Source organism: Eschscholzia californica, unplaced genomic scaffold, assembly GCF_041429995.1.
Source record: "Eschscholzia californica isolate CP2 unplaced genomic scaffold, dmEscCali1.0.p SCAF_2, whole genome shotgun sequence".
Classification (NCBI taxonomy): domain Eukaryota; kingdom Viridiplantae; phylum Streptophyta; class Magnoliopsida; order Ranunculales; family Papaveraceae; genus Eschscholzia; species Eschscholzia californica.
This window is the reverse complement of record NW_028238309.1, coordinates 65,480,956-65,541,903: the sequence shown is the minus strand read 5'-3', so window position 1 is coordinate 65,541,903 and position 60,948 is coordinate 65,480,956. Positions and strand designations below refer to the sequence as shown.

Genomic DNA, 60,948 nt, shown 5'->3' with positions numbered 1-60,948 from the left:
TAATTAGCTCCATAACATGTATGATGATTGTAGATGGGCTGTTAGCTCCATAACATGTGTAATCTTGATCTCCTTCACAAGATATAACCAAATCCTGATTTCAAATCGAAGGGATTAAATATGGGCTTCCGATGTGTAATCAATTGATAGACCTCATTATTGTTTTCTTCTTAAAGTTAGGGTTTTTGACAAGTTTATTCATTCCGAACCATCATTTATGTTAGTTAGGTTAAGTACTGTTACTCTGCTTTGACTAGTTTTATTAGGTAAAAAATGTACTACCAATTTCTTGCATGTTTGAAGTTTAAGAGTAGGGATAGAAGGAATGGAACTCTGATTTCATTATTAGTTTATTTGATTAAAAACTTATACGACACGTCGCGAAGACGACAATGTCATTACATCATGAATTACTATATAAAAGATGACTCGAGAGAGATCACTAGGGATGGGAATGACAATCCTCCGGAGCCCACGAAAGTCTTTGTGCTCCTAAATCATACTGGAACCGGATATCCACCTGCTGAAGTGTTCCAATAATGGTGAAGTCATTCATCTGGCTAGGAAGAATAAGAAGGCAGTAATAGCCTTCCGTACCATCATACTTAAACACAGTATCTGACTTCATTATTAGATCAGCTTCTTCTTCGAAATGGAACGTAACACTCGGGACTTCGGCAGCATAATCTTGAGGTATCTTGAAACATAAATCTATATCATGAAGCCCCGGAATCGGTGTGAGCTTATCACCGAAATGCTCTACTATAGCACTCTTGAAAACTTTGTAAGGTTCCTCAGCAATGGTTGTAAAAGCATATCCGGAATCTATGAAGCACCCTCCACGTCCATCTTCTCCCATATCGAAAGTACCCGGAGGGAAGTTCAACCTCCGGTTACCAACACTAATGTCCAAAAGCTTCAGTCCGTACAAGTCTGGCTCAGAGATCAAGGTTATAAATGGAGTCGATTGAACACTGCCTTGAAACCTAACTTTGTCACCGAATGTTAGGTAACTACGAGCGTCTTTGTGTTTCATTTCATCTACTAGACAGTAAGAGAATTTCTCTGTTTCATCTCTCATTTGAGATATCAATGACACAATACCTCTGCTCATACCCAGAATACCATCTATATCTCCTTCAAATCCGAGATCACTACTTGCTGTAGTACAGCCAAATATTGTATTCAGTAAGGATTCATTGTTATCTCTGGAACTAAGTTTTTCTGTACCGAGGTAACCTAAAGAGTTTCCCTCTAAATACTGAATGTTGTATTTGCATTCTCCGTTGTCGCATGTGTATTTCGGTTTTGTACAACGAGGGTGGTCACATGGAAGAGTTCGGAAAGTGGTGGATTGAGTTGGATCGAAAGTTGGTGTTCGAAATTGAGGAAAACAGTTTGGCTCACAAGCTTTACATTGGGTCCAAATTAGGTCGCTACCGGTGTCTAGTACCAAATAGTAGGGATCAGAAGGTCCGAACTTTAGTTGGACTAAGTACAGAAAACTGCTGGCACTATTAGCAACTGGAGGTTGAATGAGATCATGAGGATGAACAATGGGTACCGTTTGGTTTTTGGTTAACGATGAATAATTTGTAGCTTTAGAATTCAAATATAGAGCCCTGGATTCGGAGAAGAAAACGAGGCGCTTGACTTTTTCGGGGTAAGTGAGGTTACCAGGGTAGAGAGGAGATTCTGGGGAGTCTCTGTGAATGAGTTTTAAGGTAAAACTTTTTGTGGGTATTGAAGCATAGGAGAGAAAGCATAGGAGAAGAAAATAAAACTTTGCTGCTAATGAAGAAGAAACTGATGCCATTTTTTAGTTGTGGTATTCATAATGAAGAAACTGATGCCATATTTATAGTGGATGAAATGAATAGTACAATTCTTAGTGGATCGAAAAAACTAATAATTTGATCGACTTAGTCAATTGAGAAATTTTGTAACAGAAGACTTGCTACATCTAGCAATTATTCTTAGTGGATTGACAAAAAAAGATGGATGGTTACTTCCTGGAAGAAATAAACTACGACAAGCTTTTGCCACGCTGAGTTGGTACAATCTAATTTGCTAATTGCTTGGTTGTGAAGAAATAAACTGTGAATAGATGACAATAGGACTTCTCACACTGTGAACCCCATCCGACCATTCCAGTACCGAAGAGGATGTAACATCTGGACCTAATTCTTTTCCAACGACAGTCACAATAAAAGACTTTTTCTCGTTCAAAGAGTTGAATGACAAAACACTAGGGTTCACTGTCACCTTAACCCTCTCATCTGAATATCTGATCCTCGCATTATATGTTGAACTAGCTAAACCAACATTTGTTACAGTCCTTGTAAAGTTCAAGTTGACTGCCTCATTTGCTTCAACATGAGCACCCAACGAGGGATAGTTGAGATCCCTTGGCGTTCCTCTGGCACCAGTACTTTCGGGACAAGTACTATTTGTTATGAGTATAACTTTGGCTTTGTCATAACCAAGATCACATAGCATTTTGACATAGTCTTCTGAAAGTGTTTCATAAACAAGACCAGGATTAGCAGCTTTCACAGGATCAATGTGACCAGCACCATAAGCAAATTCACCTTCTTCATTGTTGGTCCTATTCATTGGCCAAGCTAAAAAAAATCAAACAATAGTGAGTGTTGGGTTTATACAATGGTTGGGCCCATTTGAGTGATTCCATGGTTGGGCCCATTACCACCTAATAATTAATTGAGAGTGAGCCTCACCCACTCACTACTAGTCAAGACTATTTGTCTTCTAGTTAGCACATGGGTGGGGTCCACCTCTAGAAGGAAGATGGCGTTCGAAGCTTACTTTCTCTAGACAATTAATGTCCCACATCTCTCAACTAGTGAAACTAAAGGTGTCTTATAATAAGTTGCTTGACAACTCATTGTAAAACACCTGGTGATGTAGAGAAGGCTCCCACACGCGCGCGCACACATGTGAGGCATTTGGGCTTTTAACCAATTTGGACTTTTTGGCTATTTGGGCTAATTGGGCTTATAGGCCTTTGGGTCGTGAGCCCGTGAGCCCGGGTGCGCTTATAGTGAAAAGACTCTTCATCCACGAAGAGTAGTTTTACTTAAACTCGGATTTTGACTAAGTCGGTGGGATTAACCTAATCAGTAACCTAATCAGTAACCTAATCAGTATTTGAGTATATCTCTAACTGATTTCGTAGGGTTAATCAAATTAGTTTCCGAGTTTATCTCCCATACGCGCGCGCACACATGTGAGGCATTTGGGCTTTTAACCAATTTGACTATTTGGGCTTATGGGCCTTTGGGCCTTTGGATAACCGACTTTTTGAGCCTATCCATAGTCCAATCCAAAGGGCTCGGTTATTCTAAATTTCAATCCGAACCAACCCGTTCATGGTTTGGTTCGGTTACCGAACCAAACTATGCATGAACGGTTTGGTTCGGTTTAAGAACCGAACCAAAGGTAAATTTTTTTTTTCAAAAACAAACTTTCGAATTTTCAACTTTAAAACAAGCTACAATTATATTTCGAACGTGCTAAAAAATAGTATTATCTTACAAACCCTTAAGTCTACATGTACGTGATTAATTCGACATAGTTTATCAACATTCGAGGAAAAGAAATAAAATGATAAACAATTGAATCATATATTCTCACATATATAATATATAGAAAGTAATAATAAATAGTTTGGTTCGGTTTCTTCGGTTATCCATCAAACAAATCCATAGACCGAACCAAACCACTCGGTTTTCGTATTTTAGTATCCAAACCAATCCGGATAACCATTGGATCGGTGTCCAAACCGCCCAAATCTGTTCGGATCGGATTGGTTTGGTCGGTTCGGATACTAAATGAACACCCCTAAGTCGAAGAGTAGTTTTACTTAAACTCGAATTTTGACTAAGTCGGTGGGATTAACCTAATCAGTATTTGAGTAGATCTCTAACTGATTTCGTAGGGTTAATCAAATTAGTTTTCGAGTTTATCTCCCACTCCCTTAACTTCTCTACCACGTTTCCTAGGCGGTTAGGGTTTTCTCAGAGGCTATATATACTGGCCACTCATACGAAAAAGGGAGGACTTCAATTGATTATACATACCAGTAGTCATAAGAGCAGATTTAATTGCAGAAGGAGACCATTCAGGATGGAAAGTTTTGACGTAAGCTGCTGCTCCCGTTGCATGAGGACACGACATTGACGTCCCGGATAATATACTGTACTTTACCTTTCTTTCATCTCCTTCTACATCCGACGGATTCGCGGAAGGTGAAAACCCAGCCAAAATGTCAACACCAGGGGCAGTTATATCTGGCTGTGGTTAGATTAATTTAATCGTTAAACAAAAATGAAAAAGACAACATTCGATGATACTACATATGTATATATGTGCGTGACGAAATACTTACCTTGATAATATCAGGTAAGAGGACATTCGGCCCACGAGAAGAGAAAGAAACAACTACAGGAGCTTTCGAATCTTTTATAGACTCACTTTTCAAAATAGTTCCTACAGGGTTTCTGCAATCAGTGGAGAAAAGAGATAACATAGAAATTAGATGGCCTTCTTTTTGTATTATACATTCATATTCACTTTATCGAATTCAAATGGACTTACTTGTCGGATTGAATATAAGACTTAACATCTACACCACTTTCGTTCCCTAAAAGAGTTGCTGGTAGAGGATAAACCCAAGACAAATCGCGTTCGTTAGAAATCATGATTGTTCCTAAAGCTTTGTCGAGAGCTTGTTGACCTTTGCTTTCCTTATCACATACAACAATCTTCCCCTGCACTAAGTTTCTGTCTACACAGCCGAATTCACAACTCCTGGATTTTCTCAGTAGTATTTAAAATTAACATAAAATTCTGTTTTATAAATAAAACCAAATTCTTTAGTAAAATAAATTACCGAGCAGCTGCGGCACCACACTTGCTCGAAACTTCTGCCCCATATACAAGTGAAAATTTAGTTCCATTCAAGGTGAAAGAATTAACCCCGGTACCCTAGCCACCACATATGAGCAATTAAATTGAACATTCTTTGTTAACCTAATAGTATTTAAGTAGAATTTCACATATAACTAATAGAAGTTGAGGCTTACCACGACTGTCTTCCCATTTCCTAGCACTACCTTGTCGATTATCCGACGATCTGTACTACTTGCTGCTACACTTAACAACCAAGGTGCAGCACTGCTTACACTTTGTGGTTTTGGACCATCATTACCAGCTGACTGTGAAGTGAGAATGCCACTCTTTATGGCATGGAAAGAACCAATGGCAATTGGGTCCACGTCAAAGCCAGTCGACTTAGATAACCCTATAGAGATTGAAATAATGTCGACACCGTCGGCAATTGCATCATCGAACCCAGCTAAGATGTTGGCAGCTGTGCAACCATGTCTGTAACAGACCTTGTAAACAGCAACTCTTGCAGAGGGTACTGCACCCCTTGCATTTCCCTTGGCCAACTCAAAGAAGCTTGCATCTTTTACGACAGCACCGGCTGCAATTGATGCAGTATGTGTACCATGTCCTACTAGGTCCTTAGCGGATCCCATGCGAAGTTTCTCGGAATAAATTCTTGCACCAATGAGCTTGCTGAAAGTTAATTGAAACAAAATCATTAAGCTATAATTTATTGATTTATACCTAGGGAAACATTACTTGTTTTTACTCGTAGTCTTATTAAAGCGCCAGCCAGCCAGCCGGGTGGACCAAATATTGACTAAAACCCTAAGTGAATGTAGAAAATGTCTAATATTGTAGACTAACATAGAGCAAGTAGACAAGGGTGTAAAGATAATTACTTGTTGCAGGTGAAATTTGTACCACCTTCACAGACACCCTTCCATTTCTTAGGCGGTGGACCAAATCCATCATCTTTGAAACTCTCCAACTCTGGCCAGATTCCAGTATCTAGTATACCTACAATTGTGTCGCTTTCGACAGTAGGATTACGTTTCACAGTCTCTGATAATCCCATAAAATCCCATGATCTCGTTGTATGAAGTTGAAGCATTCGGTTTGGGAAAATAGACACAATGCCTTCCTTGCCTAGAAAGACAAATATTTACTATTATTATTAACCAGAAATGAAATTTAATCTTCTCCTCTAGCTATATATATATATTAGGTTAATTAGGAGGAATAAGTTACCAGAAAGTTTTTGAACTTCTTGTTCTGTGAGCTTTGCTGCAAATCCATTGAAACTCCTTTTATAACTTCGGACAATAGCATCTTCCACCGAGCTATACGATTATTAGTATACAAAACAATCATATCAAGCCCACCAAAATTAGTCTTGTTTTTTTTTTCTATAGAAAGTCTAATATTGACGAAATGATGTCTAGCAATATAACCGATCGACTGAAAAAATCCTCACTTATTTCTAGCCTTAACTAGTAAAGTACGTACCTTCCCTCGAGAACTTCTTCAAGAATACTATTGTGGTGAGATGTTGGAGAGTATTCCCTACTAGCTGGAAGCCCACCCATGTACACAATATATACCTTAACCAACAATAACGCGCGATTAAATAAATACAGAATACGAACAACACAAACTGATTAAGTTTACAGAGATAGAGAAAATGGGAGAACCTTCCTTTCATCAGTAATAGCAGCATCACAAACAATGGTTATAATAGACACAACTAAGAACATAATGAAACTCTTAGAGAATAAAAGAGATGGGCTTAAACAGTTAGACCCCATTCTTGATTCTATATAATGAAATGGATGATGGGGGTATTTGTGTTTATATACTGATTGTGCTAGATATAATCTTATGTCTATAGAAACTTGAGGCAGATTTATACTATTTTAATTAATATTCCTAAACTAGATTATTTTGTGAATAGAATATTATCTTTTATAATTTGTTTCTCTAAAATAAGAACTTTGAGATATGCAAGATATTGTACTATTTGATTGAGAAGGAGATATTTTTTCCACTTTTTAGTTTCTATACTTCACCAATAAAAATACAAAAAAAATAATAATCAAGGCTCTTACTAATATGATTTGAAGATTCCTCAACAAAATATATATATATATATATATATATATATATATATATATATATATATATATATATATATATATATGATTTGAAGAATTTTTATAAAGGGCAATTGCGTGCTCACGCCAAAGATGTCATACTAATATGTAGGGAACCATTCCAGTTTTATAAGTATAGAAATGTGATAATGCGTCAAAGAATGTAGTCGTAAGAGCGAAGGATCATCTCAGAAGATCAAAGAGAAACAGGGATTCTTTTAGAACATTAAAGATGAATTAAGGACTGAAGAGAGAAGTGTTGGTAAGTGTTAGTTTATATAGGCACTCTTTGTGCTTGTATGACTCACTCGTGGGCAATGTAATTAGAAGTTAGTTAAGAACATATTAGTTTGTTAAGAGTTAGGTAATCTGTTCATAACTAACTTCACTTTCTCTCTCTAGCTTTTCTCTCTCTCTAAACCTCTCGACTGTGTAATCTCTATAAATAGAAGTATTGTAATGATCTAATCTTCAAGAAAGTAATAAAAATCTTCTTCTGGCTTTCATGGTATTGGAGCCCTAGTGTTTTTTTTTTTTAAATCATCGAATTTATGAAAGCCCAAATTAGGACTAAAATCAAGCAAGTATTTATAAGAAACTAAACTCTCTTTCTAATACTAACTCACTTTCTCTTCACTTGACTTGCTTATGAGATGGAATGGATGGGATGAGAATGGGATGATTTTGAATTGAAGTTCTTCATATCCTTTTATAGTGTTGGAGGAGAAACATGGTGTGAACACCTCAACAAATGAGGTGTCTCACCAACTCATGGTATCCTCTTGATAAATTGCCACCTCAGATGGTAAGAGACTTATCACCAAGGTGAGATGTCTCATTTACAATAGGTGGTTCATGTTGTTTGACACCTCACATAGTAGTTGACACCAAGAGCTTGGTTGATGCCACCTAAAGCTTCAAACAAAGTAGCTTTACACCTCATCACCATTTTCAACATTCTCCCACTTAAAGTTACTTTTGTTTGTAACTTCTCCATCCTATCTACTTTGCTCTTATGCTGCTCACGTTTTCTGCTAGGCCGATGGAGGATCGACACCATATAATGTGACGCCCCATGCTCTAACTAGCACGACCACGCCCCGACAATCTACAGAAGAGCCGAAAATTCGGCAGCACCTCCTCTGTAAATCGAACCGGTCGTACCTGTAACCTATCATGGCTCAACCAACATAAAGAAACAAACCCAAAAACAAGCGGAAGCAAACCACCATGACGTCTACACAAGTCTGCAACTAGAGAACTATATACACCACCCTGCATAGGTTCAAAAACATTCTATATACAACCTATGTATTAGGTATATACATACATATATTGTGTGAGTGTGGAAAATACAAAATATACGTAAAGTTGCCCAAAAACCCAAAAGATCAAAAAGCATGCCGACGTGCAGCCTATCCTTAGCAATCCATTACCAAGAGAGGTATCTATAACCACTGCCACACGCCACAAAAGCACTAGCACCTGCAACTAACACACTGGTAGGGGGTCAGTACTCACCGACACGTGTAAACTGGTAGAGGAGTCCAAAAGCAAACGACGATAAAACCCTTTTTCGCAAGAAAAACATGCACAATACATATATATATATATATATCAACCCTACTCTAACATACAACAACACCCATGGTATGCTCCTCAATCAACAGAGAGTTACCCAGAGAACTCTATAGTACTTTGGCTAGTATAGTCCCATACCGGCACTAACCAAGGTACTCAAGTTCTCTCGAGAACGTGACTTGCCCCTAAGTAGGTAAGCCCCTCTCCCACTAGGCGACTCCGCAGTCATTGAAAAGCCCACCTCGTGATAAATATATACGCCTAGTTTAGCTAGATACGTTTTTTATCACCGAGTTCGAACAAGAGAGCCGTCCCCCACTTACCATGGAAGGACCTGAACCTCATTCTCTTCGGTACCCTAGCATGCAACTATTTTATCTGGTTTTGGAAAATTGTTTAGTCTCTCGAAAGTAGAAGTGATATTCTTTTCTTGTGAAAACATCATTCACCCGCATTCTCAGTCGATTCGGAACTCGCCCGTTATGCCCTCAACTGAGATAGGCTTTTTAAAACATTATTTATCTTGTCACACAGAAGTGGCACACAACACAGAGTCATATCATAACGTGCAGAGGGATCCCAATCACTAAACCAGTCGGGCGGTCCGAGGTGTGCAGCCTCTGAGCCCCGAGGGTAAGAACAAACAGGCTTACAGTCCAATCGAGCGGTCAAGGGTAGCAAATCCCTGAGCCTCGAGAGTCCAACCTAAACGAGAATCTCGGCCAGCTAGTGGAACACTAGAACTGCCAAGACCCTCATGACTCGTCTCAGTCCACTTCATCAATCACATATAACATACGAACTCTTTATGTTTGTAAAACATCGATTATCAAAATTCATTTCATAGAAGGCAGTTGCAAGATGTAACCATCACATTAGGAAGAAAGGTTCCGACACCAATTTCATAAAAATCAAAGACTGAAATCATGCAGATATGATCTCCTACTCTATTCATAGTGATGCATGCGTATCTCATAGTTCTAGTATGATTCTATACGTATCATATATATATATATAAAAGAAATACGAGGGCTCCCCTACCTAGTGGTACCAAGCTCCGCCCTGGGGTACGACGTCTCGAGCAGTATCACGCTTCTCGCGAGTCGGCTCTCCCTCTGACAAGGAAGAACAACAACAACTTAGATTCTTCTACAAGAATCATGAGAACATAAGATAAAAACCACGAAAAGAAAACAAGAATACATAAACAAACGTGTCAGAGTTCGACTCATCTTGCACTCTCTCGACTTCGGGTGACAAACTACCAACCGCATACTCTAATAATCCTAAACCCAATCCTTCGCAATACTTCCTATTACTCTTAAGTTCCTTAATTTACCCGTTTTATATCCAAGTATTCATAGTTTGCTTAACTTAATGCGAAGCCGATGAAATGCACATACTAGCTCAAATCCTTTCGTTAAGTCTACTTGTCGGGCGTTACTCGTTCCATCACTTATACGGTTGGAAAAATATTCCCATCCCCAAACCTTTAGGCCTTAGCATCTCTAACCATTTCCAAGCGAATAACCTCAAAACGAATAAAATAACCGCAGCAGTGCGCCAATCTTTCCTTAATGCGCACTGTTCACTCTAACAACCATAACTCCCTCATCCGAACTCGAAAATATTACCACCATACCATTCTGGAATCGTATCGAAATGAGCTACAAGATGTAGAAGACTATAAAAGCTTTCGAACTACTGATATTGTGCTACAGATATTGTGCTACCCACTGCTGATGCATACGGTACTCGAGACATCTCTATCTTCTTTGCTTCACTGCTAGGACGCATACTTGAAGATAAATTGAAATTAATAGGAAGAGGGGTAGAGATTGACTTACTATCTTGTATATTGAAGCGTCGCAAGATTTTCTTCAAGTAGTTTTCTTGAGAAAGCCAAATCTTCCTATTGCTTCTGTCTCGGTGAATTTGCATCCCTAGAATCTTGTTTGCTGGTCCCAAGTCCTTCATTTCAAATTCCCTAGCCATTTGAGCCTTCAAATTTTCAATACAATCTTTGTTGGGGCCTGCAACCAACATGTCGTCTACATACAACAGCAAAATTATAAAATCGCCATCACCAAATCTCTTGTTGTAAGTACAAGGATCTGCATTAAGTCTGTTGTATCCTAGGCTCGTAATGAAAGAATCAAATCTCTTATGCCAACATCTCGGCGCCTGTTTGAGACCGTATGGAGATTTGTTCAACCTGCAAACCAAGTTCTCTTTTTCTTCAAAACCTTCTGGTTGGAGCATATAAATTTCTTCTTCAAGTTCTCCATGAAGAAATGCAGTTTTCACATCTAACTCCTCCAAGTACAAGTCATATGTAGCACACATCGCCAGGACTACCCGAACTGTTGTAAGTCGTACAACAGGTGAGAATATCTCGTTGAAGTCGATACCCTCTTTCTGAGCAAACCCTTTTACTACTAATCTAGCACGATACCGCTCTACTTGGTCATTGCTATCTCGTTTGATCTTGAAGACCCATTTGTTTCCGATAGCTTTCCTTCCTTGTGGTAGATGAACAAGATCCCATGTATTATTTTTATGGAGAGTTTCTATTTCTTCTTGCATTGCCGCCATCCAGAAGCTTCTTGGCCTTTTATAGCCTCATGATAAGTTGAAGGTTCTCCATCTTTCGTTAGCAGACAGTATGCAATATTCCCTTCCATAAAATAATCTGAGTGCCAAGCTGGTTCTCTCCGCTCCCGAGTTGACTGTCGAATTAGTGGAGTTTCAGTCTCATCTTCTTCTTGTTCTTCGTGCTCTAGTTCCGCTTCAGAAGAATTTTGATCTTCTTGTTCATTTCTAACATGAACTGTACTTTGTCTTCTGTACTTTGTCCTTGTGGGCAGTGGGATCCCACAGGCGGTACCCCTTCACACCATCAACATACCCTAAGAAAATACATCTTCTAGATTTCGAATCTATCTTTGATGTTTCTTGGGTGTTGTACATCACGTACACTGGACATCCAAACATATGTAAGCGAGAATAATCAACTGGTTTACCTGTCCACATTTGCATTGGCGTCTTTAGATCAATTGCGGTTGATGGAGACCGATTGATCACATAGCACCTGGTCTTGACTGCTTCTGCCCAAAAGGATTTGACCATTCTTGCATCTCTCAACATTGCTCTTGTTCTTTCTAACAAGGTTCTGTTCATCCGCTCTGCTACTCCATTTTGTTGTGGAGTGTACGCCACTGTGAACTGCCTTTTGATGCCTTCTTCTTGACAAAAGATATCAAACTCAATATCAGTACATTCTCCTCCATTGGTTGACCTTAGACACTTGATCTTCTTCTCAGATTCAAGCTCTATTTGCGCTTTGGAAATTTTGAAAACTGGAAATAAATCTGCCTTCCTCTTGATTGGAAACACCCAACATCTCTTGGAGTAATCATCAATAAAAGATACAAAGTATCTTGCACCTCCTAGGGATATAATCGGTGATTGCCATACATCAGAGTGAACAAGTTCTAAGATAGTCTTGCTTCTAGCATTTGAACTACTGAACTTCAATCTGTACTGATTACTAGTAACACAATGCTCACAAAATGGTAAGGAAACATTTTTGAGCCCTGGAAGAAGGTTTTGTTCGACGAGAATCTTCATACCTTGTTCTGATATGTGACCGAGTTTTTTGTGCCAAAGATTTGTAGACTCTTCTATCGAACTTGTTGATGCAACTGAAACTTCTCCCTCTTGTTGTGTTTCTCCTTAAAGCATGTACATATTAGCAGCTATCTTTTCCGCTTTCATGATCACAAGCGCGCCTTTGATCACCTTCATTGTCCCACCTTCAATATGGGTTTTACACCCGAGACTATCTAATTGTCCTAAAGATAATAGATTTTTCTTCAAACCTTTAACATGTCGTACCTCCTAGATAGTGCGAACGGTACCATCATACATCTTCAGTTTGATGCTCCCAATACCAGCAATCTCCACAACATGATCATCTCCCATGTACACAGATCCTCTAGAGGTGGGTTCGTATTGATGGAACCATTCTCTCTGAGGGGTCATATGCCATGTGGCTCCTGAATCCATTAGCCAAACTTCAGAAAAATTTCTTCTGCCTTCATGAACTGTTGCTGCCTCGCTGTATAAAATTTCGCCTTCATCCGAGGTACCTGCTACACAACCCTGAGCGTTTGACAACTCAGGACTTTTTCCTTCTTTCTTCTTGAGATTCCAACACTCCCTTTTGTAATGCCCTTCTTTCCACAATAGTGACACTTCACATTCTTCTTACTCCTTGATTTTGATCTACTTTGTGGCCGGCCTATGCTTGGCCGGCCCTCCTCCTTCTTCCTTCTCTTTTCCTCTCTTTCTTCAAGCTCTTCTTTTGGTGATGAAGAACCCTAGCCCCTTGCCTCCTTTTCTCTCCCTCTAACTCCTTGGTTGTTGAATGATAAAAAAAAGGAAGAAGATGAATAGTGTATTTGACCCAAACCCTAGACTTAGTCAACCTTGACTTTGACTCAAACTTGGGTCCATTGGGTGCCTCCAAAATCTCTTCCTTCTTTCATCTTCTTTGGGCTTGGGTTTCATTACTTCATATGGAAATCAAGAGGGTGCCTTCTAGAATTATAACCAAAGGAGGGTGCCTTCATAGAATCCTTGTTTTAAGACCGAACCTCGACTTCTTTCTTTCACAACTTCTCCGTCCGAACTCGGAATTGACTTCCGTTTTCACCGTTGGGCTCGTCTTTGACTCCTCTTCTCATATGATTTGCTTGAAGTCTTTTTCTCTCATTTTGGGCACATGAAATGATAGTGATAATTCGCCATCTTTATTCCGAATTCCATGTTTAGCTCCAAATATGGTACCTAAACAAGAAAAACACATAAAATATTATTGATAACACTCGATAAGGACTAATTAGTCTAAGTTAGGCTCTCCAAATGTGACATTTTCGTGTCACATCACTTTGCTTCTGACTGCCACTTGAGCCACGTCCCATTGATCGTCCTCTCATCATTGTCAAAGCTTCAACACGTTGTGAGCTTTCTTGTCTATCTTCTTTGTTTTTGCGCCAATTTTCTTCTTCAAGTATTGCAGCAGCAATATCATCAAAGGACAGAACTTCTATATTGGTGGTAATATTGATGATGAGTTGATCATATGAATCTGGTAGACTCTGAAGTATCATTTCCCCACGTTCAACCGTGTCCATGTTATGCCCTATTGATGTAAGTTGAGAGAATAAAGTATTAAGGGTGTTGATGTGGTTTGTTACCGTTGTTGACTCCATCATTCTAAGAGTGTAGAGTCTTCTCTTCAAGAAGATTTTGTTGTGTAGTGATTTGGTTTCGTACAACTTTGTTAAAGTATCCCATATTTCTTTTGCTGACGTCTTCTCAGCTACACTTGATAATACTCCATCGGCTAGTGCTAGGTGTAGATTTGCAATAGCATTGCCATCTATCTCGTTCCACTTAGCGTCATCAAGCATATCAACCCGCCTATCTTCAATTGCCGCCAGACAGTTATCTTTTCTCAAAATTGCCATCATCTTCAGTTTCCATAATGAGAAATTATTCCCATTGAATTTTTCTATATCGTACTTTGCCGCCATTATTTTGGTGTCTTCTTTCACTATCCAAACCGACAAGAACCTGGGCTCTGATACCACTGTTAAAAAGGTTGTGAGTCTCAGAACTCAATTGCAACTAAAGTCGAATATCGAATAACACGAAGATGAACAACTTTGTAGATAGATTTACACTTAGAGATGAATTATTTACAACTTCTTCTATCTAAATAAGGAGATAACAATTATGAACAACCTCTCTCTTATTCTAGGAGATATACTATCAACTCTCTCTTTACCAAAGGAAAGACAGGTATTTAGAAGAAACTAAACTCTCTTTCTAATACTAACTCACTTTCTCTTCACTTGGCTTGCTTATGAGATGGAATGGATGGGATGAGAATGAGATGATATTGAATTGAAGTTCTTCATCTCCTTTTATAGTGTTGGAGGAGAAACATGGTGTGGACACCTCAACAAATGAGGTGTCTCACCAACTCATGGTGTCCTCTTGATAAATTGCCACCTCAAATGGTAAGAGACTTATCACCAAGGTGAGATGTCTCATTTACAATAGGTGGTTCATGTTGTTTGACACCACACATAGTAGTTGACACCAAGACCTTGGTTGATGCCACCTAAAGCTTCAAACAAAGTAGCTTTACACCTCATCACCATTTTCAACAGTCCCGAGCAGCACTCGTTCGAGCAGCTGCTGTCCGTGTTGCTTCAGCCCGTGCCGTGACTGCTGCTCCTTTCCAACCCGTGAAAGCTGCTGTGCCGTCCCGAGCTATGCGCGCGTCCCGTGGCCAAATCCCGAGCTGCTCGTGTCGGAGAAGCTGCTGCTCGTGCTGGAGCAGCTGCTGTTCGGCCGTTCTCTGTCCCTCTTGTGCCAGCCAAAGCCTTGGCCGGCCAAGCTTGGCCGGCTCTCTTCTACCCTTCTTCTCTCTCAAACCAAGCTTCAAGCTCCCAAGAACAAAACCCTAGAACCCTTCTAGCCTCTTTTTCTTTCTCTAACTTGGTTCTTTGATGAAGAAGAAGATGAAAAGTTGTTCTTTACTACTAAAACCCTAGGTCAAGACTTTGACTTTGACTCAGACTTGACTTGGATCCCTAAAGAGAGGGTGCCAATAAAATCTCTACACCTTCCTTCTTCTTTGGGTTCTTGAACTTGGACTTAGATGTTGGGCTTTGAATTAGAGACCAAGGGAGTGTTGTCATCTAGTCTCTACAATTGGAACCAAAGAGGGGTGCCTTCAAAAAAAGACCTTGGCTTATATCTTTCACAACTTCCTCGTCCGAACTCAGAATTGACTTCCGTTTTCACCGTTGGACTCGCCATTGACTCTACTTCTTGTTTGACTTCTGATTTTGACCAAAATACCCCTGGTTCTCTTTTCTTCTCTTTTGCGGCATGAGATGAAACTGTGATAATTTGCTATTTTTATTCCGAATCACACGCCAAACCCCAAATAAACTACCTAGCAATAAAAACACATAAATAATTAGAAATAAAACCCGAAAAGAACTAACTCATCAAAGTTAAGTGACCTAAATGTAGCATTTTCACGCCACATCACTCTTCATGTCAATTAGGAAAAGTTAGAAACTCATTTTTCGTTCATCAACAAGTATCTCTTCTGAACCACTCTAATTGATTCACTGTGACATATTGGGACCAACTCCTGTCACTACTAAGTCAGGTATCAAATATTACATCATATTCATGGATGACTTTAGTAGATTTTTTTAGATTTACCCTATGAAAAAAGATCAGACAACGTGCAATGCTTTCAACACTTTCAAAGACACTATAAAAGGTTGATGTCTCCCCGTAAAGCGTTTCCAAAGTGATGGAGCATTAAAACTAGCTAAAGGAGATTTTCAAGCTCACTTAAGCAAATGTAGTATTCTTTTTAGAAGTTCCTGTCACTACACTCCAAAACAAAATGGTAGGGCAGAAAGAAAGAATAAACATACTACCTCTTTGAGCAATACCTTGTTATTTCAAGCTTCCACGCCCAAACAATTTTGGTACCTTGCTTATTCTACTCCCACCTACCTCAGCAACATGACACCAAGTAAGGTGTTATCCTATAAGACTCCTTATGAAATTTTGTTTCATAAAAGTCCACATTATGATATGATTAAACTCTTTGGCTCATTATGTTATCCTTATCTTGGTGATACTAAGAGTGATAAGCGTCAACAGTTGGTAGCCCAAGTGGTTCCAAAGTGTTGACATAAACTCCAGAAATCCCTGGAGGTCTCAGGTTCGAATCCCAGAGAAGGTGGAATCTTTGGTTATTTGATTTGAGATTATTAGGGTGTAAATAATGTAGTTGGGCTTTAGGCCATTGTCATGTTGGGCTATAGGCCCGGTTCTTGTTTCAGTTTGAGTGGGCAGTTATTTAGCGTATCACATCTTTGATGTATCAATGCCAAATGTAACGACATACGTAGATCGTAGTCGACTTCCAAAAAAAAAAAAAGAGTGATAAGCTAAGTCCAAAATAAGCCAAGTGTGTTTTCATTGGGGAAAGCTAAATAGTTTCCGGGGTGTAAAATTTTAAAGGTAATATGTAATATTTTAGAAATTTTCCGGGGAAATAAATTTTAAGGGGAAATAAAAAAAAACACTCCACCTCACCTCTTTGTCTTCTCCGATCTGGTCGCCGGCCGGAAAATTTTCCGGTCGGCGACCATAAAGAAATTTTTTTTTTCACTCACTCTCACTCTCTCTAGAAACTCCGGCTCACTCTCTCTCTCTCTCTAGAAACTCCGACGAAGGGGTTTCCCTTCGCCGGAGTTCCGGTCTGTTGAAGGACATACTGGAACTCCGGCGAAGGGAAACCCCTTCGCCGGAGTTTCTAGAGAGAGAGAGTGGAATTTTTTTTTTTTTTTTTTTTTTTTTTTTTTTTTTTTTTATAGTCGCCGGCTGGAAATTTTTTCCGATCGACGACCTAATCGGAGAAGATAGAGGTGAGGTGGAGAGAGAGTAAGGTGAGGTGGAGAGAGAGTGAGGTGAGGTGGAGAGAGAGAGGTGAGGTGGAGAAGTATTTTGCTTTCCCCCTAAATAAAATTGTCAAACAAAATTGACCAATTTTTGATCAAGTCTTCACACCCCGGACACTATTTAGCTTTCCCCAAACCGCTGGCCTTTCATTGGCTATAGTCAAATTCATAAAGGATATAGGTGGTTGGACTTAGTTTCTCACAAGGAATATGTCTCTAGACATGTAATATTTGATGAATCTTCATTTCCCTTTGCTGATGATAGAAATTTGTCTGCATCACTAGCACAAGAGCCCACTACTTCCGGCACCATTATCTCTAGTACAAGAGCCCACTACTCCCCACACCATTAGTACAAATTCTTACTTTACTTCCTACTAAGGGGACAGTTGCGACGAGTTTCTTGTCAAAGAGATGGAAATTTGTACGGATTGAACTTTCTATTGTAGACCTAGATTTTATCAACTAAAGTCGTTAGAGTGCTTTTGGCTCTGATGTAATAAAGAATTTCTAAGAAGAGAAAAATGATAGAATGACTTGTGTATTTTATCAATTACAACGAAAACTATTTATAATGTTGGGAAACAAAATCCTTACAAAAATACAATATAGCTAGGGTATATTTGTTCTAATAATATATATCTTTCTCTAGTTATATATATTATTATAATTCTCTAGCATAAATATATATACACATATATAAAACTAGACATAATAATATATGTATATATTTATTTCTCTAATATTTGGATATCCATACATAAATAAATATATATTCATATTTTGATTATTGTGATTGCTACTTATCTTGATAAAGCACTACGTTATTATGGTACCTACATCATCATAAAAGTCATGACGCCCACCGTGGGGCTCGAACCCACGACCACAAGGTTAAGAGCCTTGCGCTCTACCAACTGAGCTAGACGGGCTAGTCAGTTTACTTATTACTCAGTTACTCTTTGTCATCTACGAAAAAGGTGTGTCAAGCAAAGCCCATATATGGTTGAAGGATGCTACACCCTCGTGCATACTTCCGTTGGTGACAAAGAAGAGAGGGTTTCACCTAAAACTCACAAATGATCGGAGACAAAGACAAATCGAAACATGTCTCGTCTATCAGACTTGCTGCTCCTGAGTCTAGCCCTAACTATTCGATGAGCCCCAATGAGTTGTTATCCAATGAGCTTGATAGTTTTGGTGGGATTAGTCTGAAAATTAGTACTTCTATTTTGTCAAGTGTCCACCAAAACCTGCCTTTTTATTCACGTAAGCTAAGAGCTTGGGTGCTCGAGTCAGGCAATGTCAATGAAGAAAGTACACTCAGCGAGTCTCCTCGACCTATTCCCATTCCTAGACCCACATCTCGATGGCGCTCGACCTACTCCCACTCCTAGACCCACATTTCGGTGGTTACCACTTACCATCAACTCGTTCAAAGAAAAAAGAGATGGAATGGCTCAGTAAACAAAACCTCCCAATTTGGGTTACAATTTCACCTTTACAGTTGCTTTGAGGTTCAAGATTCCAGTTTCCTATAATGAACTACAATTAAGTTAACCATTTTCGGCCTCTTCCTTCACCATTCCTCCTTAATAAAACTAGAAAAGGCTAACACCTTTTCAATCATCAAAGAAGCTTACCATTTTCGACAAACGAGAGAGAGAGATAAGTTGTAAATTATGAAGACCAGCCTGGATGGTGGCTCAACAGACTATCATCTTTGATAATAAATGTACGATTATTATCTAAACTTGGAGGGCTCCTAAGTTTCGAACCTGAGACCTCGAGACAACTATTGAGCTGTAAACTCTTGCCTATATCGTGGGTTATGAACATAACACCTACCTATAAATACTCGAAAGTGATTGTTTAAGGGAAACTAGGGCTCGTGTGTTTCGAACTTTAAGACCTCACCACAACTATTGAAATGCAAACTCTTGTACATTTTTTATAAGTAGACAAGAAGGAAAACTGAGAGCACTATTTAAACCGGATTATGGGATAATCATGTCGAGAAACGAAGGTGTAAGTAAAAGATGCAGAAAATAAAAGAACAAATTTGTATAGTTGTTTTTTTTTTGAATACTTTGATTAAATTAATGAAGAAAAAAGGAAAATACAGAGAAACACAAGGCTAAAAAGGCCTTTGGGACAGAGGACGAAACGAAATACAAGCACCAGGACCACTCCACTGACCCCTCCCGACACACCAATCCATCCTTTCCAGAGACCACCACGACCGACGGAAAAAAAAGCTACACATTAAAGCGAATCTAAGAAACCATCCCATGACTCAACCATACAATTAAAAGAATACAATTTTGCCCACTTGTACGATCTGCTCCAATGGTAAATAAGGCATTTAGCCGCGAAGAAGATGTACTCTGGTGATCGAGGTTTGTCTCTGAAAATTCCATCGTTTCTAGCACTCCAGACTGCCCATATGATTGCTTTAGGAATAATGTTGAGAATAGCCTTCTTGTGTTTACTACCTTTGATACATTTCCAAGCCAACATGAGTTCTGTAATGGAACTAGGGGTACACCAGGCAATCCCGATACTACTCATGAACCTGTTCCACACACCCCTCGCCGTGTCACAATGAAGGAATATATGCGAGGAGCATTCTTCATCGTCCCCACAAAGACCGCAGCGATTTGGCGAGATGAATCCCCGTTTCCTCAAGTTGTCCATGGTTGGAATCCTCTCCCAAATCACAGCCCATAAGAACACGCTCACCCTCATGGGTATATTCTTTCTCCAAATATCTCTAAAAACCGGTTTAGACTCCCTTCCCTGGTTTGACAAAAGCGAAAACATCGCACTCACTGATAACTCTACCTTCTCCGGATCCGGATTTGATATCCACACCCTAACGTCTGGATGATTGATGAGGCAGTATGGTTCTATGTCGTTCAACAGGCTATTTGCCTCCTCCAACTCCCAATCAAAGAGCCCTCTCCTAAAATCCACCCTCCAAACCTTTGAGTTAATGTCAAAGAAATCGCTAACAGTCCCATCCTTCGACTCGGAGAGCAAAAAGAGATTCGAGTAAGCTTCTTTAAGGGATGTGTCCTTAGCCCATATATCACCCCAAAAACTCGTATTCTTTCCGTCCCCGACCTTAATCTTGGACATGGAATGGAACTTATGCCACCTACTATAAATCCCCCTCCAAACCGAGACCCCATACGCTTTTTTTGGTGGTTTCGACATCCACCCTAACTCCTCTTCCCCATATTTTTCCTTAATGATTTTCCTCCACAGAAGGTTCTTTTCCTTACCGAATCTCCATAGCCACTTAGATAATAATGCATCATTCATCCTCCTCAGACTTTTGATTCCCAAGCCCCCTTGAGAGATCGGCCTACAAAGAATCTCCCACGCCACCCAATGAATTCTCTTGTTATCCATCTCACCATCCCAAAAGAAATCCTTGAACTTTCTTTCCAATTCATTACAAATCGAAACCGGAGCCGAGAAGAGAGATAAGAAATAAATGGGAAGAGCCGATAAAACCGCCTTAATCAGAGTCAATTTCCCCCCTCTTGACAAAAGTCTTGCCTTCCACGGAGAGAGGCGCCTAGCCACCTTCTCGATGACTGGATCCCAGAGGTGTTTAGATCTATATGAGAACCCCAACGGAAGACCTGAATAGGAAATAGGTAGAGAAGCTTTAACACATCCAAAAGTCGAAGCCAAGTCATCTAACCCCTCCACCCTCCCAACTTCAATCACTTGGCTTTTACCGAAGTTGACCTTAAGATCAGAGGCTGCTTTAAACCATATAAGAGTGTCTTTTAGCTTGCGGATCTGGTTGATGTCTTCTTTGATGAAAAATAGAGTGTCGTCCGCAAATTGGAGATGGGAAATAGACGTTCCATTATCAGAAACCCTGAAACCATCAAACCAATGAATCTCTTCTCCTCTTTTAACCATACAACTAAGAACTTCCGCCACGAGCAGGAATAAGAGAGGTGACAGTGGGTCTCCTTGACGGATCCCCCTGGAGTTCATGAACACCGAAGAAGTGGTACCGTTGATCAAAGCCGAGAAAGAAACCGATGAGATGCAATTAAAAATCCATGTTCTCCATTTATACTTGAAACCCATCTTAGTCATGATGTCGTAAAGGAAATCCCAACTGATTTTGTAATAAGCTTTCTCCAAATCAACCTTTACCATAATACCCGAGGACTTAGATTTCATCTTGGAGTCCAGCAATTCATTAGCAATCAAAACCCCGTCGAGAATTTGTCTATCGCTAATAAAAGCCCCTTGATTAGGAGACATGATGGATTCTAGAACCGTCTTAAGTCGATTCGCCAAAACCTTGGAAATGATCTTATACGGTCCCCCCACTAAGCTTATCGGCCTGTAGTCATTCAATGATTCTGTAATATCCTTCTTAGGGATAAGCACGAGGAACGATTGATTCAATCTCCAATCTAAACTACCCGAGAGCCAGAAATCCGAAAATACCTTCATAAAGTCACTCCCAATAATACTCCAGCATTTGTCGTAAAATTTGATGGAGAAACCGTCCGGCCACGGAGCTTATCTTTGGCCAAGCCTTTGATTGCGAGAAGGACTTCCTCCTCCGAGAATGCTCCCTCCAGAGTCTCAGCTTGAAGATCCGAAATCGAAGGCAAGTTTAGACTACCCACTCCAGGTCTCCACATAGCCGGCTCCTTGTAAATATTTGCAAAGTGCTCGACCACCCGACTTTTGATCTGCTTGTCCTCCATGATAAGCTCATCGCCTACTCTCAAAGCTGCTATCCGATTCGACCTCTTTCTACAATTTATAATGCCATGGAAGAACTTCGAATTCCTGTCTCCTGCCTCAAGCCAATTGATTCTCGATTTTTGTCTCAAACTAATTTCCTGCAGATTAAGAATTTTCTCCAGCTCCGCTCTCATACTCTGTCTGAGCAAAAGATCCTCATCGCACAAGTTGTTAGTCTCCTCCAATTTGTCGAAATTGTGAATCCCCTCCTGGAGTCTAGCCAAAGTCTCCTTCTGATCTTTGAATTTTTCTCTTGACCATTTCTTTGCCTTTTCTTTTTCATTTATTGTATTACAAAATTTCTAGTGACAAATTGAATGAAAACCAAACTCCATGAACTAAAGCAAGTAAGAAAAAATGAAAAACGTATTCCCTGCGCGATGAAAGAATTAGTATTGAAATGAAACTCATTTTCTTCTCAGATCAACCTTTTCCTTCTCCTTCAGCTTTCTTCTCAACCTTTTCCTTCTCCTTCAGCTTTCTTCTCAACCTTTCTCTGTTTGCCAGAAATCAAATTCAACAAACCCAATGTCAATGAATACTCATCTATTCTAAATAGTACAATTTCTTACCTTACTTGAGATGGAGGTAGAGATGGTGTTGAAGATGTAGATGGAGATCCGCGTGGAGATGGAGATCCGCGTGGAGATGGAGATTGAGAAATGGGATCCCCTCGAGATGATGATGATGATGATGAAGATGCAAGACTCAAACTTGCAAGACTCAAACTTGCAAGAGTCAAACTTGCAAGAGTCAAACTTGTGAGAAGTCCTACAAGATTTTGGGTTGCTTCCTGAAAACCAACAAAATTAAACAAAACCAATGTCATTAAATCTTTCATAATTTCTTACCTTATTAGAGTCACCATCTTTAGTAATGGTGTTAATAGGTGAAGATGAAGATACAGATGGTAGTGAAATGGATTTTCCAGGAGATGATGAAGCACCCAAGAATTTAGCTTTTTCTTTTCCTGATGGGGTAGTGGAAGTTTGAACTGATGTAGAAACTGAGGCGGTTGTATTGTTGGTGGTGGTGGTGGAGGGATTAGTCTCCATATTTCCTGATAATCCAGGAATCGAGCTTTCCAAAAGTTGTTGGATTTGTTCATAAAGTCCATGAGGGTAGAAATCCTCTGGGTCATTTACCAAATCAACCATGGCAGTTTCTGGAATTAAAATGGTACTGGAAGTTTGAACTGGGGTAGAAATTGGAGGAGAAACAGAGGTGGTTGCATTGCTGGTAGTGGTGGCGGCGGAGGAGGGGGTGGTGTCCATGGTGGTGGTGGTGGAAGGATTAATATGCATATTATCAGAGGTGGGTGCAGTGGTGGTGGAGGGACTTATCTGTCTGAAGGAGCTCCTGAGAGGGGGCTCATTGGTGGTGGTGGTGGTGGTGGAGGGATCAGTCTCCATATTTCTCTCTCTCTCTCTCTCTCTCTCTCTCTCTCTCTCTCTCTCTCTCTCTCTCTCTCTCTCTCTCTCTCTCTCTCTCTCTCTCTCTCTCTCTCTCTCTCTCTCTCTCTCTCTCTCTCTCTCTCTCTCTCTCTCTCTCTCTCTCTCTCTCTCTTCTCTCTCTCTCTCTCTCTCTCTCTTTAGGAGATATTGGTTGATGAGTAGTAATAAGGCAAGGGAGAGATTGAAGAAGGGGGGTTGGGTTAGCTTATTAGAGGAAACAGAGAGAGAGAGAAGATATAACGGTTAAAACTAACTTTTGGGGCAGTTATATATTGGAAGTTAGAATCTCTAACTACTAACTAACTTTCTTGATTCTTGAATCTAAAAGTAGAATCAAGAAGAGAAATGCTAGAATTACAACTTAAAATCTGGAAAAATCATCCAGATTGACATGGCTCCTACATGGCATATTGGAATTTGAAATGCATTTATGTAGTTTCTTAGCTTTTACAAATCTGCCCTTTCTTATCTTAACTACAGTATTTATCTTATTTCTCTCTCTAAACCTTCAATGGTTCTTCATGTTTCTCTCTAAACCTTAGCTCTTGTGAAATAAATAAGACTCTAAATCTAAAAGTGACTTCTATGGTGCAGATCTAGAAATTAGAATAAACACCCAAAATAGATCTAGGGTATCAGTAAGAAAATTTGTAATTCTTCCCGTGCCAAAATAGATATTTCCGTTGAGTTTCTTAAGAAGGAAATTGGATTTTAAAGAAGGAAATTGAATATTTAAAGAAGGAGATTGGATATTTAAAGAAGGAATTGGATTTTTTTTTTTAGAAAAAAATCTTGTATATTCATTGCTTATATCCTTTGGTTTTTGAAGGATTCTGAAGTTGGGATTTTGACTGTTCGATTAACCTTTTTCTTTTATTTCGATTAAGAAGTTGCATTGCTTAAATTAAATCACAAGTCTTATCAAGTCTGAGATTTTTTTTTTTTTTTTTTGAAGAATAAATCTGAGAATGACAATGAAGGTTTAGAGAGAGAAATATGAAGAACAAGGGAGATTAACATTGAAGGTTTAGGGAGATCAACATTAAATGTAATTCAAATTCCAACATGCCATGTAGGAGCCATGTCAATCTGGATGACTTTTCCAAATTTTAAGTTGTAATCCTAGCATTTCTCAATCAAGAATAGAACCCAACTGTTTTTTGAATTTCCCATGTATAAGAGTCTGTTCAATCTTAAGGGCCATATTTATATCTTGATCAAAAAACTTTTTTAATTGTAAATTTGCCCATAATTTTCATCTTCTCTCCACCTTCACAACTTCCGCCCACCAATCACTTTGTTAGAGTATACTAATGGTGTAAGTCAAGTGTGAGAAAGATAAATAACTAAGGAAGAAGAAGGTGTTACAGAAGTGTAATAATATACCACTAATGGGTCTGTAGAGAGGTTTAAAGCTCGTTTGGTTGCTAAGGGTTATCATCAGAAAGATGGGTTGGATTACTCAGAGACCTTTAGCCCAGTGGTAAAAGCAGCTACCATTAGAATAGTTCTCAACTTAGCTGTCTCTAATGGGTGGTCTATTCAGCAATTAGATGTGTCTAATGCCTTTTTGCATGGACTACTTCAAGAGAATGTTTATATGACACAACCTCAGGGGTTTATTGATGCTTCTAATCCGTCCTATGTTTGTCACTTACATAAAAGTCTCTATGGGCTGAAACAAGCTCCTAGAGCTTGGTTTCAGAGATTTGGCACCTTTCTCTTATCACTTGGTTTTGTCAAGAGTGAGTATACTAATGGTGTAAGTCAAGTGTGAGAAAGATAAATAACTAAGGAAGAAGAAGGTGTTACAGAAGTGTAATAATATACATATAAGAGTCATTGGCCGAGGTGCCTATAGAATAAATAACAACCTAACTAACTAAATCATAACTAACTCAGTAGTTAGGTTGTTACAAACAGATTATCTTTCTCTCTCTCTCTAACTAAATGAGTGAAGAACTATATAAATCGATTAGCTTGTAATAATCAAATCAATCTAGTTTTCTAAAGAGATTAATAAAGTTCATCTTCTCTGATTTCTATCACACTTCACACACACTCTCTCTCTTACTATCTCGCTTTTGTTGTTTCTCTCCATCTTTCTGGCTTTTGTTGTTTTTTGAGCTTATAGTTTAAGAGTAGGAATAGAAGGAATGGGACCTTAAAATCAATCAATGACCTAGAAGAAGAGAAAAAAAGAGATGGATAAAGATCATATATGTCGACTACCTGATGGCATTTTACTACAAATTCTAACTTTACTTCCTACCGAGGAAGCAGTTTTGACGAGTTTCGTGTCGAAGAGATGGAAGTTCTTATGGATTGAACTTCCTCTTCTTGACCTAGATTTTATATCTTTGTCCACAAGATATAATAAGCTAAACTTTCATGACCGAGCACATAATTTTTTTGAGTTAGTTTTTTTTTGTTGAACTTTGAGTTAGTTGAACATGTGTTTTTTTGTAGTGAGATCAAACAATTTCACAAACTTCGACTTAGTTTTTCCGTGGCTTCGAACTTCTATAAACGTCGAACCCCTAGGTTTATTGAATTTGCTATGAAAAGTAATTGTTCAGCACTTGCTTTAGAAGGGGTTCTTCTCTCAATACCCATCTCCACTTCACTTCCATCTTCGTTCCGAAATGAATCACTCACCCATCTAAAGTTAAACTTTGGCCACTTTATACCCTCTATACATGCTAATTTTGTCTCACTTAAGACTGCAATTTTCACTGATGTAATTAAGACTACCCGGGGACTCAGTTTACCATTTGATCTTGAATTTTCCTTGTCTTGAAGAATTACAACTAATACGTTGTCATATTCCTTGGCGTATTCGTCTCCATCTCCCGAGATCGAAACTCAAGTCCTTCGTGTTGATTCCGTACCATGAGGACGATAGGTGGATTGAAGTTGACATTCCAACTCTTTCACGATTTAAGTTTGCAGGCTTTATTCCTCAACATTTTTCTATCATCAATGGAGAGAATCTGATTGAAGCTACACTTAGCACTATGGATTTTGACTTGCAACAGATGCGACTCCTCGACGTTCTTAATTTCAAGCGTGTCAAGATTTTAACACTTTTTAGCACGTGTTTAGAGGTGCGTTACTCTTTTTTTGACATGTTTGAACCCTCCTAATATTCTACTCTACTTTTTTAGTCATTTTTAGAGTCTTATGCGGTACGATCTTTATTTTCTGGATCTGACTCGTCTACGTCAGAGTTGTCTGAATCTGAATGGCCCGAGTCTAAATTGTCTGAGTCTGAATAGTCTGAGTCTAATTTTTCCTACCCAAGCTCATAATATATATTTTTTTTGATGAAATAGCTCATAATAGTTGTAAGTTATGTAGATTTTTGATCTAGACTAATTTTGAAATTTTGACTCACATAAATTTATTCATTCTGAATCATCATTTATGTGAGTTAGGTTAAGTACTATATTACTCTGCTTTGACTAGTTTTATTAGGTAAAAAATGTACTACCAATTTCTTGCATGTTTGAAGTTTAAGAGTAGGGATAGAAGGAATGGAACCTTAAAATCAATAGCCATCAATGACATAGAAGAAGAGAACAAAAAAGAGATGGATAAAAATCATATAAGTCGATTGCCCGACATTTTACTACAAATTCTTACTTTACTTCCTACTGAAGACGCAGTTTTGACGAGTTTGGTGTCGAAGAGATGGAAGTCCTTATGGATTGAACATCCTCTTCTAGACCTAGATTTTATATCCTTCTCCAAAAGATATAATAAGCTAAAATTTGATGATCGAGCACATAATTTTTTATGTTAGTTGAATATGTGTTTTTATGTAGTAAGATTAAGCAAATTCACAAACTTCGACTTGGTTTCGCCCAAGTTTGTAGTCATCCAATGGAGAAGTTTATTAGATTTGCTATGGTTAGTCATTTTTCAGCACTTGATATTGAAGGGTTTTCCCAATATCCATATCCACTTTATTTCTATCTTCTTTGCAAAATGAATCACTGACCGATCTAAAGTTAATGAATGGCAACTTTATATACTCTATATATGCTAATTTTGTCTCACTTAAGACTGCAATTTTTACAAAAGTAAAACTACTCGAGGACTCGCTTTGTCATTTGATCTTGAATTCTCCGTGTCTTGAAGAATTACAACTAATAGGTTGTCATGTTATCTCGTACCTTGATCTCCATCACCCAAGATCGAACCTCAAGTCTTTCGTGTTAGATTATTGCGAAATCGGCAGTAGTGGTGTTAGGTGGCTTGAAATCAACATTCCAACTCTTTCACGATTTAAGTTTGCAGGCGTTTTTCCTGAACATTTTTCTATCATCAATGGAGAGAATTGATTGAAGTTGCACTTGACTGTATTAGTATTGACTTGAAACAGATACAGATCCTCCGCATTCTCAAGGATCTCCGCATTCTCAAGGATCTTCGTCATGTCAAAATTTTAAAATATATATATATATATATATATATATTAGGTATTGTTGGAACCTTTGGCGGTACATTCTATATTGTCTGAATCTGACTCGTCTGAGTCTATAATGTGTGAATTTGAATAATGAGTATGAGTTTTCCCATCAAAATAGTTGTTTTAAGTTATGTAGGTTTTTTTGGCCAAACTTATTTTATGTTTGACTCAAACGTGCTCAAAATCAGCACAAGACAATCATTTTAAGGGCTCGATAAAAGATACTAACATTTTGAAATTTGACTCAAATAAATTCAGATCTGAGTCAGGTTTCACATCTTACCGAACAAATTACTTATTTAGTCATTAATCCTGAAATATGTGCGTACAAGTAGTTCGTAAGTTTATCTGGTAGGATACAAAATTCATAAGCCTGTGGAAGTCGTATAAATGACACAAAATGCATTGTCATGTGATTCTAGAAGTCTTGTCTCGATTGGTTGTTGTTGTCGGGTGAAAGCTAATTGACAAATCACAATTTTGAAGGTTCTAAGTGAAAATGGTATGACGACAATGCCTAGTACATTCAACAACTTGAGGCATTTAACGGTAAACCCATGGTCAGATCATAGCAGAATTCCTTGTCTACCAGGCTTATTAAGGAGCGCTCCTTTTTTCGGGACTCTCTCGATCCATTTTGTTCATGTAAGTATCAATTAAACATGTTAACTGATGGCGGCCATCCAACTAGTGGGCCTCTCGACCAGTTCATTAGTGGGCCTAACTGCCAGGTTACTATAAAATACAAATCTCTTTGATTGCATCTTCTTCTCGTTGTAGAGCTTTAAATAACAGTAAGTGAACCAACTGAGAGAATGAACCTGCAGGTAGACAATAAAACAATAATGGTGGAACAGAGGCACGAGTTGGACTCACTATCTTGAAGACTTCAAACGCCCTTGCTACCGTCGAATTTGATATTGTTTTTGCAGTATGTGAGCGAAGCCTTACGATTCAACTGTTCCTTGTCAAAAACTGAAGAAGCAAACTTCAATTCTAATATTCAATTCCCAGAGCCGGAGCCGGAGCCAGGGTCGGGTAAGGTAAGGTGTGCCTCTAAAAAGTGATGGGTCTTTCCTCCGGAGAGCACTATTGTAATCCCAATGGGTCACACCCCTTACACCCGACTTTCTCCATATAAACTCAAACTAGTTTTCTCTTTGAAAGATGTGGGACAAAACACTTTTGTTTGAAGTTTTCATTTCTATTTTAGTAAAGAGGATGAAAATGTTTTACACTTTGTTCTATAAATGTTGTTACTATAAAATTGTATTTTGTTTGTTTATGGAAAAAAAAGTTCCCTCCAAAAGGGTGGGCTCACTTTATTCCAAAATAAAAGCTAAAGATTATATTTTATTCAAACAAAACTAACAATCCCCCACATGAATAAAATTAGAAGAGATGAATAGTAGAAAAGACTACGAGGCATTGTGTGTCAGCGAAGGTGTCGTTATGACTTGAACATTTGCTTTGTGATGGTTCGTTGGGACTACTAGTCGTTCAGTGAACATGATGTTCTTGAACCGAACTTCTGTTTTGTAGACTCGATTAACAAACCTCACACACAAGTCCTCTAATTTCTGTCAAGATCATTTGGTTGTGCTCGTTACCAGCCATGAGCATATCCTAGTATTCGTGAGTGCTCTAGAGAATAGCCAAATTTTCATAAGAAGCGGCTCCACTTCCACACTCATATAGGTGAGTCCATCAAGGGTGTCCTGTTCCCCCCACTTGGTATACCTAAGCTATAGATCTCATCCGCCACATTGAACATGTACACTTTATTTGTCATAGGGGTGGATAGGAGTTTTCTCCGTTGAGTTTTCATAATCTATCATCTACAATTTAGTTGTCCTATTGAACCAAAGTAATGGGATCTCCAATTCCAGAGTTGGGTGTCCGTCATAGATGATTTACTCTGATATAGGCTTTATCCCCATCCCCTCGACGTTACATTTACAACATCTCTCGGTAATCCTTTCGTCAAAGGATCTGTCAGGTTTTCCTTAGATCTCACAAAATTTATGGAAATTACTCCATTAGCCAACAATTGCTTAATCGAGTTATGCCTTCGGCGAATATGTCTAGACTTTCCGTAGTGAATTTGTTTGAAGGAATGGAACCTTAAGGCGAGAATCCTCATGAAGATAAATAAGACCTCTTGCTATCCCACCTTATTAGGAGTGTACTTATCAACAAGACCTCATGGGTTGTGAATTATCTTTAAGGATTACATTGTACTAAACCATATACCTTAAGAAACTAGTCTGTGTTATTTGAGAATTTAGTAGAAGAAGACCCATTAAAAATAGCTTCTCTCACAAGATCATTCATTAACCCACCTAATACCTTGAGAATTTATAGAGAAATATGGTTGATTTGAATATCTCAACATACATTCATCATACCATATTATTGCTTTCTTAGAGTTTGGACATCTATAATATTGTGTGATCTCTTTTGATGCTATTTCAACATGTTCTTGACATTTTTCTTCTGTAATGTCACCTCTACACTGAAATGACCCGTAAACGGTATCTGGGCCTCGACCGGCTATGGCTTTTCGATACCCATTCTTGATAATTGTCTTGTTGTTTGATGTAGATAGAGAAGGAAGTTTATGAGATTGGTTTGATATGTACTGTTAGAAGTGTAATTAGCTCCATAACATGTATGATGATTGTAGATGGGCTGTTAGCTCCATAACATGTGTAATCTTGATCTCCTTCACAAGATATAACCAAATCCTGATTTCAAATCGAAGGGATTAAATATGGGCTTCCGATGTGTAATCAATTGGTAGACCTCATTATTGTTTTCTTCTTAAAGTTAGGGTTTTTGACAAGTTTATTCATTTGGAACCATCATTTATGTTAGTTAGGTTAAGTACTATTACTCTGCTTTCACTAGTTTTATTAGGTAAAAAATGTACTACCAATTTCTTGCATGTTTGAAGTTTAAGAGTAGGGATAGAAGGAATGGAACTCTGATTTCATTATTAGTTTATTTGATTAAAAACTTATACGACACGTCGCGAAGACGACAATGTCATTACATCATTAATTACTATATAAAAGATGACTCGAGAGAGATCACTAGGGATGGGAATGACAATCCTCCGGAGCCCACGAAAGTCTTTGTGCTCCTAAATCATACTGGAACCGGATATCCACCTGCTGAAGTGTGCCAATAATGGTGAAGTCATTGCTCTTGCTAGGAAGAATAAAAAGGCAGTAATAGCCTTCCGTACCATCATACTTAAACACAGTATCTGACTTCATTATTAGATCAGCTTCTTCTTCGAAATGGAACGTAACACTCGGGACTTCGGCAGCATAATCTCGAGGTATCTTGAAACATAAATCTATATCATGAAGCCCCGGAATCGGTGTGAGCTTATCACCGAAATGCTCTACTATAGCACTCTTGAAAACTTTGTAAGGTTCCTCAGCAATGGTTGTAAAAGCATATCCGGAATCTATGAAGCACCCTCCATGTCCATCTTCTCCCATATCGAAAGTACCCGGAGGGAAGTTCAATCTCCGGTTACCAACACTAATGTCCAAAAGCTTCAGTCCGTACAAGTCTGGCTCAGAGATCAAGGTTATAAATGGAGTCGATTGAACACTGCCTTGAAACCTAACATTGTCACCGAATGTTAGGTAACTACGAGCGTCTTCGTGTTTCATTTCATCTACTAGACAGTAAGAGAATTTCTCTGTTTCATCTCTCATTTGAGATATCAATGACACAATACCTCTGCTCATACCCAGAATACCATCTATATCTCCTTCAAATCCGAGACCACTACTTGCTGTAGTACAGCCAAATATTGTATTCAGTAAGGATTCATCCTTATCTGTGGAACTAAGTGTTTCTGTACCGAGGTAACCTAAAGAGTATCCCTCTAAATACTGAATGTTGTATTTGCATTCTCCGTTGTCGCATGTGTATTTCGGTTTTTTACAGTAAGGGTGGTCACATGGAAGAGTTCTGAAAGTTTTTGATTTAGGTGGATCGAGAGTTGGCGTTCCAAATTGAGGAAAACAGTTTGGCTCACAAGCTTTACATTGGGTCCAAATTAGGTCGCTACCGGTGTCTAGTACCAAATAGTAGGGATCAGAAGGTCCGAACTTTAGTTGGACTAAGTACAGAAAACTGCTGGCACTATTAGCAACTGGAGGTTGAATGAGATCATGAGGATGAACAATGGGTACCGTTTGGTTTTTGGTTAACGATGAATAATTTGTAGCTTTAGAATTCAAATATAGAGCCCGGGATTCGGAGAAGAAAACGAGGCGCTTGACTTTTTCGGGGTAAGTGAGGTTACCAGGGTAGAGAGGAGATTCTGGGGAGTCTCTGTGAATGAGTTTTAAGGTAAAACTTTTTGTGGGTATTGAAGCATAGGAGAGAAAGCATAGGAGAAGAAAATAAAACTTTGCTGCTAATGAAGAAGAAACGGATGCCATTTTTTAGTTGTGGTATTCATAATGAAGAAACTGATGCCATATTTATAGTGGATGAAATGAATAGTACAATTCTTAGTGGATCGAAAAAACTAATAATTTGATCGACTTAGTCAATTGAGAAATTTTGTAACAGAAGACTTGCTACATCTAGCAATTATTCTTAGTGGATTGACAAAAAAAGATGGATGGTTACTTCCTGGAAGCTTCATTTTAGTATTCTCAACCTATTCATGCTAATTCTTCAATTAGAAGAAACCCAATTGAAGATAATTTTGCAACAGAATATTTGCTACATCTAGCAATATTCTTAGTGGGATTGACAAAAATATGGATGGATGGATGGTTATGTCAATAACGTGTCTAGGTACGTAGTATTTTTTCGTAAACCAAAAAAAAAAAATGAAATCATTCACATATGATTGTTGTTGTGCATCCCACGGTGCTTGATATTCCGAAAACCTATTATGTTCCAGCCTTCCAGTCACTTTAGACCTGTTAAAACTGATCTGGTATGAGAATAATGAAATCAGCTTTGACTTCAAACATGTTCGTAAACCAAAAAAAAAAAAAAAAATGATTGTTGTTGTGCAACGCACGGGGGACTAGACATCTAACAGTGCTTTATATGCCGAAAACCTATTAAAACTGATCTAGTATCATACGTAGATTTTTGTTAAGATTATTAATAAAAAGAAAAGTTCGCTCCAGACAGAAATGGGTCCAAAATCATAGGTGGTGAAATTACATTACTACCGAATGTGACAAATTCAAATATTGTTGTAATCGGAGTTAATTAGCTACTTGTGTCAGAAATTTTTGTAGAGAAAAAGAATAGGGCAGAAATAATGCTACTAAACACATTTCGACGGCAGATATTCTTAGTGGGATTGACAAATTTTGTAACAGAATACTTGCTACATCTAGCAATATTCTTAGTGGGATTGACAAAAAGATGGATGGATGGTTACTTCCTGAATGATTCAATAATTCTTAGTGGGAATCTTCAGAGAGAAACTTATGTCAATATTGAGTCTTGGTACGTAGTTTTTGTCCTAACACATTGTATATCAAGAGAACCATTTTACCTAATTATATGTAATTAGAGTATCTCAGTGGATGAAATCAGCTTTGACTTCAAACATGTTTGTAAACCAAAAAAAAGAAAAAGAAATGAAATCATTCACATATGATTGTTGTTGTGCATCGCACGGGGAACTAGACATCTAAAAAGAAACACGTAGATTTTTGTTAAGATTACTAATACAAAGAAAAGTTTGCTCCAGACAGAAATGGGTCCAAAATCATGGGTGGTGAAAATACATTACTACCCAATGTGACAATCTTCACATTCCGTAGAGATAAGATGTTGTAAGCGGAGATAATTAGCTACTTAGTGTCAGAAACTTTTGTAGAGATAAAAGAATAGGACAAAGTATATTGTTTATTATTCAACAGAAATGATCTACGACAAGCTTTTGCCACGCTGAGTTGGTACAATCTAATTTTTACTAATTGCTTGGTTGTGAAGAAATAAACTGTGAATAGATGACAATAGGACTTCTCACACTGTGAACCCCATCCGACCATTCCAGTACCGAAGAGGATGTAACATCTGGACCTAATTCTTTTCCAACGACAGTCACAATAAAAGACTTTTTCTCGTTCAAAGAGTTGAATGACAAAACACTAGGGTTCACTGTCACCTTAACCCTCTCATCTGAATATCTGATCGTCGCATTATATGTTGAACTAGCTAAACCAACATTTGTTACAGTCCTTGTAAAGTTCAAGTTGACTGCCTCATTTGCTTCAACATGAGCACCCAACGAGGGATAGTTGAGATCCCTTGGCGTTCCTCTGGCACCAGTACTTTCGGGACAAGTACTATTTGTTATGAGTATAACTTTGGCTTTGTCATAACCAAGATCACATAGCATTTTGACATAGTCTTCTGGAAGTGTTTCATAAACAAGACCAGGATTAACAGCTTTCACAGGATCAATGTGACCAGCACCATAAGCAAATTCACCTTCTTCATTGTTGGTCCTATTCATTGGCCAAGCTAAAAAAATCAAACAATAGTGAGTAAATATAGACTTCAAGTACCCCACTCATACGAAAGAGGAGGACTTCAATTGATTATACATACCAGTAGTCATAAGAGCAGATTTAATTGCAGAAGGAGACCATTCAGGATGAAAAGTTTTGACGTAAGCTGCTGCTCCCGTTGCATGAGGACACGACATTGACGTCCCGGATAATATATTGTACTTTACCTTTCTTTCATCTCCTTCTACATCCGATGGATTCGCGGAAGGTGAAAACCCAGCCAAAATGTCAACACCAGGGGCAGTTATATCTGGCTGTGGTTAGATTAATTTAATCGTTAAACAAAAATGAAAAAGACAACATTCGATGATACTACATATGTATATATGTGCGTGACGAAATACTTACCTTGATAATATCAGGTAAGTGGACATTCGGCCCACGAGAAGAGAAAGAAACAACTACAGGAGCTTTCGAATCTTTTATAGACTCACTTTTCAAAATAGTTCCTACAGGGTTTCTGCAATCAGTGGAGAAAAGAGATAACATAGAAATTAGATGGCCTTCTTTTTGTATTATACATTCATATTCACTTTATCGAATTCAAATGGACTTACTTGTCGGATTGAATATAAGACTTAACATCTACACCACTTTCGTTCCCTAAAAGAGTTGCTGGTAGAGGATAAACCCAAGAAAAATCGCGTTCGTTAGAAATCATGATTGTTCCTAAAGCTTTGTCGAGAGCTTGTTGACCTTTGCTTTCCTTATCACATACAACAATCTTCCCCTGCACTAAGTTTCTGTCTACACAGCCGAATTCACAACTCCTGGATTTTCTCAGTAGTATTTAAAATTAACATAAAATTCTGTTTTATAAATAAAACCAAATTCTTTAGTAAAATAAATTACCGAGCAGCTGCGGCACCACACTTGCTCGAAACTTCTGCCCCATATACAAGTGAAAATTTAGTTCCATTCAAGGTGAAAGAATTAACCCCGGTACCCTAGCCACCACATATGAGCAATTAAATTGAACATTCTTTGTTAACCTAATAGTATTTAAGTAGAATTTCACATATAACTAATAGAAGTTGAGGCTTACCACGACTGTCTTCCCATTTCCTAGCACTACCTTGTCGATTATCCGACGATCTGTACTACTTGCTGCTACACTTAACAACCAAGGTGCAGCACTGCTTACACTTTGTGGTTTTGGACCATCATTACCAGCTGACTGTGACGTGAGAATGCCACTCTTTATGGCATGGAAAGAACCAATGGCAATTGGGTCCACGTCAAAGCCAGTCGACTTAGATAACCCTACAGAGATTGAAATAATGTTGACACCGTCGGCAATTGCATCATCGAACCCAGCTAAGATTTGGGCAGCTGGGCACCTTTTTCTGTAACAGACCTTGTAAACAGCAACTCTTGCTGAGGGTACTGCACCCCTTGCATTTCCCTTGGCCAACTCAAAGAAGCTTGCATCTTTTACGACAGCACCGGCTGCAATTGATGCAGTATGTGTACCATGTCCTACTAGGTCCTTAGCGGATCCCATGCGAAGTTTCTCGGAATAAATTCTTGCACCAATGAGCTTGCTGAAAGTTAATTGAAACAAAATCATTAAGCTATAATTAATTGATTTATACCTAGGGAAACATTACTTGTTTTTACTCGTAGTCTTATTAAAGCGCCAGCCAGCCAGCCGGGTGGACCAAATATTGACTAAAACCCTAAGTGAATGTAGAAAATGTCTAATATTGTAGACTAACGTAGAGCAAGTAGACAAGGGTGTAAAGATAATTACTTGTTGCAGGTGAAATTTGTACCACCTTCACAGACACCCTTCCATTTCTTAGGCGGTGGACCAAATCCATCATCTTTGAAACTCTCCAACTCTGGCCAGATTCCAGTATCTAGTATACCTACAATTGTGTCGCTTTCGACAGTAGGATTACGTTTCACAGTCTCTGATAATCCCATAAAATCCCATGATCTCGTTGTATGAAGTTGAAGCATTCGGTTTGGGAAAATAGACACAATGCCTTCCTTGCCTAGAAAGACAAATATTTACTATTATTATTAACCAGAAATGAAACTTAATCTTCTCCTCTAGCTATATATATATATTAGGTTAATTAGGAGGAATAAGTTACCAGAAAGTTTTTGAACTTCTTGTTCTGTGAGCTTTGCTGCAAATCCATTGAAACTCCTTTTATAACTTCGGACAATAGCATCTTCCACCGAGCTATACAATTATTAGTATACAAAACAATCATATCAAGGCCACCAAAATTAGTCTTGTTTTTTTTTTTTTCTGATAGAAAGTCTAATATTGACGAAATGATGTCTCATAATATAACCGATCGACTGAAAAAATCCTCACTTATTTCTAGCCTTAACTAATAAAGTACGTACCTTCCCTCGAGAACTTCTTCAAGAATACTATTGTGGTGAGATGTTGGAGAGTATTCCCTACTAGCTGGAAGGGCACCCATGTACACAATATATACCTTCCTTTCATCAGTAATAGCAGCATCACAAACAATGGTTATAATAGACACAACTAAGAACATAATGAAACTCTTAGAGAATAAAAGAGATGGGCTTAAACAGTTAGACCCCATTCTTGATTCTATATAATGAAATGGATGATGGGGGTATTTGTGTTTATATACTGATTGTGCTAGATATAATCTTATGTCTATAGAAACTTGAGGCAGATTTATACTATTTTAATTAATATTCCTAAACTAGATTATTTTGTGAATAGAATATTATCTTTTATAATTTGTTTCTCTAAAATAAGAACTTTGAGATATGCAAGATATTGTACTATTTGATTGAGAAGGAGATATTTTTTCCACTTTTTAGTTTCTATACTTCACCAATAAAAATACAAAAAAATAATAATCAAGGCTCTTACTAATATGATTTGAAGATTCCTCAACAAAATATATATATATATATGATTTGAAGAATTTTTATAAAGGGCAAAATGTTGTCAAACTAATATGTAGGGAACTATTCCAGTTTTATAAGTATAGAAATGTGATAATGCGTCAAAGAATGTAGTCGTAAGAGCGAAGGATCATCTCAGAAGATCAAAGAGAAACAGGGATTCTTTTAGAACATTAAATATGAATTAAGGACTGAAGAGAGAAGTGTTGGTAAGTGTTAGTTTATATAGGCACTCTTTGTGCTTGTATATATGACTCACTCGTGGGCAATGTAATTAGAAGTTAGTTAAGAACATATTAGTTTGTTAAGAGTTAGGTGATCCGTTCATAACTAACTTCACTTTCTCTCTCTAGCTTTTCTCTCTCTCTAAACCTCTCGACTGTGTAATTTCTATAAATAGAAGTATTGTAATGATCTAATCTTCAAGAAAGTAATAAAAATCTTCTTCTGGCTTTCATGGTATTGGAGCCCTGGTGTTTTTTTTTTAAATCATCGAATTCATGAAAACCCAAATTAGGACTAAAATCAAGCAAGACATTGAATTCAAAATTGAAACTTTTATTATCAACGAATCAGAGATACAATTTTTGACACAGAAAAGAGTTGAAGATTTGTCATCAAGGAATCAAAGAGTTAATCTTTTCACCTGTGGAGAATTCAGGAGCAATTCTCCATCCTCAAACACAAAATATAAACCCTAATTCAGGTCAGTATTCTCACAATGCTAATATTACTAGTCTTCTTTCGGCTAGATTGGATGGTTCTAATTTCTTGGTTTGGAAAGATCAAATTGAAAATGCCCTAATTGGGAATGATCTAATTTGCTACATAGATGACACATATACTGAACCCTCTCAACTTATTGTTCTTGATGGAAGAGATGTGGTTAATCCAACCTATCTTCAATGGCCATTAAAGGCACCATTACTCATTCAATAGCTTCAGATATCTTAGGATGGAAAACAGCTAGAGACATTTGAACCTATCTTGAATTAATATATCTTCAAGAATTTGAAGCTAAGAAATCTTCTTTGAAAAAAAGCTTCAAACAATAAAGAAAGGGTCTGCTTCAATCTCGAATACCTAAGCAAGGTAAAGAATCTGGCTGATTCTCTTGTGCAGTAAATGACCGAGTTAGTGATTCTGAATTGTCTAGGATAGTACTTCATGGTCTTGGTAAAGAATACTCCCAGTTTGTCATTACTATCCAAAATAGAGAAGGTTTGAACTTTGCTAAACCGAGGAGTTGACTTATTGACCATGAACATTGGTTAAAAAAGATGATGATAATGAGGCCTATTTTGTGAAGAGATTTCCAAATAATTAAGGGTATGGCAAATCATCATTTTCAAGTCAAAGACTATTAAACCAAAATCAAGTTCTTGATTCTGGTTCAAGATTTCAACAAAAACAAAACTCTCCTCAAGTCAGAAACAATTTCTTTGACTACACTACTGTTCCTTGTGTCATTTGCTATAAATGGGGCCACACATCCAGACAATGTCGAATGAGCTTTAAAGACTTCTCAGACCCATCTTCCTCTTCTACCAAACCTCCACGTAGAAACTTTGCACATTTTCACTTGAAAGAATTAGAAGAAGAGGAGGAAGATGGGGATAAATTTGTAGAATCCCAAGATGTAGAAGAAGAGCAAGCTCATTTTGGAGCTTTGATAGGAAACCATAAGACTAGGGGTGTACACGAGCCGAGCTCTTAACGAGCTGCTCGAGCTCGGCTCGACTATTGCTCGTGCTCGACTCGAATATTAACGAGCCCGAGCTTAACACGAGCTCAAAATCAAGCTCGTTTACATAAACGAGCCGAGCTTGAACATTCTTTAGTGTATCACGAGCTACTCGTCAACAACTCGGTTAACATACTCTTATAATAGTATAGTACATAATTACGTATTAGTATTGAAACTTGTACATGAAATATCAACCATTAAAAAATTATCGGAATATGAATCATTAATCATTATTATTGTATGTGACAAATGATCATTGAAGTATTTTGATGATTTAGAAAGTTTTAATTTGAAGTATTTTGATAATTGAGTTTAAAACAATGCGAGCTCGAGTTCGAGCTCGAGCTCTTTCAAACTTATACGAACCGAGCTTGAACAAGTGGACAATTACTCGAACGAGCTCGAGCTCGACAGTCAAATACACGAACGGAGCTTGAACATCTTACTACTCGGCTCGACTCGACTCGACTCGAGTACACCCCTACACAAGACTACATCTTTATCTACTGAACAGATAAATTTGACTTGTGTCAGTGCCAAACATGATAAATGGATAGTTGACACAGGAGCTACAAGTCAGATGACACACTCAAAGACAAACCTTCATGCTAGTACTCCCTATAATGGTGAAAATGGAGTTATGATTGGTAATGGCCATTGTTTAGATATTAACAATACTGGAAAAGCTACTGTGCTAGGTGGTGAACACTCTTTTCAGCTTAAAAAGGTACTATATGTTCCAACTATTCAAAAGAACCTGCTGTCTATTTCAAAATTCACCAAGGAGAATTTTTGAAGTGTTGAATTCCTACCTTGGGGTTTTCTTATCAGAGACCTATGGTCTAAAGAGGTTCTTGCAGATGAACCTATGACCACCAACTTATACAATATTGACTTCAGTATGAGCATATATCCTGGTTTAAAAGAGGAAAATTTTGAAGAAACATACGCTGCTACTGCTCCAGTTAAGGTTTGGCATAATAGACTTGGGCATCCCTCAAAAGAAATTATTCTAACTTTAGAAAGGGATTAGAAAGTTCAACTTTCATCAAAGGAGTTGAATAACATTTGCTCTTTGATGCACCCGAAAAGGTTGCACACCCAAGCGGAGGTATCAAGTAGTAATCCGACAACGCCGGGATCGATCCAAGGATAGGAAGGTAATTTGGATATCGAAAGGGTCTCGTTCAAAGGTTCAAGTATCACAACTAACTTAGACTAAGGCGGAAAAGAACTATGATAACTGGGGGGGTTTTAATTGAATAAGCAATAAAGAAAACAAACAAAACTAATTAAACGATAAAAGTAAACGGGCGAGAGAGATTCGAGAGAAGATTCGGAGGAACAAGAGTCGGGGAACAACAAATAAGAGAGGTGTCGAAGTCCGAGAATCCAATTTGGTGAACCTACAACTATGTACGGTCCAATCGAATGGATTGATGTAAATCTAGTCTCGATTCCTAAGGTGGACGTTCATAAGCACTACGTATATCCAGAGATAATACTTAGTCAAACAAACTTCCTAAACGATTAAAACCGAATCATCGAAAATGTCGTCTAGTCGCCTAACTATGTGAAGTGCATGACAAAACACATGAAAAACGATTGAAACAAGTAACCGAAATAAGAGAACATCAATTTATTATCAAACACATTAAATTATCACATACATAATCACAAATTCATCGCATTTCATCTCATAATCGACACACTAAAGTAAGCTAAACATGGTGAATGAACAATAAATGAAAGGAAAATGATGAGAGAATCCCCCTTTTTCGATGTGGTTCGAGGCTCGGTTCGTCGGAAAATTTGAGTAGTTAAGGTTCAGCCGATCCCCCCTTAGCAAATTTCTGGATTTCCCCTTAACAGAGCATAATGGGTGTCCCTGAGCAAAAATCAGATCTCCCCATAGCGACCACCATCATCTTCTCCATTTATCACAAACCACCATTAAAGCTTCACCAAGCTTTTTCTCTCTAATCAATTTTAACCCACACACCAAATCAAACACATGGGAAGCAACATCATGACATGGGAAGCAACATCATGACATGGGAAGCAAAACCCCTAAGGTTTCCACTCAAGAAAATGGTCGGAAGTTCTTGAGAAATCCGGCTAGAAGATGATGAAATCCGGCCAAGAAAATGGTGGTCCGGCCAAATCTCAAGCATCCCTAGCCACAGCCGCGCGTCCCGTGCATGATCTTGAAGTCCCGAGCTGCTGGAAGCTACTATCCACGACGTCCCTGTTAGAAAGGTTGTGAGTCTTAGACACTCAATTAAAACTAAAGTCGAATATCGAATAACACGAAGATGAACAACTTTGTAGGTAGATTTACACTTAGAGATGAATTACTTACAACTTCTTCTCTCTAAATAAGGAGATAACAATTATGAAACAACCTCTCTCTTATTCTGGGAGATATATTATCAACTCTCTCTTTACTTAAGGAAAGACAAGTATTTAGAAGAAACTAAACTCTCTTTCTAATACTAACTCACTTTCTCTTCACTTGACTTGCTTATGAGATGGAATGGATGGGATGATTTTGAATTGAAGTTCTTCATATCCTTTTATAGTGTTGGAGGAGAAACATGGTGTGAACACCTCAACAAATGAGGTGTCTCACCAACTCATGGTATCCTCTTGATAAATTGCCACCTCAAATGGTAAGAGACTTATCACCAAGGTGAGATGTCTCATTTACAATAGGTGGTTCATGTTGTTTGACACCTCACATAGCAGTTGACACCAAGAGCTTGGTTGATGCCACCTAAAGCTTCAAACAAAGTAGCTTTACACCTCATCACCATTTTCAACATTCTCCCACTTAAAGTTACTTTTGTTTGTAACTTCTCCATCCTATCTACTTTGCTCTTATGCTGCTCACGTTTTCTGCTAGGCCGATGGAGGATCGACACCATATAATGTGACTCCCCGTGCTCTAACTAGCACGACCACACCCCGACAATCTACAGAAGAGCCGAAAATTCGGCAGCACCTCCTCTGTAAATCGAACCGGTCGTACCTGTAACCTGTCATGGCTCAACCAACATAAAGAAACAAACCCAAAAACAAGCGGAAGCAAACCACCATGACGTCTACACAAGTCTGCAACTAGCGAACTATATACACCACCTTGCATAGGTTCAAAAACATTCTATATACAACCTATGTATTAGGTATATACATATATATATATTGTGTGAGTGTGGAAAATACAAAATATATGTAAAGCTGCCCAAAATCCCAAAAGATCAAAAAGCATGCCGACGTGCAGCCTATCCTTAGCAATCCATTACTAAGAGAGGTATCTATAACCACTGCCACACGCCACAAAAGCACTAGCACCTGCAACTAACACACTGGTAGGGGGTCAGTACTCACCGACATGAGTAAACTGGTAGAGGAGTCCAAAAGCAAACGACGATAAAACCCTTTTTCGCAAGAAAAACATGCACAATACATATATATATCAACCCTACTCTAACATACAACAACACCCATGGTATGCTCCTCAATCAACAGAGAGTTACCCAGAGAACTCTATAGTACTTTGGCTAGTATAGTCCCATACCGGCACTAACCAAGGTACTCAAGTTCTCTCGAGAAAGTGACTTGCCCCTAGGTAGGTAAGCCCCTCTCCCACTAGGCGACTCCGCAGTCATTGAAAAGCCCACCTCGTGATAAATATATACGCCTAGTTTAGCTAGATACGTTTTTGATCACCGAGTTCGAATAAGAGAGCCGTCCCCCACTTACCATGGAAGGACCTGAACCTCATTCTCTTCGGTACCCTAGCATGCAACTATTTTATCTGGTTTTGGAAAATTGTTTAGTCTCTCGAAAGTAGAAGTGATATTCTTTTCTTGTGAAAACATCATTCACCCGCATTCTCAGTCGATTCGGAACTCGCCCGTTATGCCCTCAACTGAGATAGGCTTTTTAAAACATTATTTATCTTGTCACACAGAAGTGGCACACAACACAGAGTCATATCATAACGTGCAGAGGGATCCCAATCGCTAAACCAGTCGGGCGGTCCGAGGTGTGCAGCCTCTGAGCCCCGAGGGTAAGAACAAACAGGCGTACAGTCCAATCGAGCGGTCAAGGGTAGCAAATCCCTGAGCCTCGAGAGTCCAACCTAAACGAGAATCTCGGCCAGCTAGTGGAGCACTACAACTGCCAAGATCCTCATGACTCGTCTCAGTCCACTTCACCAATCACATATAACATACGAACTCTTTATGTTTGTAAAACATCGATTATCAAAATTCATTTCATAGAAGGCAGTTGTAAGATGTAACCATCACATTAGGAAGAAAGGTTCCGACACCAATTTCATAAAAATCAAAGACTAAAATCATGCAGATATGATCTCCTACTCTATTCATAGTGATGCATGCGTATCTCATAGTTCTAGTATGATTCTATATGTATCATATATATATATAAAAGAAATACGAGGGCTCCCCTACCTAGTGGTGCCAAGCTCCGCCCTGGGATACGACGTCTCGAGTAGTATCACGCTTCTCGCGAGTCGGCTCTCCCTTTGACAAGGAAGGACAAGAACAACTTAGATTCTTCTACAAGAATCATGAGAATATAAGATAAAAACCACGAAAAGAAAACAAGAATACATAAACAAACGTGTCAGAGTTCGACTCATCTTGCACTCTCTCGACTTCGGGTGACAAACTACCAACCACTTACTCTAATAATCCTAAACCCAATCCTTAGCAATACTTCCTATTACTCTTAAGTTCCTTAATTTACCCGTTTTATATCCAAGTATTCCTAGTTTGCTTAACTTAATGCGAAGCCGATGAAATGCACATACTATCTCAAATCCTTTCGTTAAGTCTACTTGTCGGGCGTTACTCGTTCCATCACTTATACGGTTGGAAAAATATTCCCATCCCCAAACCTTTAGGCCTTAGCATCTCTAACCATTTCCAAGCGAATAACCTCAAAACGAATAAAATAACCGCAGCAGTGCGTCAATCTTTCCCTAATGCGCACTGTTCACTCTAACAACCATAACTCCCTCATCCGAACTCGAAAATATTACCACCATACCATTCTGGAATCGTATCGAAATGAGCTACAAGTTTGTAGAAGACTATAAAAGCTTTCGAACTACTGATATTGTGCTACCCACTGCTGATGCATACGATACTCAAGACATCTCTATCTTCTTTGCTTCACTGCTAGGACGCATACTTGAAGATAAATTGAAATTAATAAGAAGAGGGGTAGAGATTGACTTACTATCTTGTATATTGAAGCGTCGCAAGATTTTCTTCAAGTAATTTTCTTGAGAAAGCTAAATCTTCCTATTACTTCTGTCTCGGTGAATTTGCATCCCTAGAATCTTGTTTGCTGGTCCCAAGTCCTTCATTTCAAATCCCCTAGCCATTTGAGCCTTCAAATTTCTAATACGATCTTTGTTGGGGCCTGCAACCAACATGTCGTCTACATACAACAGCAAAATTATAAAATCGCCATTACCAAATCTCTTGTTGTAAGTACAAGGATCTGCATTAAGTCTGTTGTATCCTAGGCTCGTAATGAAAGAATGAAATCTCTTATGCCAACATCTCGGAGCCTGTTTGAGACCGTATAGAGATTTGTTCAACCTGCAAACCAAGTTCTCTTTTTCTTCAAAACCTTCTGGTTGGAGCATATAAATTTCTTCTTCAAGTTCTCCATGAAGAAATGCAGTTTTCACATCTAACTCCTCCAAGTACAAGTCATATGTAGCACACATCGCCAGGACTACCCGAACTGTTGTAAGTCGTACAACAGGTGATAATATCTCGTTGAAGTCGATACCCTCTTTCTGAGCAAACCCTTTTACTACTAATCTAGCACGATACCGCTCTACTTGGTCATTGCTATCTCGTTTGATCTTGAAGACCCATTTGTTTCCGATAGCTTTTCTTCCTTGTGGTAGATGAACAAGATCCCATGTATTATTTTTATGGAGAGTTTCTATTTCTTCTTGCATTGGCGCCATCCAGAAGCTTCTTGACCTTTTATAGCCTCATGATAAGTTGAAGGTTCTCCATCTTCCGTTAGCAGACAGTATGCAATATTCCCTTCCATAAAATAATCTGAGTGCCAAGTTGGTTATCTCCGCTCCCGAGTTGACTGTCGAATTAGTGGAGTTTCAGTCTCATCTTTTTCTTGTTCTTCGTGCTCTAGTTCCGCTTGAGAAGAATTTTGATCTTCTTGTTCATTTCTAACATGAACTGTACTTTGTCTTCTGTACTTTGTCCTTGTGGGCAGTGGGATCCCTAGGCGGTACCCCTTCACACCATCAACATACCCTAAGAAAAAACATCTTCTAGATTTCGAATTTAGCTTTGATGTTTCTTGGGTGTTGTACATCACGTACACTAGACTTCCAAACATATGTAAGCGAGAATAATCAGTTGGTTTACCTGTCCACATTTGCATTGGCGTCTTTAGATCAATTGCGGTTGATGGAGACCGATTGATCACATAGCACGCGGTCTTGACTGCTTCTGCCCAAAAGGATTTGGCCATTCTTGCAGCTCTCAACATTGCTCTTGTTCTTTCTAACAAGGTTCTGTTCATCCGCTCTGCTACTCCATATTGTTGTGGAGTGTACGCCACTGTGAACTGCCTTTTGATGCCTTCTTCTTGATTGGCATCATTTGCGCTTTGGAAATTTTGAAAACTGGAAATTCATCTGCCTTCCTCTTGATTGGAAACACCCAACATCTCTTGGAGTAATCATCAATTAAAGATACAAAGTATCTTGCACCTCCTAGGGATATAACCGGTGATTGCCATACATCAGAGTGAACAAGTTCTAAGATAGTTTTGCTTCTAGCATTTGAACTACTGAACTTCAATCTGTGCTGATTACTAGTAACACAATGCTCACAAAATGGTAAGGAAACATTTTTGAGCCCTGGAAGAAGGTTTTGTTTGACGAGAATCTTCATACCTTGTTCTGATATGTGACCGAGTTTTTTGTGCCAAAGATTTGTTGACTCTTCTATCGAACTTGTTGATGTAACTGAAACTTTTCCCTCTTGTTGTGTTTCTCCTTAAAGCATGTACATATTAGCAGCTATCTTTTCCGCTTTCATGATCACAAGCGCGCCTTTGATCACCTTCATTGTCCCACCTTCAATATGGGTTTTACACCCGAGACTATCTAATTGTCCTAAAGGCAATAGATTTTTCTTCAAACCTTTAACATGTCGTACCTCCTAGATAGTGCGAACGGTACCATCATACATCTTCAGTTTGATGCTCCCAATACCAGCAATCTCCACAACATGATCATCTCCCATGTACACAGATCCTCCAGAGGTGGGTCGTATTGATGGAACCATTCTCTCTGAGGGGTCATATGCCATGCGGCTCCTGAATCCATTAGCCAAACTTCAGAAAAAATTCTTCTGCCTTCATGAACTGTTGTTGCCTCGCTGTATAAAATTTTTCCTTCATCTGAGGTACTTGCTACACAACCCTGAGCGTTTGACAACTCAGGACTTTTTCCTTCTTTCTTCTTGAGATTCCAACACTCCCTTTTGTAATGCCCTCTCTTTCCACAATAGTGACACTTCACATTCTTCTTACTCCTTGATTTTGATCTACTTTGCTTCTGACTCCCACTTGAGCCACGTTCCATTGATCGTCCTCTCATCATTGTCAAAGCTTCAACATGTTGTGAGCTTTCTTGTCTATCTTCTTTGTTTTTGCGCCAATTTTCTTCTTCAAGTATTGCAGCAACAATATCATCAAAGGACAGAACTTCTATATTGGTGGTAATATTGATGATGAGTTGATCATATGAATCTGGTAGACTCTGAAGTATCATTTCCCCACGTTCAACCGTGTCCATGTTATGCCCTATTGATGTAAGTTGAGAGAATAAAGTATTAAGGGTGTTGATGTGGTTTGTTACCGTTGTTGACTCCATCATTCTAAGAGTGTAGAGTCTTCTCTTCAAGAAGATTTTGTTGTGTTGTGATTTGGTTTCGTACAACTTTGTTAAAGTATCCCATATTTCTTTTGCTGATGTCTTCTCAGCTACACTTGATAATACTCCATCAGCTAGTGCTAGGTGTAGATTTGCAATAGCATTGCCATCTATCTCGTTCCACTTAGTGTCATCAAGCATATCAACCCGCCTATCTTCAATTGCCGCCAGAAAGTTATCTTTTTTGAAAATTGCCTTCATCTTCAGTTTCCATAATGAGAAATTATTCCCATTGAATTTTTCTATATCGTACTTTGCCGCCATTATTTTGGTGTCTTCTTTCACTAACCAAACCGACAAGAACTGGGCTCTGATACCACTGTTAGAAAGGTTGTGAGTCTCAGACACTCAATTGCAACTAAAGTCGAATATCGAATAACACGAAGATGAACAACTTTGTAGATAGATTTACACTTAGAGATGAATTACTTACAACTTCTTCTCTCTAAATAAGGAGATAACAATTATGAACAACCTCTCTCTTATTCTAGGAGATATACTATCAACTCTCTCTTTACCAAAGGAAAGACAAGTATTTAGAAGAAACTAAACTCTCTTTCTAATACTAACTCACTTTCTCTTCACTTGGCTTGCTTATGAGATGGAATGGATGGAATGAGAATGAGATGATTTTGAATTGAAGTTCTTCATCTCCTTTTATAGTGTTGGAGGAGAAACATGGTGTGGACACCTCAACAAATGAGGTGTCTCACCAACTCATGGTGTCCTCTTGATAAATTGCCACCTCAAATGGTAAGAGACTTATCACCAAGGTGAGATCTCTCATTTATAATAGGTGGTTCATGTTGTTTGACACCTCACATAGTAGTTGACACCAAGAGCTTGGTTGATGCCACCTAAAGCTTCAAACAAAGTAGCTTTACACCTCATCACCATTTTCAACAGTCCCGAGCAGCACTCGTTCGAGCAGCTGCTGTCCGTGTTGCTTCAGCCCGTGCCGTGACTGCTGCTCCTTTCCAACCCGTGAAAGCTGCTGTGCCGTCCCGAGCTATGCGCGCGTCCTGTGGCCAAATCCCGAGCTGCTCGTGTCGGAGAAGCTGCTGCTCGTGCTGGAGCAGCTGCTGTTCGGCCGTTCTCTGTCCTTCTTGTGCCAAGCCAAAGCCTTGGCCGGCCTTGTGTGGCCGGCCAAGCTTGGCCGGCTCTCTTCTACCCTTCTTCTCTCTCAAACCAAGCTTCAAGCTCCCAAGAACAAAACCCTAGAACCCTTCTAGCCTCTTTTTTTTTTCTCTCTAACTTGGTTCTTTGATGAAGAAGAAGATGATGAAAAGTTGCCCTTTACTACTAAAACCCTAGGTCAAGACTTTGACTTTGACTCAGACTTGACTTGGATCCATAAAGAGAGGGTGTCAATAAAATCTCTACACCTTCCTTCTTCTTTGGGTTCTTGAACTTGAGCTTAGATGTTGGGCTTTGAATTAGAGACCAAGGGAGTGCCTTCATCTAGTCTCTACAATTGGAACCAAAGAGGGGTGCCTTCAAGGAAAGACCTTGGCTTATATCTTTCACAACTTCCTCGTCCGAACTCAGGATTGACTTCCGTTTTCACTGTTGGACTCGCCATTGACTCTACTTGTTGTTTGACTTCTGATTTTGACCAAAATGACCAAAATACCCCTGGTTCTCTTTTCTTCTCTTTTGCGGCATGAGATGAAAATGTTATAATTTGCTGTTTTTATTCCGAATCACACGCCAAACCCCAAATAAACTACCTAGCAATAAAAACACATAAATAATTAGAAATAAAACCCGAAAAGAACTAACTCATCAAAGTTAAGTGACCTAAATGTAGCATTTTCACGCCACATCACTCTTCATGTCAATTAGGAAAAGTTAGAAACTCCTTTTTCGTTCATCAACAAGTATCTCTTCTGAACCACTCTAATTGATTCACTGTGACATATGGGGACCAACCCCTGTCACAACTAAGTCAGGTATCAAATATTACATCATATTCATGGATGACTTTAGTAGATTTTTTTAGATTTACCCTATGAAAAAAGATCAGACAACGTGCAATGCTTTCAACACTTTCAAAGACACTATAAAAGGTTGATGTCTCCCCGTAAAGAGTTTCCAAAGTGATGGAGCATTAAAACTAGCTAAAGGAGATTTTCAAGCTCACTTAAGCAAATGTAGTATTCTTTTTAGAAGTTCCTGTCACTACACTCCAAAACAAAATGGTAGGGCAGAAAGAAAGAATAAACATACTACCTCTTTGAGCAATACCTTGTTATTTCAAGCTTCCACGCCCAAACAATTTTGGTACCATGCTTATTCTACTCCCACCTACCTCAGCAACATGACACCAAGTAAGGTGTTATCCTATAAGACTCCTTATGAAGTTTTGTTTCATAAAAGTCCACATTATGATATGATTAAATTCTTTGGCTCATTATGTTATCTTTATCTTGGTGATACTAAGAGTGATAAGCTAAGTCCAAAATAAGTCAAGTGTGTTTTCATTGGCTATAGTCAAATTCATAAAGGATATAGGTGGTTGGACTTAGTGTCTCACAAGGAATATGTCTCTAGGCATGTAATATTTGATGAATCTTCATTTCCCTTTGCTGAGGATAGAAATTTGTCTGCATCACTAGTACAAGAGCCCACTACTTCCGGCACCATTATCTCTAGTACAAGAGCCCACTACTCCCCACACCATTAGTACAAATTCTTACTTTACTTCCTACTAAGGAGACAGTTGCGACGAGTTTCTTGTCAAAGAGATGGAAATTTGTACGGATTGAACTTTCTATTGTAGACCTAGATTTTATCAACTAAACTCGTTAGAGTGCTTTTGGCTCTGATGTAATAAAGAATTTCTAAGAAGAGAAAAATGATAGAATGACTTGTGTATTTTATCTATTACAATAAAAACTATTTATAATGTTGGGAAACAAAATCCTTACAAAAATACAATATAGCTAAGGTATATTTGTTCTAATAATATATATATTTCTCTAGTTATATATATTATTATAATTCTCTAGCATAAATTTATATACACATATATAAAACTAGACATAATAATATATGTATATATTTATTTCTCTAATATTTGGATATCCATACATAAATAAATATATATTCATATTTTGATTATTATGATTGCTACTTATCTTGATACGGCACTACGTTATTATGGTACCTACATCATCATAAAAATCATGACGCCCACCGTGGGGCTCGAACCCACGACCACAAGGTTAAGAGCCTTCCGCTCTACCAACTGAGCTAGACGGGCTAGTCGGTTTACTTATTACTCAGTTACTCTTTGTCATCTACGAAAAAGGTGTGTCAAGCAAAGCCCATATATGGTTGAAGGATGCTACACCCTCGTGCATACTTCCGTTGGTGACAAAGAAGAGAGGGTTTCACCTAAAACTCACAAATGATCGGACACAAAGACAAAGCGAAACATGTCTCGTCTATCAGACTTGCTGCTCCCGAGTCTAACCCAGTAGCCCTAACTATTCGATGAGCCCCAATGAGTTGTTATCCAATGAGCTTGATAGTTTTGGTGGGATTAGTCTGAAAATTAGTACTTCTATTTTGTCAAGTGTCCACCAAAACCTGCCTTTTAATTCACGTAAGCTAAGAGCTTGGGTGCTCGAGTCAGGCAATGTCAATGAAGAAAGTACACTCAGCGAGTCTCCTCGACCTGTACCCATTCCTAGACCCACATCTCGATGGCGCTCGACCTACTCCCACTCCTAGACCCACATCTCGGTGGTTACCACTTACCATCAACTCGTTCAAAGAAAAAAGAGATGGAATGGCTCAGTAAACAAAACCTCCCAATTTGGGTTACAATTTCACCTTTACAGTTGCTTTGAGGTTCAAGATTCCAGTTTCCTATAATGAACTACAATTAAGTTAACCATTTTCGGCCTCTTCCTTCACCATTCCTCCTTAATAAAACTAGAAAAGGCTAACACCTTTTCAATCATCAAAGAAGCCTACCATTTTCGACAAACGAGAGAGAGATAAGTTGTAAGATAAATTATGAAGACCAGCCTGGATGGTGGCTCAACAGACTATCATCTTTGATAATAAATGTACAATTATTATCTAAACTTGGAGGGCTCCTAAGTTTCGAACCTGAGACCTCGAGACAACTATTGAGCTGTAAACTCTTGCCTATATCGTGGGTTATGAACATAACACCTACCTATAAATACTCGAAAGTGATTGTTTAAGGTATTACGGTTTATATTCGACCCACTTGGATTCCATCACACCCGGCCGAAACACACACACAACCCACATGGACTCGGTCAATAACAACTTCGATTTACTTAGATTGTATTTTATCTCTTTGTAACTATATATATATATATCAAGATGTAACAACTAAAAATATAATATAGAATTCAATTCAAATTGATTTCCCTCTCTCTATCTCTTATACCTCTCTGTCTCTCGGTCTCTCTTCTTCTTCTTCCTGTTTTCACACTTGATAAACCGATAGGTTTATCAAGCATCTCATCCTCTTCGATTATTCATATGGTATTAGAGCAACAACAATTTTTTTTTTAAGCAATGACTTCTTCACACAACTCGGGCATTGAGGTTCCACCAACATCATCACCTTCACCATTGTTTGATGTTCATCACTCCGATTCTCCGACGACCATTTTGATCACTCCATTGTTGTCGGGTGATAACTATCCTTCATGGTCTCGAGCCATGAAGACTCTTCGAGCCAAAGACAAGTTCGCCTTTGTCGATGGTTCGCTACCTCGACCAACTAATCCGAGTGAGTTACACTCTTGGAATCGTTGCAATGACTTGGTCACAAGTTGGCTCCTTAATTCGGTTAATCCGGATATACGTCAATCCATCTTATATGATGAGAATGCTGCTGAGATTTGGAGTAACTTGCATGAAAGGTTTCATCAAACAAATGCACCGAAGATTTTCCAACTAAAACGTGCAATCGCTTGCTTAAAACAGGATGGTTCCGACGTTTCCGCGTACTTTACTCGTCTTAAGTCCATCCAAGATGAGCTCAACTCTCTGATTTCTATTGAACCATGCATTTGTGGCCACGGTAAGTTTCTCTTTGAACGTTATAATCAAGACCGATCGATGGAGTTCCTCCAAGGTCTTCATGATCGATTTTCATCGATTCGTAGTCAGATATTACTTATGGAACCTTTCCCATCGTTGCTTCGCATTCATAGCTTGGTAAAGCAAGAAGAGGTTCAACAAAACCTCTCGACTGATTCGTCTATGAATAACGAAGGTGCTATTCTTATGGTTCCAAATACTAATCGTAATTTTTTTACTCGGAACGATCGTCCTGATCAACCCGATAAACAAAGAACCAAGAGGCCAAGACCGTTTTGTGACCACTGCCGTATGCATGGACACTTGGTCTCCACATGCTACAAGCTCCATGGTTACCCACCTCGTTCAAGATCAAGCACCATCACTGCTGCTGTCCAAACCGATCAACACTCGAATAGGGTGCCTCTAGCGACATCCATGTCAACCGAACAGTACACCAACCTTTGTAATATGCTGACCCAGCAGCGTTCTTCTGAAGGCACCCCCACTATAGCCACCACATCAGTCCCTACGAATGGAAAGGACAACTCAATGACACTCACAGGTAACCTATCTATCCCTTGGATCATTGACTCCGGTGCTTCAAGGAACATTTGTTCCGACCTTTCTCTTTTCTCTACTTATCATCGGGCACCACCCGATTTTTATGTCCGTTTACCGGATGATTCACGAATCAAAGTATATAATATTGGTACGGTTTATTTTTCTAACAATTTTTATCTTCATGACGTACTTCATATTCCGTCGTTTAAGTTTCACTTAATTTCGGTTACTCAAACTTCTAAATCGCTTTCTTGCGATATAACTTTCAACTCTTTTTCCTGTGTCTTTCAGGACCCAGTGACGAGAAAGACGATTGGACGTGGTGATCCTAAAGATGGCCTTTACTATTTTCGCACGGAGCCTAGAATTTTTCTTTCCGCAATTTCTAGATGTAATTCCGTTTCTAGTTTATGGCATTTTAGATTAGGTCATCCAAGTATTTCCCGTTTCAAGTATCTAGCAAAGAACATTTCATGTATTCCTTTGAATTTAATTAATAAATCTCCGTGCGATATATGTCCTTTATCGAAACAAACTAGATTACCTTTTCCGATTAGCTCTTCTATCACTACAAGACCTTTTGAATTGTTACATGCCGACTTATGGGGGCCGTTTGCAATTCCCTCCTTGTCGGGTAGTCGATTTTTTCTTACTCTAGTTGATGACTTTTCGCGTTGTACGTGGGTTTTTCTACTCGTTTCTAAATCGGATACAAAGAAATATCTATCTAATTTTATAAAATATATAAAAACCCAATTCGAAACGTCCCTCAAAACCTTCCGTTCCGATAATGGAACGGAGTTTTTAAACAAAGATATTCAAGAATTGTTTGACTCTAATGGAATCATACACCAAAAATCTTGCCCGTACACACCACAACAAAATGGTGTGGCCGAGAGAAAGCATCGTCACATTTTGGAAGTTGCTAGATCACTTCGCCTCCAAGCACATCTTCCTCTTGAATTTTGGGGTGAATGTGTCTTGACCGCGGTTTATATTATTAACAAATTACCTACCCCACTTCTTCGTGGTGCTTCTCCACACGAAAAACTATTAGGAACACCACCATCCCTCACTCATCTTCGAGTCTTTGGGTGTTTATGTTACGCTCGCAATCATTCTCCCAAAAACAAATTGGAACCGAGGTCAATACCCGGTATTTTTATTGGTTATCCCCATGGTCAAAAGGGATATAAAATTTATTGTCTATCCACTAAGAAAATTATTATATCCCGTGACGTCATTTTTCGTGAAGATCGCTTTCCGATGTCTACTCTTTCCACTTCCCGGCCGAATTCATCCTTAAGTCTTCCGTTTATAAACATTCACGATGATGGATCTTTTCAATCCAACACCCGGCTACTATCATCAACACAACCTCCTGTTCTGACCGAAGGTGCCTCTATACTTCGGCAGAACCACTCCCATGAGGGTGCCCCTATACACGGTCAGGAAGCCCAGACACCCTCCACATCGGCTGCAGACACCTCTGCCACTGATGCTTACGAGTCTGTAGGCACTCCTCGTGGTTCACCAGGTACGTGTTGTTTTTCCCTTACAGGCACCCCTTCTATTCACACAGAACCTCAAACAAACTTGGGCACGACTAAGCCCACTAATGACGTTCCTTCTGTCAGCAACCCCGGCTTCATCGAGATGTCTACTGACACTCCAGCCGACAGTCCCACCTCTTTGGACATTCCCCGTCCTCAACGTTCCAAACGTCGACCGACTCACCTTAATGATTACATATGTAATGCTTTACCATCGATTGACTCGACTTCTTCCATCACCTATCCTCTAACGAATTACATTTCTTATAATTCGTTGTCTACTAATCATCGTCATTTTATTGCTTCAGTCCTATCTCACACAGAGCCTCGGTCTTATTCTCAAGCTATGACATCTCCTCAATGGCAAGAAGCCATGGCTAAAGAAATTAAGGCTTTAGAATCTAACAAAACATGGAATCTTGTTGAACTTCCACAAGGCAAACGACCCATTGGTTGCAAATGGGTCTACAAAATCAAACACCGTTCCGATGGTTCTATAGAACGATACAAGGCTCGCTTAGTTGCGAAAGGGTATACCCAAATTGAAGGTTTAGACTATACGGACACTTTTGCTCCCGTTGCAAAATTAGTCACGGTTCGAGCTCTCCTTTCTATTGCCGCCGTAAAGGGATGGTCCCTTCATCAATTAGACGTCAATAATGCCTTTCTCCAAGGTGATCTTGATGAAGAGGTATTTATGAAACTACCTCCTGGATTCTCCAGTAAGGGGGAGTCTCGTGTTTGTAAGTTAAATAAATCATTGTACGGACTAAAACAAGCATCCCGTCAATGGTTCTCTAAGTTCTCATCCACTCTACTACAACGAGGTTTTACTCAATCTCTCGCTGATTATTCATTGTTTACCTATTCCAAAGATTCTATCTCTCTTTATGTTCTAGTATATGTTGATGACATCATCATTACTGGAACAAATGATCTCGCAATCTCAAAACTAAAGAATTTCCTTGACACAACCTTCTCTCTAAAAGATCTTGGTACACTCAAGTACTTTCTTGGAATAGAGGTCTCTCGTTCTACAAAGGGAATATTTCTATGTCAACGTCGTTATACTCTCGATATTTTAGAAGATTCAGGACTTACGGCTTCCCGTCCTTCTCCTTTTCCAATGGACCAAAAACTAAAGTTAGGGCCAGATGATGGTACCATTCTCGAGGATCCAACATCTTATCGACGACTCATTGGTCGCCTCATTTATCTCACGGTAACACGCCCAGACATCACATTTGCGGTCAATACATTAAGTCAGTATATGCAAGCTCCACGAAATACACATCTTGAAGCTGCTCATAAGGTTCTTCGTTATCTCAAAGGTTCTTTCGGTAAGGGTATTTTTCTTTCTTCTTCCAGTCCTTTACATGTTTCTGGTTACAGTGATTCGGACTGGGCAGGTTGTCCAACAACCAGGAAATCTACCACTGGTTACATCACCTTTCTTGGGGATAGCCCCCTCTCTTGGAAATCAAAGAAACAATCTACGATTGCTCGTTCTTCTGCTGAAGCTGAATATAGGGCTTTAGCTTCTCTTACTTGTGAACTTCAATGGATCAAATTCCTTCTCAATGACCTTGGTGTTTATCACAAGGACCCCATGACTGTCTACTGCGACAACAAGGCGGCACTCCATATTGCCGACAATCCAGTATTCCACGAAAGAACAAAACACATTGAGATTGACTGCCACCTCGTTCGTGAGAAGATCAAGACCAAGCTCATTACAACTCATTACACTCCTACGACGGCACAGCTGGCTGACATTCTTACGAAACCTCTAGGTGCGGATGCGTTTCAACGAATAATAAGCAAGTTGGGCATTTCTACTATCTCTGCTCCAACTTGAGGGGGAGTATTACGGTTTATATTCGACCCACTTGGATTCCATCACACCCGGCCGAAACACACACACACAACCCACATGGACTCGGTCAATAACAACTTCGATTTACTTAGATTGTATTTTATCTCTTTGTAACTATATATATATATATATCAAGATGTAACAACTAAAAATATAATATAGAATTCAATTCAAATTGATTTCCCTCTCTCTATCTCTTATACCTCTCTGTCTCTCGGTCTCTCTTCTTCTTCTTCCTGTTTTCACACTTGATAAACCGATAGGTTTATCAAGCATCTCATCCTCTTCGATTATTCATATAAGGGAAACTAGGGCTCGTGTGTTTCGAACTTTAAGACCTCACCACAACTATTGAAATGCAAACTCTTGTACATTTTTTATAAGTAGACAAGAAGGAAAACTGAGAGCACTATTTAAACCGGATTATGGGATAATAATGTCGAGAAACGAAGGTGTAAGTAAAAGATGCAGAAAATAAAAGAACAAATTTGTATAGTTGTTTTTTTTTTGAATACTTTGATTAAATTAATGAAGAAAAAAGGAAAATACAGAGAAACACAAGGCTAAAAAGGCCTTGGGGACAGAGGACAAAATGAAATACAAGCACCAGGACCACTCCACTGACCCCTCCCGACACACCAATCCATCCTTTCCAAAGACCACCACGACCGACGGCAAAAAAAGCTACACATTAAAGCGAATCTAAGAAACCATCCCATGACTCAACCATACAATTAAAAGAATACAATTTTGCCCACTTGTACGATCTGCTCCAATGGTAAATAAGGCATTTAGCCGCGAAGAAGATGTACTCTGGTGATCGAGGTTTGTCTCTGAAAATTCCATCGTTTTTAGCACTCCAGACTGCCCATATGATTGCTTTAGGAATAATGTTGAGAATAGCCTTCTTGTGTTTACTACCTTTGATACCTTTCCAAGCCAACATGAGTTCTGTAATGGAACTAGGGGTACACCAGACAATCCCGATACTACTCATGAACCTGTTCCACACACCCCTCGCCGTGTCACAATGAAGGAATATATGCGAGGAGGATTCTTCATCGTTCCCACAAAGACCGCAGCGATTCGGCGAGATGAATCCCCGTTTCCTCAAGTTGTCCATGGTTGGAATCCTCTCCCAAATCACAGCCCATAAGAACACGCTCACCCTCATGGGTGTATTCTTTCTCCAAATATCTCTAAAAACCAGTTTAGACTCCCTTCCCTAGTTTGACAAAAGCGAAAACATCGCACTCACTGATAACTCTACCTTCTCAGGATCCGGATTTGATATCCACACCCTAACGTCTGGATGATTGATGAGGCAGTGTGGTTCTATGTCGTTCAACAGGCTATTTGCCTCCTCCAAATCCCAATCAAAGAGCCCTCTCCTAAAATCCACCCTCCAAACCTTCGAGTTAATGTCAAAGAAATCGCTAACAGTCTCATCCTTCGACTCGGAGAGCAAAAAGAGATTCGATCGAGTAAGCTTCTTTAAGGGATGTGTCCTCAGCCCATATATCACCCCAAAAACTCGTATTCTTTCCGTCCCCGACCTTAATCTTGGACGTGGATTGGAACTTATGCCACCTACTATAAATCCCCCTCCAAACCGAGATCCCATACGCTTTTTTTGGTGGTTTCGACATCCACCCTAACTCCTCTTCCCCATATTTTTCCTTAATGATTTTCCTCCACATAAGGTTCTTTTCCTTACCGAATCTCCATAGCCACTTAGATAATAATGCATCACTCATCCTCCTCAGACTTTTGATTCCCAAGCCCCCTTGAGAGATCGGCCTACAAAGAATCTCCCACGCCACCCAATGAATTCTCTTGTTATCCATCTCACCATCCCAAAAGAAATCCTTGAACTTTCTTTCCAATTCATTACAAATCGAAACCGGAGCCGAGAAGAGAGATAAGAAATAAATGGGAAGAGTCGATAAAACTGCCTTAATCAGAGTCAATTTCCCCCCTCTTGACAAAAGTCTTGCCTTCCACGGAGAGAGGCGCCTAGCCACCTTCTTGATGACTGGATCCCAAAGGTGTTTAGATCTATATAAGAACCCCAACGGCAGACCTAATTAGGAAATAGGTAAAGAAGCTTTAACACATCCAAAAGTCGAAGCCAAGTTATCTAACCCCTCCACCCTCCCAACTTCAATCACTTGGCTTTTACCGAAGTTGACCTTAAAACCAGAGGCTGCTTCAAACCATATAAGAGTGTCTTTTAGCTTGCGGATCTGGTTGATGTCTTCTTTGATGAAAAATAGAGTGTCGTCCGCAAATTGGAGATGGGTAATAGGCGTTTCATTATCAGAAACCCTGAAACCATCAAACCAACGAATCTCTTACCCTCTTTTAACCATACAACTAAGAACTTCCGCCACGAGCAGGAATAAGAGAGGCGACAGTGGGTCTCCTTGACGGATCCCCCTGGAGTTCATGAACACCAAAGAAGTGGTACCGTTGATCAAAGCCGAGAAAGAAACCGATGAGATGCAATTAAAAATCCATGTTCTCCATTTATACTTGAAACCCATCTTAGTCATGATGTCGTAAAGGAAATCCCAACTAATTTTGTCATAAGCTTTCTCCAAATAAACCTTTACCATAATACCCGAGGACTTAGATTTCATCTTGGAGTCCAGCATTCATTAGCAATCAAAACCCCGTCGAGAATTTGTCTATCGCTAATAAAAGCCCCTTGATTAGGAGATATGATGGATTCCAGAACCGTCTTAAGTCGATTCGCCAAAACCTTGGAAATGATCTTATACAGTCGCCCCACTAAGCTTATCGGCCTGTAGTCATTCAATGATTCTGTAATATCCTTCTTAGGGATAAGCACGAGGAACGATTGATTCAATCTCCAATCTAAACTACCCGAGAGCCAGAAATCTGAAAATACCTTCATAAAGTCACTCCCAATAATACTCCAGCATTTGTCGTAAAATTTGATGGAGAAACCGTCCGGCCCCGGAGCTTTATCTTTGGCCAAGTCTTTGATTGCGAGAAGGACTTCCTCTTCCGAGAATGCCCCCTCCAGAGTCTCAGCTTGAAGATCCGAAATCGAATGCAAGTTTAGACTACCCACTCCAGGTCTCCACATAGCCGGCTCCTTGTAAATATTTGCAAAGTGCTCGACCACCCTACTTTTGATCTGCTTGTCCTCCATGATAAGCTCATCGCCTACTCTCAAAGCTGCTATCCGATTCGACCTCTTTCTACAATTTATAATGCCATGGAAGAACTTCGAATTTCTGTCTCCTGCCTCAAGCCAATTGATTCTCGATTTCTGTCTCAAACTAATTTCCTGCAGATTAAGAATTTTCTCCAGCTCCGCTCTCATACTCTGTCTGAGCAAAAGATCCTCATCGCACAAGTTGTTAGTCTCCTCCAATTTGTCGAAATTGTGAATCCCCTCCTGGAGTCTAGCCAAAGTCTCCTTCTGATCTTTGAATTTTTCTCTTGACCATTTCTTTGCCTTTTCTTTTTCATTTATTGTATTACAAAATTTCTAGTGACAAATTGAATGAAAACCAAATTCCATGAACTAAAGCAAGTAAGAAAAAAATGAAAAACGTATTCCCTGCGCGATGAAAGAATTAGTATAGAAATGAAACTCATTTTCTTCTCTAATAAACCTTTTCCTTCTCCTTCAGCTTTCTTCTCAACCTTTTCCTTCTCCTTCAGCTTTCTTCTCAACCTTTCTCTGTTTGCCAGAAATCAAATTCAACAAACCCAATGTCAATGAATACTCATCTATTCTAAATAGTACAATTTCTTACCTTACTTGAGATGGAGGTAGAGATGGTGTTGAAGATGTAGATGGAGATCCGGGTGGAGATGGAGATTGAGAAATGGGATCCCCTCGAGATGATGATGATGATGAAGATGCAAGACTCAAACTTGCAATAGTCAAACTTGTGAGAAGTCCTACAAGATTTTGGGTTGCTTCCTGAAAACCAACAAACTTAAACAAAACCAATGTCATTAAATCTTTCATAATTTCTTACCTTATTAGAGTCACCATCTTTAGTAATGGTGTTAATAGGTGAAGATGAAGATACATATGGTAGTGAAATGGATTTTCCAGGAGATGATGAAGCACCCAAGAATTTAGCTTTTTCTTTTCCTGATGGGGTAGTGGAAGTTTGAACTGATGTAGAAACTGAGGCGGTTGTATTGTTGGTGGTGGTGGTGGAGGGATTAGTCTCCATATTTCCTGATAATCCAGGAATCGAGCTTTCCAAAAGTTGTTGGATTTGTTCATAAAGTCCATGAGGGTAGAAATCTTCCTCTGGGTCATTTACCAAATCAACCATGGCAGTTTCTGGAATTAAAATGGTACTGGAAGTTTGAACTGGGGTAGAAATTGGAGGAGAAACAGAGGTGGTTGCATTGCTGGTGGTGGTGGCGGCGGAGGAGGGGTTGGTGTCCATGGTGGTGGTGAAGGATTAATATGCATATTATCAGAGGTGGGTGCAGTGGTGGTGGACGGACTTATCTGTCTGAAGGAGCTCCTGAGAGGGGGCTCATTGGTGGTGGTGGTGGTGGTGGAGGTATCAGTCTCCATATTTCTCTCTCTCTCTCTCTCTCTCTCTCTCTCTCTCTCTCTCTCTCTCTCTTTAGGAGATATCGGTTGATGAGTAGTAATAAGGCAAGGGAGAGATTGAAGAAGGAG

The 60,948-nt window shown here is 39.0% G+C and overlaps 5 protein-coding genes and 2 non-coding genes across 7 annotated transcripts; 1 reads left to right on the top strand and 6 right to left on the bottom strand.

The window, feature by feature from the left end:
• Positions 1–442: 442 nt before the first annotated feature.
• On the bottom strand, positions 443–1,816 carry LOC147560421 (aspartic proteinase CDR1-like). Its single transcript, XM_086659280.1, has one exon. The coding sequence runs from the start codon at positions 1,814–1,816 to the stop codon at positions 443–445; it is 1,374 nt and encodes a 457-aa protein (XP_086515406.1).
• Positions 1,817–2,070: 254 nt separating this feature from the next.
• LOC147560420 (subtilisin-like protease SBT4.4) lies at positions 2,071–6,683 on the bottom strand. The gene is made up of 10 exons (XM_086659279.1): positions 6,606–6,683; positions 6,421–6,515; positions 6,163–6,254; positions 5,814–6,060; positions 5,106–5,604; positions 4,913–5,007; positions 4,618–4,830; positions 4,409–4,520; positions 4,101–4,314; positions 2,071–2,624 (listed from the first exon to the last, which is right to left on the bottom strand). The coding sequence occupies exons 1-10, from the start codon at positions 6,666–6,668 to the stop codon at positions 2,071–2,073; spliced, it is 2,184 nt and encodes a 727-aa protein (XP_086515405.1). The 5' UTR covers positions 6,669–6,683.
• Positions 6,684–18,074: 11,391 nt separating this feature from the next.
• Positions 18,075–18,147, bottom strand: TRNAK-CUU (transfer RNA lysine (anticodon CUU)). Its single transcript has one exon. It is a non-coding gene; the product is annotated as a tRNA-Lys (tRNA).
• Positions 18,148–31,029: 12,882 nt separating this feature from the next.
• LOC147560418 (aspartic proteinase CDR1-like) lies at positions 31,030–32,403 on the bottom strand. The gene has a single exon (XM_086659278.1). It carries the CDS (start codon positions 32,401–32,403, stop codon positions 31,030–31,032), a length of 1,374 nt encoding a protein of 457 aa, XP_086515404.1.
• A 1,508-nt stretch (positions 32,404–33,911) lies between these two features.
• LOC147560417 (subtilisin-like protease SBT4.4) lies at positions 33,912–36,971 on the bottom strand. The gene is made up of 9 exons (XM_086659277.1): positions 36,877–36,971; positions 36,615–36,706; positions 36,266–36,512; positions 35,558–36,056; positions 35,365–35,459; positions 35,070–35,282; positions 34,861–34,972; positions 34,553–34,766; positions 33,912–34,465 (listed from the first exon to the last, which is right to left on the bottom strand). The coding sequence occupies exons 1-9, from the start codon at positions 36,954–36,956 to the stop codon at positions 33,912–33,914; spliced, it is 2,106 nt and encodes a 701-aa protein (XP_086515403.1). The 5' UTR covers positions 36,957–36,971.
• A 13,413-nt stretch (positions 36,972–50,384) lies between these two features.
• On the bottom strand, positions 50,385–50,457 carry TRNAK-CUU (transfer RNA lysine (anticodon CUU)). The gene has a single exon. It is a non-coding gene; the product is annotated as a tRNA-Lys (tRNA).
• A 1,298-nt stretch (positions 50,458–51,755) lies between these two features.
• LOC147560415 (uncharacterized) lies at positions 51,756–53,155 on the top strand. Its single transcript, XM_086659276.1, has 2 exons — positions 51,756–52,830; positions 53,121–53,155. Exons 1-2 carry the CDS (start codon positions 51,756–51,758, stop codon positions 53,153–53,155), a joined length of 1,110 nt encoding a protein of 369 aa, XP_086515402.1.
• The last annotated feature ends 7,793 nt before the right edge of the window (positions 53,156–60,948 follow it).

Coding starts and splice junctions, on each gene's coding strand:
- LOC147560421 (XM_086659280.1), bottom strand. CDS start 1,816: ATGGCATCAGTTTCTTCTTCATTAGCAGCAAAGTTTTATTTTCTTCTC.
- LOC147560420 (XM_086659279.1), bottom strand. CDS start 6,668: ATGTTCTTAGTTGTGTCTATTATAACCATTGTTTGTGATGCTGCTATT. Junction 4,521..4,617: donor TCTTATATTCAATCCGACAA/GTAAGTCCATTT, acceptor CACTGATTGCAG/AAACCCTGTAGGAACTATTT. Junction 4,315..4,408: donor TCTTACCTGATATTATCAAG/GTAAGTATTTCG, acceptor ATCTAACCACAG/CCAGATATAACTGCCCCTGG.
- LOC147560418 (XM_086659278.1), bottom strand. CDS start 32,403: ATGGCATCCGTTTCTTCTTCATTAGCAGCAAAGTTTTATTTTCTTCTC.
- LOC147560417 (XM_086659277.1), bottom strand. CDS start 36,956: ATGGGTGCCCTTCCAGCTAGTAGGGAATACTCTCCAACATCTCACCAC. Junction 35,460..35,557: donor GAAATGGGAAGACAGTCGTG/GTAAGCCTCAAC, acceptor TGTGGTGGCTAG/GGTACCGGGGTTAATTCTTT. Junction 35,283..35,364: donor TGTGGTGCCGCAGCTGCTCG/GTAATTTATTTT, acceptor GAGAAAATCCAG/GAGTTGTGAATTCGGCTGTG.
- LOC147560415 (XM_086659276.1), top strand. CDS start 51,756: ATGACTTCTTCACACAACTCGGGCATTGAGGTTCCACCAACATCATCA. Junction 52,831..53,120: donor CAACTCAATGACACTCACAG/GTAACCTATCTA, acceptor TGTGTCTTTCAG/GACCCAGTGACGAGAAAGAC.